The following is a 68,088-nucleotide window of genomic DNA, read 5'->3' as shown; positions in this document are numbered from 1 at the left end:
CTCTCACCATGTTTAATTTTAACCAAAGACTTGGGTCCATACAAAGTCTGTGGCATGAATGAAATGGAATGACACACTATAAAAGCTTGTTGCCCTGGCCGGTGTGGCTCAGTTGATTGGGTATTGTCCTGTGCACCAAAAAGTTACTAGTTCAATTCCAGGTCAGGGCACATGCCCTGGTTGTGGCTCAATCCCCAGTAGGGGGTGTGCAGGAGGCAGCTGATGGACGTGCTCTCACATCAATGTTTCTCTCTTCTCCCTTCCTCTCTCTAAAAATCAATAAACTATTTTTTTAAAAAAAATCTTGTGAGCATTCCATAAAACCCAAAGCCAAGCAACTGGTTCCTGTAAAACTATGATGCACAGGAAGGTAGCTGCACAAACAGAAACTCATGTAAATAGAAAAAGGCACCCACTCTAATATACAAGTTAGAAGGTGCCCAGTTTGCAAACTGTGGAAAACACAACCCCATTCGCATGCCCTTAGCCAGGTGCAACCTGCACGGTCAGTCATACCTAAAGGTGTACGTCTAAATGCAGAAACAAAAGTGGAGGGAGGAGTCGTGTATCTAAATGAATTTCATGTAAAGTGAACCGTTTTCAGGGCGTTGAGGAAATTTTCTATTTAAAGAAATCCTGCTGTGATCTCCTTTCTAGAGAGGAATTAGTCACCACTGAGTCATCTGTGCAAAATTCAGATTCGTAATTTGGTCTAAGATCTGAACGAAGACATCAGATAAATTAAGATGCCGTTATAAACGAGAGAGGAATCAACAGCAAAAGTGGAAAGAAGCCCTAGCGGGTTTGGCTCAGTGGATAGAGCGTCGGCCTGCGGACTGAAGGGTCCCGGGTTCGATTCCAGTCAAGGGCATATGCCTGGGTTGGGGGCACGGTCCCCAGTGGGGGGTGTGCGGGAGGCAATCGATCAATGATTCTCTCTCATCGTTGATGTTTCTGTCTCTTCTTCTCTGAAATCAATAAAAAATCTTTTTTAAAAAAGTGGAAAGAAAAGCACGACGTGCGGATGTGAACCTGATTGACAACGGGAGACCTTAAAGCCAGTGGTTCTCAACCTTGGCTGCACATGAGAATCACCTGGGAATCTTGTTAAAGTCCTGATTTCTGGGCCTCATCCTCCGGAAATTCTGTTTCTTTGTTACTAATGCTGTGGCCCCACCCCATAACAAAGAAACAGAAGTTCCGGAGGACGAGGCCCAGAAATCAGGATTTTGAGAACCGCTGCCTTAAAGCCGCCTCCGCCGGCACCTGGTCGCGCCGAGTCCGCCTGCGGCGGGAGTGTAACCCGCGCGCCTGGGGACAGGAAATCGGCCCCGTCCAGTCGGAAAGCGAAGGAACCAAAGGACAGTAAAGAACAACTCCGAAGAAGCTTCCGACGAGCTTCAGGAAGCAAAAGGCTATTAACTAACAATGGAAGTCTACTCAGCCGCGTTCTCATCCCGCCCCGCCCCGCCCCGTGATGCCCTGACAACCGGGTGGCGTCGGGGCGGGACCTCGCGCGGGCGGCCAGCCCCCCGCCGGTCCCTGTGCGCGCGCGCATGCGCCTCGGCCGGCGGCCCGGAGCCGAAGGGGGGGACCTGCCTCGGGTACTCGAGCTGCTCCCGGTCGCCCAGCCGAGGAGCGGGGTCGGAGGGGCCCGGGACGGCCGAGAAGCTGGTCTGCGCCCCCCCTTGGTGCTGCGGGGCTTTGGAGAAGACCCCCGATCTCCAGCCCCTTCCCTCAAACCTGTGAGACCGTGGTCCGGTTCCGGGGCAGCCCATCCTCGGGTTCCCCATTTGTAGAATGGGGGTCCCCAGCCCCTATGCAGAGACAGGAAAGTATTCAGAAAACTGCGAACAGTGTGGACTCCGGTGAGCGCTTGGGAGCCTTCGTGGTGGGAGTGGGCGGACGAGAGGGCCCCGGAGCGGAAGAGATGGATTAAACCCCCTGTTTTACAGGGAAGGAGACGAAGGCCCGGAAACATGAAGTGGCCGCCCAAGGGGCTCAGCCAGTGCCCGGCAGGAGGAGAAGGGCAAGGTGCCCACCCTGGGGTAATCCGCACTGCAGGATCTGGGGTGGGGTGAGCTTTTGTGCCTTGTCAGGAGTGAGCGGGTTGTGTTTAAATTTGGGGAGTCGGGGAGAGGAATTAAGTTTTAAATGAATTGCCCAGACGGTGTGTTTCAGTGGTTGGGTGCCACCTAGGAACTAGAGGTCAGGGCACATGCCGGAGTTTCGGGGCTGGATCCCCGTGTGGGGCGTGCAGAAGCAGCCGATCAATGATTCTCTCTCATCATTGATGTTTCTATCTCTCTCTCCCGCTCCCTTCCTCTCTGAAATCCATGAAAATACATTTTTAAACATTTTTAAGTGAATGAATGTTGGAAGTGGAGAGAAGCGAAGACAAGAAGTAGCACCATCAGAACTTACAGGTATACCTCGGAGATATTGTGGACTTGGTTCCAGACTATTGCAATAAAGTGAGTCACACGAATTTTTTGGTTTCCCTGTGCGTACGTTTTATGTTTACATGATACTGTGGTTAATTAAGTGTGCAATAGCAATATTTCTAAAAAATGTACATACCTTAGTTTAAAAGTACTTTATTGCTTCCCTGGCAGGTGTGGCTCAGTGTTTAGAGCATTGGCCCACACACTGAAGGGTCTTGGGTTCAATGTCCAGTCAAGAACATGTACCTGGGTTGCAGGTTTGATGGGGAGGCAACCTATCCATATGTCTCTTTCATCTCTCTCTCTCTCTCTCTCTCTCTCTCTCTCTCTCTCTCTCTCTCTCTCTCTCTCTCTTTCTCTTTCTCTCTCTCCCTCCCCCCTCCCCAGCCTTTATACTCTCTAAAACTCCATGAAGCCCCAGCTGATTTGGCTCAGTGGACAGAGTGTCAGCCTGTGGACCTAAGGGTCCCAGGTTCGATTCCCAGTCAAGGGCACGTACCTCGGTTGCAGGTTCGATCCCCCACCCCTGTCCGAGTGCGTGCAGGGGGCAACCAGTGGATGTGTCTCTCTCACATCAAAGTTTCTCTCTGTGTGTCCCTCCTCTTCCCTTCCATTCTCTCTAAGAATCAGTGGAAAAATATCCTCGGGTCATTATTTAAAAACAACAACACACAACTCAGTATCTGGAAAGCACCAGAAAGTGAAGGGAAATGAATGTATGCCCGCTTAAATAGGATGGGAAAGATTTTGGATTGAGGAGCCCAAAAAAGTTTTGAATTCTTTTTTGAAACCGTTACTTCGCTGGCAAATTCTTCATCCACATGGCATTTCCCCCAGGGTCCAGACAGCTCAGTAGCTTCCCATCTGAGCTCCCATTTTGGTGTCTCAGCCTGGCCATTCCTGGCATGAGGGGCCAGGTCATTCTTTGTGGCGTGGAGCTGTCCTGTGCATGGTAAGCTCTGTATGTTTAACAGCACTTCCCATGTCCCCTCCACTTCACCTCCAATGGTCACCACTAAAATTGTCGCCAGACATTGCCAGATGGCCCCAGTGGACAACCACTGACCTAGGGTCAAAAATGAAGACATAGATCAGGGGTCCTCAAACTTTTTAAACAGGGGGCCAGTTCACTGTCCCTCAGACCGTTGGAGGGCCGGACTATAGTTTTAAAAAAAACTATGAACAAATTCCTATGCACACTGCACATATCTTATTTTGAAGTAAAAAAAACAAAATGGGAACAAATACAATATTTGTATTTGCATGTGGCCCACGGACCGTAGTTTGAGGACCCCTGACATAGATAAATCTGCCCTGGCTGGTGTGCTCAGTGTTAGAGCATCGGCCCACCAACCAAAGGGTTTCCGGTTCAATTCCCTGTCAAGGGCACGTGTCTGGTTGCAGGTTCAATCCCACGCCCTGGTTGGGGTGCATGTGGGAGGCAACCAATCAATGTGTCTCTCAAATTTATATGTCTTGCCCTGGCTGGTTTGGCTCAGTCACTCGCAGCGGTTCTCAACCTGTGGGTCGCGACTATCAGAAAACACATATAGCATATCAGATATTTACATTACGATTCATAACAGTAGCAAAATTACAGTTATGAAGTAGCAACGAAAATAATTTTATGGTTGGGGGTCACCACAACATGAGGAACTGTATTAAAGGGTCGCGGCATTAGGAAGGTTGAGAACCACTGACTCAGTGGATAGAGTGTCAGCCTGTGGACTGAAGGGTCCCAGGTTCGATTCCGGTCAAGGGCACATGCCCAGGTTACAGGCTCGATCCCCAGTGTGGGGCGTGCAGGAGGCAGCCAGTCAATGATTCTCTCCCACCATTGATGTTTCTCTCTCTCCCCCTCTCCCTTCTTCCCTGAAATCAATAAAAATATATTTTCAAAAAAAATGTATGTTTCTCCCTCTCCCTCCCACTCTCTAAACAGAAATCAATGGGAAAAAATATCCTTGGGTGAGGATTAACAACAACAAAAAAGATAAAACTGTTAGTTTTCACTAAATAGATTTTGAATTCTTTAACCATTTTCCTGCGCCAGAAAGTACATACTATATTAATTATCTTATTGTGGAATTCTTGAAATAGGCAGATTTTGTGGAAACTGGTTGACCCAGTTGGATTATCTGAAACACAACGGATGATTATAATGGACAGTTCAACTGAGTGAAACAGGCATTGGCCAGGAATCGGGAAATCTGGGTTCTGTCCCTAGTTCTGCCATTATTAGTTCGGAGGCCTGGTCACTTAAGCTCTCTACACTCATTTACTCCTCTGTCAAATGAGGATATTTTATTTCTAAGAACCTGGAAATGCTCAGTTTCTGACAAGATACTTTCAAACCTTTTCCCTCACCACCACCAAAATTATTTAAGCAGCCCAGTCCCTTTTCCAGTTGCTCCTCCATTTCACCTCCAAATGTATTTTGTTATATCTCTTAGCCTCCCAGCCTGTTCCCTTTACCACATATTTCAGAATCAGTTCTTCCAGGCCGTGGTTACCATTCAGACAAACTCATTATTATTCCTGGTGCTAACAAGTAAATGAGGGGGGTGTGTAACACAGCTGTGACAAGGCCCTGTTTGTGGAAATGATGGTGTTTAAGCACACGGCACCCTGGTGTTGGCATGAGGGAAAATAAAATAAAAATTTAAATTAGTTTTTTAAAATGCTTCATGACGTGGTGCTTAAATTATAGGAATTAAATTATAAATTATTCTAACCCGGCTTATATTCATACAAAAAAGTCACAGACATCCCTTTAATGAATTCTCTTTAGCACCCACCTGCCTTTTCGTGTGTTCTGCACTTGTCAGATTGGGGTAATGGGTCAGAAAATCCTATGTGCTATCAGGAATTTGGATACTGCTCATAAAAAAATAGGCTGCTACCCTAGCCAGGTGGCTCAGTTGGTTGGAGTGTCATCCTATACATCAAAAGGTTTTGGGTTCAATTCCTAGTCAGGGGATGTGTGGGAGGCTACCAATAGATCTCTCTCTCTCTTTCTCTCTCTCTCTCTGTTGCTCTCTCTTTCTCTCTCTCTTTTGCTCTCTCTCAAATCAATAAAAACATATCTTTGAGTAAGGGTTAAAAAAAAGAAGGCTGCCCAGGATGGGATACCTGAACCCACTATAATGTAATGTCAGAAGAGCAAAGACTGCCTGTTTTGTTTACTGCTGCTTCCCTAGTGCTTAGAATAATGCTAAACACCTCATAGCACTAAACAAGTGAGGATGGATGGATGGATGGATGGATGGATGGATGGATGGATGGATGAGAGGTCCCTGGAAAATCTGGACAAGAAATAAGATCGGTCTAAATATTTTGCTTGAGGTTTAATATTATATTTCAGAGCTCTAGAAAGTACTGGTGTATTAGACATTTTCATTTCTTTTTCCCCTTCTCCTCATTTCGCACCCGATTCTGTCCGTTCCCTTCACCAGTTTTCTCATCCGACAAGGCATCTTCTCTTGGTCCGGGTCCGCTCTGAGTGAGCAGCACTTTTCTGGAGGGGGTTCCTCATGACAGTCAAAGGAATTTATTACACAGGGCCTGTGTGGGGTGGGAGTGCGACAGTTCTGTGGCCCCTAAACCTGATTCCTGTGCGTCCCGTTCCCACCGTGTTGCACTGTGGTCTTATTCCAGAAGCTTGTTCCTGTCCTTGTGGTTTGCTGTTTGGAAAATCACCTTAATGCAGGTGAGTCAACACAGGTGGACACGATGAAGAAGCGTCATTTGGAAATGGAACTTCACACGTGAACGTGCTCCTGGAGGGTCCGAGTTCTGCTTTTTAGCATCTCTGTGTTTTTACTAGAATCCATCTCAGAAGCGATGAAAGAAGAGCCTTTCTCTTAAAAACTGTCGTAGTCCTCACCTAGTTTGGACAATACCCTCCTTTAGGAGAAGAACTATCAATAGTAAAAATCAGTATTTGGTCCGAGGGTGGGTGGTAAGGGTAGGGGGTTCCTCTTCATTCCTTTTATACGGGGTGTCCCCCAAAAAATGTATACACACTTTGAATGATCATAAAGTCAGTGTTTATTAACATACAGTTCATTTTCAAAAATTTAAAAGAATCGACAGAAATGAATAATTTTCTTTTTTTTTTTTTTTTTTTGATTTTTAAAAAATATATTTTTATTGATTTTAGAGAGGAAGGGAGAGGGAGAGGGAGATAGAAACATCAATGATGAGAGAGAATAATTGATTGACTGCCTCTTGCACGCCCCGCACTAGGGATCAAGTGGCAACCCGGCCATGTGCCCCCAACTGGAATCAAACCCAGAACCCTCCAGTCTGCAGGCTGACGCTCTATCTGCTGAGACAAACCAGCTAGGGCCAGATCAGTGATTTTTGAACTGTTCTTTAGCAGTAAAAAAACGGAAAGAGCTTTGGTGGAAGGGAAGGTAGGGGCTTGGAATTAGTATCCTATCCTCTCAGCCTTCCCCCTTCCCCATTCATACTGGCCATGAAAGAATTCTACAACTCTAGGAAATGTGGTTTGAAAACCACTGCACCAAGTGCTCCTACGGATTCCTCTGAGCTCCAAAGTCCTTATCCTACCACCTCCTTATATGGCTGAAAGAAAATCTTTCTCTTTACTTTGTGTCAAAGTTTGGGGCTTAAAATAATAAATGTATAGTGGTCTTCTCTCCTAACTGGATAGATAATATGTAAAGAAGTTAGTTCCTCAGAGTGCCTCACTGTGACTACTAGATGAAAGACTCCCTCCTCTACAGGGTAAAAGCAATTACTATTCACCTCTGAATGACTAGGAATGTCAATGAAATGTTAAGTGGTCTTTTGGAGTGACCTAGAGGTGATAACTATAGGGTTAATGAATCACAGGCCACCAGTAACAACCTCAGCTTTCCAAGACCTTGCTTCTGCTTTTTCAGGCTCTAAAAATGCCAAAGGTTCCATTCACTGACAGAAACCACTACCAAGTCCCTTAATATCCAGTGTGTAAAATACATGCAGCAAAACTGCATGACTTCCAGCCGGGCCGGTGTGACTCAGTGGTTGAGTGTCAACCCATGAACCAGGAGGTCAGGGGTTCGATTACCGGTGAGGACACATGCCCGGGTTACAGGATGGGAGTGATTGGCTGGCTGAGCTGGGCCTCCCTAGGGAGACGCCCAAGTGTGGAAGTCAGAAAACTAAGCAAAAGTCAGCTTGTTTCTCCAAATCCAAAACGGAGGTAATTACCTGAGCTTCTCGAAGGATATGACGTTCCAATACGAAATGTATCGGATGGCACGATTATGACCCTGACCTCCTCCTGGCAATGCCTCAGCCCCAGATCAAACCGCAGGCGCGGTTGGCCAGTCTGTGTTGCACCGGCGTCTCAGAAATGAATAATTTTCTTGTCCATGCCTGTTTTCAAACTCGTGAGCACTCTGGTCCAGGCACTGCTAATAACTCGAAGCAATGGAATCACAAACATCAAGAATCATTTTGTTCAGTATTTGTGCGCCCTCAATTCGTCTACTGTTGCCAGTTTTGTACCATAAACTTTATGTATCCCCATAAAAAAAAAGTCCAGTGGCACTTTAGGATTCATTTTCTGTGTTCAGAGCTTAGTCTGGCTTCAACCATTATTTCAAATAAACCTGAAAAGGACTGAAAATTAAGTGAGTTATCAGCTATTAAAGAGTGTATACATTTTGGGGGACACCCTATATTTCAAATGTATATAACCTAACTCTGAAACATTCTTAAAAGATTTTAATTTGTCTAAATCATGGTCTTAAGGGTGATATTCTAGATACAATTTTTTTCTTTTGTCATTTCTCCTACAGACAGTTTACTATCATGAATTGGTGTAAGGACTCAACCTTGGTGTCCTAGATGCAGTTAAAAGAATTGATCTTGCCCAGCCTGTGTGGCTCAGTGGTTGAGCATCGACCTATGAAGGGGGTTGTGGGGGATAGTCTGTGGTGTGCAGTTGGATTCCCTGTTGGGGCACATGCCTGGGTTGCAGGCTCAATCCCCAGTGTGGGGCGTGTAGGAGGCAGCCAATCAATGACTCTCATCATTGATGTTTCTGTCTGTCTCCCTCTTCATTCCTCTCTGAAATCAAAAAAAAAAAATTTTTTTTTTAAAGTACTGATCTCACCCTGGCCAGTGTGGCTCAGTTGGTTGGAGCCTCCTACTGTACACTAAAAAGTTGCAGGTTTGATTCCCGGTCAGGGCACATACCCAGTAATGGATTTGATCCCCAGTTGGGACGCGTGCAGCAGGCAACTGATCGATGTTTCACTCTCACATCAATGTTTCTCTCCCTCTCCCTTCCCTCTCAAAAAAAAAAAAAAGTACTGATTTCATTTCAACTTGATAAACATCATTTTATACAGTGGAAGGAAAAGGCCTGTTTGCAGAGCTGAAGACTTCTGATTCAACAGTCGCCAAATTTAGACTAAATAAATACCAGTTATGCTAAGTGCCTTCCCAGTATCATCCCAGGAGGCCTCCTCTGCCACTCTGAGTTTTAAGTGTCATTATCTCCATCTTTGGGTGATGAAACTCAGCCACACAGTAGTTAACAACTTGTCCCGGGTCACAAAACTAGGAAGCGATGCCCCTGAGTGTGAGGTTAAGAACTTTGTAACCACCACTACGCAGATGACCAAGGTTCAAACACAGGGCCTCCCTGCACCCTACCCACATCGCCTTTGCAGCTGCTTTCATTAGAGTCAGACTTGCAGTTTCTCTAAGAAAAAGTTCTAATCTTTTCAATCCCTTGGACCAGGGCTCAGCAAACTGCTCAGCCCAATGCCTGATTTTATTGGAAATACAGTTTTATTTGCACACAGCCCAATCCATTCATTTACATAATGTCTATGACTGCTTTCATTCAGTGTCGGAGCTGAGGAGTTGCGCGGAGCCATCTGGCCCCCAAGCATAAAATATTTACTATCTGGCCCTTTACAGAAAGCTTGCCAACCTTGCCTTAGACTCTAAGGCTTCAAGCCAGGACCAAAGCATGTAGTAGCCCCAACTCTGGCCTACCTGCCTGTGGCACTGCAGGACCCTTGCACTCATCATCCCCATGACCTTCAGATTTAGCTGGTAGAGGGACATCAGAGAGCCATGAAATAGACTCACGCCTTTTGGGCATTCGGTGGTAAATAAAGGATAATTGTAACAGAGCCACCAAGAGAACAGGAAATGCTTTTGTCATGCAATCTGTGTTGGCACTGTCATGCATTCCTGGCCTCCTCCCTCCAACCAGAAGCAAAAATGCTTTGAGTTATGCTTCAAAAGCTTTTAGAAAACCAGAAATGTCAGGGGTGTCTGTATGTCTCTGGTTCCTTGCCTTTTCCCCACATTTTAGGGACAGTTGGCTCCAAGGGATCGCCAGACCCTTCCTATTGCACACCAGGTCAACAGAAAAACAAGCAGTAGAGCCAGAAATAGAAGCCAACTGTTTCCCAGAATCCAGCTTTCCTAAACCCATAAAGCCACAGTCCCCCTTTTAAAAGTCCTTTGAACTCGGTATAATAAAGGCAGTGCCTGAGTTAAGTGCATTATTATTCCTGTTGTTTGGAGGTAATATACAGATGGCATCGAGCTCTTCGAGGTAAACACTTGTTCTCTTCCGTGTTCTCTTCGAAGCCACAAAGCACACTGGGGCCTCCTGGCTTCCAGATGCTCTTCCATGGCTGGGAAGGGAGGTGCCTTTTCTCCTTTAATCCAGCCCCATCTTCTTCCTCTTCAGAGACATAGGCCAAATAAGTAGCTCTCACTGGCCTGCATTGACTCAGAGTCCTTAGCATCACTACCCTTCTCTTGCCACACATGACACGCCTATTTCTAAACAGATGTTCCTTTTCAAGTTTTTGTTTCCCCAAAGACTTTAGTTCAGAATAAGGCAGGTGCAGCGGCTAATGAGTGGAGGTATGGCACTGAACTTGGCTGGCTTTGCAGGTCCTCTTCCCTCCTCCTCTGGAATCGCAGGATCCTGGTGAAGTCACCCAGGCTCCCTAAGTGTGTTGTGTGCTCAGTGCCTGGCCACGCGGGACCTGGAGATGTGCCCTGGCCCTCTTCTTTCTGCCTTCAGGCTCACACCGTGAAGAGGATTTGCTAGAATCTATTGCATAACTGAGAAACCAAGTATTGTCCTGATCACATGGGATCTTACAGAGGCAAAAATATAGAGGGTCCCCAAAAATGTACACACACACTTTGAATAATTATAAAGGCAGAGCTTATTAAAATAGATTTTATTTTTTAAATTGAGCTATCAGCTGTTACAATGTGTGTGTACATTTTGGGGGGATACCCCGTATAGGTCTTTAATTGAGTTTTCTGATTTGCTTTCGATTGATTTGAAAACACATCAAGCAGATTTCTTTCATTGTATGTTGATTTATAGCCTGAGAAAGAAACTATTGCGGCATCACAAATTATGGCAAACTTCGTGGCTTAAAACAACCTGTTTATCTCTGTTTCCGTGGGCCAGGAGTCTGGCTACAGCTTAACGAAGCCCTCTTCATGGCTGTGATCGAGGCATAGGTCAGGGCTGTGTCTCACCGGAGGCTCGACTGGGGAAGGGCCTGCTTCCAAACTCATGTGGTGATTAGTAGAACTTCCTTTCATTGCAGGCACTCACACTGAGGGCCTCGGTTCCTCACTGGCTGTTGGCTGTGGGCGGCCCTCACTTCCTTTTCACAACATGGCAGCTGGCTTCATCACACCCAGCTAGGAAGAGAGTCCCTGGCAAGATGAGCACTACAATCTTAGGTATTTATGTACAGGTAATCACGTGTATCCCATCACCTGACTATATTTTACTAGTTAGAATAGAGTCCCTGGGCCCTCAGGGATTACACAGGGGCACCAGGAGGCAGTGATCTGGGGCACCACAGAATCTGTCTACTACAGAAACCCTCTCCTCTGGCAAGAAAAAGAAATTAGCAGTTGGATTTCTTTCCTCACATGCCACTGTCTTTGCCCTTTCTTCTCTCAAAAGGATGAAGAAAAGTTTGGGTTGCCTTGAAATCATCACCCACCTCTCTCTTCCTTGCTCCCATAACCATGCACAGGACCACTCTCCTAGTCAAGGTTATCTTGGTTGCAAGAAAGAGAAACTTGCCCTGGCTGGTTTGGCTCAGTGGATAGAGTGTCAGCCTTCGGACTGAAGGGTCCAGAGTTCGATTCTGGTCAAGGGTACATGCCCAGGTTGTGGGCTCGATCCCCATTTGGGGGTGTGCGGGAGGCAGCCAATCAGTGATTCTCTCTCATCATTGATGTTTCTATCTCTCTCTCCTCTCCCTCCCTTCCCCAAATCAATACAAATACATTTTAAAAAAGAGAGAGAAACTTGTTCAAGCTAGCTTAGTCGAAGGAGAAGAGTTTATTATAGGGATATCTCAAGGGACCTAATAACAGAAAGGCCTCCACACATTCCTCCCCCCCACCCCCCCTTCAGTGGCTACCCACTAAATCCAAAGTTCCATGTTCTCAGGTCAGGCCACAGGCAGATTCCTGTGCATGTCTGGATGCCAATTCTAACTTCCCAGGAGCAAACCCAATTGACCCAGCTTGGGTTAAACCTACACTCCTGACCCAATCAGCTGTCGCCGAGGATTGGCTGGCTGAGTACAAATGCTTGGAGATTGGATGTTCTCCAAGGGAGGGGTAGCAGCCAAAACAGTTTTGATCACAGCCACAGACCAAATATAAAATGTCTCACCTGTTGCACCTGCATTCTCAGCTCTGGATCTCAGCTCTGGATGGTGATTGGAGAGAGAACGCTGGAGTTAGGCCTAAACCAAAGACTCTCAGAGGTAGGCAGGAGCTGAAGGGCTGGCATGCAGAGGACTGGTCGGCCTTCTGTGGCCTTTGCAGGCAGGAATAGGGGAAGTGGATGCCAATAGCAGGGAAGCGGGTTTCAGCTTCATGTAAAGAACTGCCAGATACTTAAAACCCACCTAATCTTCTGTCATTCTCTTGTCCCCAAGAGCTGCACCATGATCCTGGAATGCCCTTCTCAGCCCACAACTTTCTTTTATTCAAAATGTTTTACAAGTACATATGTAGACATTTATTGTATTCACTCCCATGGGCAGAGTAGAAACATACCACTTTATAGATGAGCAAACAGAGGTGGGGGTTCAGGATCCCCAGAACTAGAATCCAAGACCCTTCCTACCACCCTGCCCAGGCTGGCTAATTGCCCCCCTCTCCCTAAGTCAGTTCCCCCGGTGCCACAGGAACTGCCCTGAATTTGGCATCATTATAGAACAGGCTTCATATCTCAAGCTGATGTTTTCATATCTCAGTGGATAGGGTCCCGGGTTTGATTCCGGTCAAGGGCAAGTACCTGGGTGGCAGGCTCCTCACGGCCTGGGCCCTAGTCAGGGCATTTGCAGAAGGCAACCAATGGATGTATTTCTCTCACATCGATATTTCTGTCTTTCCCTCTCTCTTCCATTCTCCCTAAATATCAATGGAAAATGTCCTCAGGTGAGGATTAAAATATATATGTGTGTATATGTATAAGTATATATATATATGTGTGTGTATATATGTATATATATGTGTGTGTGTATATATATATACACATATATAATAAATATATATATCACTAACAACTTATATTAAAAAGAAAAGAAAAACAAGTGAGACTACACATCCCTGAAACCAAGGTACTTACACCTCCCCTCCCCAAAATATCACTCACAGGTAGAATTCTGTGGCTTTTTAGTCACTGTCTGTTCGTTGACGTGCAAGATAAGGACTCAAGCAAATTTCAGCAGTTGCAAGCAAAATTACTGGGGCTGAAGGCAGCTCCATGCCGTTCCTCGGGATCCGTGGGCGTGCCTCCACCCTGTGCCCCTTTCCTCTGCCTTGCTCCTCCTCATCCAGCTCAGGGGTCCCTCCTCACAGTAATCTCACTGACTCTCACTCCTGCCCACTCCCAAACACCCGCCCTTGTTAAAGATTTCCTCTAGGTGCCCATAGCCCTTATATTTAATGCACACAACCCTCAGATTTAGCATCATCAGATGGAGGTCAAATCCTCCACCCCGCACTAGCTGTGTGACCTTGAGTCAGTTACTTACCCTCTCTGGGCTTGTCTCATCTGTAGAACAAGAATGATAGCATATTCATCTCATCGGAGCAGTGTTCCCTGAGATAATACATGTGAGTAGTGAGCACTGATGAATGATGCTTGGTAAGCAGTGAGCACTCAGTATGCAGTACCATAATTACATGAGAACTGACTTGCAAGACCTTTAGAATAAATCCTGGCATCAAATAATATAGTAGTAGTAGTATTGTCATCATTTCTCATACTGCCCTTGATAAACTGCCAGTTGATATGTCTGCCTTATCAGTGAGAAAAGGGTGTGTCATTGACTCTCAGTCCCCATTGCCTGCCATATAGCACCCACCTAATAAACAGCTGTTCACTGCACAAACGAACAGATAGATCCTGTTAGGCCCTACTGGGCATAAAAGTAAATTCAAAAGCCTGGGAAGAAGGCACACACAGCCTGGGCTGGTCTGAAGGCTCAAAGGCCCACTTCTCCTGTAAAAGGGTCCCATAGTACATTTTTCAGGCTCTTGTCTGGGCCATACACTCTGTTGCAAACATTCAACTCTGCCACTGTAGTGGGAAAGTGGCCATAGGCAACAGGTAAATAAATGGACTTAGTTGTATTCCAGTAAAATTTTATTTATGGTTACTAACATTTAAACTTCATATTATTTTCACAGCATAAAATGCTATTCTTTTGACTCCCCCCCCCCCCCCCCAACCATTCACAAATAGAAAAACAGTCCTTAGCTCGTTAAAAACCAAGGGGCTGGTTTGGTTTCCCACGTGCTGGTTGGCATTTGCCAACACTCGCCCTGAGGTTTCAGCCCAGGAGTTTGCGCTGCTGGGAGGGCGCCGGTAGGGATGCTGGCTTGGGATTGGGCCAGGGATAGTGGGCGGGACCGAAGCTGGGCATCCTGACGTGTACGTGATGGGGAGGGGTAGTCCCGGATTGGTCCACACCGGCGGCTGAGAGCGCGAGGCGTGTTCAGCACTCAGCCAATCACGCTGCGATTCCACATCGCCCCGCCTCGCGCTAGCGTCTACGTCACGCGGGGAGTGCGCTACCCTTCTGGCGCGTCCAGCACCACTTCCGGGCACAGTCGCGGCGTGACGTCAGGAGGAGGGCAGGTAAGGGCTGGTAGGCGGAGGGGCGGCCAGGCCGGTAGGGCCCGGGGAGTGGGGTGGAGTGGGGGTGTCAAGCTGCTCCCTCACCCAATCTGGGAGCCGTCCTACTGACACGAGCACGCCGGGGGTTCCCACGGTTCTGGGGTCGCGGGCCCGTTGTCCGGAGCGGCCCAGGTCCCAGTCGTGACCCCGGACCCAAATCCCGGGCTACGGCCGTGACCCCAGACGCAGCCTTGGCCCGTATGATGCCTGCAGGGCCCCTCGGTTTACTACATCTAGAAATGGAACCAGTAAGCCCCTACCTCGCTGGGTCGTGGTGAAGATTTTGTAAAATAACTCTTGTAAAACGGTGGGCATGAGAAACAATCAAAACCACCAACTTGGTTAATTCGGCGTTAGGTGCTGTTCTGAGAACTTGAACTCACTGAGTCTTTTTGGTTTTTTTAATATATTTTATTGATTTTTTACAGAAAGGAAAGGAGAGGGATAGAGAGTTAGAAACATCGATCAGCTGCCTCCTGCACACTCCCCACTGGGGATGTGCCCGCAACCAAGGTACATGCCCTTGACCGGAATCGAACCTGGGGACCCTTGAGTCCACAGGCCGACGCTCTATCCACTGACCCAAACCGGCCAGGGCAAACTCATTGAGTCTTAACTGCAGCCTTATCAGGTTGATACTTGGAGGCCCAAAGAGAGTGAGCAGCTTGTCCAAAGTCAGGCCGCTAGCAAGCAGCACAGTCGGAATCCAAGTCCAGTAGTATGTCCTGGGCAAATACAGTCTGTGGTTACTCCTGACACCAGGGATCAGAGATTGCCATCTGTCCAGCCTACTAGCCTCAGCTGGACCATTCACTGGGGCAGTAGACCATGTTAAGATCCTGGCTCCTGTAAACGCAGTACTTTGTGCAAGCCCTTCCCACTGTGTTATTTCATCCACAGCAACCCCAGAAAGTCAGCCCTGTCGCCCTCGTCCGCTCTTTACAGGTGAGGACATGTAACTTAGGGAAGCTCAGACACTGGCCACGGTCTCCCAGTGAGTGAGGAGAAAAGCTGAGATTCAAGCCCAGGGAACTCTGACCCCAAAGCCTGAGTGGGCACTTAGCTATTTTGTTAGCAAAAACATCCAGGGGCACTCTTTACAGATGGAGGACCCAAGATAGAGGGAGGTTCAGGACAGTGTCGGAGCACCCTGGTTCTGCCTCCCCATCAACTTCTGACCCTGGGCAAGTTACTTAGGTCCCCAAGTCAGTTGGAAGTAATAGTCACAATACAGAGGAAATGAGGCAATGATGTCAGGTTCGGTGCAGCGCCTGGCACACAGTCACCATTCGAGAGTGCACAACTAAGTTAGCAGAAGCAATTAGGCCAAGCTTCCTGACTAGCACAAGAGAGATACTCACTTCTTAAATGATTGGGGAAAACTCAGAAGGAGAATAATTTGTAACGAGTGACAATCATGTGAAATGAGAATTATTTCAGTTGCATTGATATGAGTACAGTGCACCCATTCATTTACATCTTGTTCACAGCTACTTTCTGTGAACTGGGCAATGGGCAGAATTGAGTTGTTGGGACAGAGACAGTCTTGTCCGGAAAGCCAGCAGTTTTTACTAAATGTTCCTTAACGGAAACCTCGCCAATCCCAATTCAAGACCTAAAAGTCTCTCCTCCAAACATGCAGGGTGTAGGGGATATCTAACCCCCAGTTTTAGGATCTCTAACCCTCTGCATTTGATACCTGTGTCACCTGCCACCGATTCTTAAGAAATTTCAATCAGTTACCAATGGTTCTTCCGTCAGAACTTTTGTTATAAATATCAGCTTTTTTAAAAAATATGTATTTTATTGATTTTTAGAGAGAAAGAGAGAGAGAAACATCATCGATCAGCTGCCTCCTGCACGCCCCTACTGGGGATTGAGTCTGTAACCCCGGGCATGTGCCCTGACTGGGATTTGAACCAGTAACCTCCTGGTTCCTGGGTCACTGCTCAACCGCTGGGCCACACCAGCCGGGCAATATCAGCTTTTTTTTTTTTTTTTTTAGTTTTTTTTTTTTTTTTTTCTCACCCAAGGATATGTTTGTTGACTTTAGAGAGAGAGGAAGAGGGAGAGAGAGAAACATCCATCAGTTGCCTTCTGTACCCACCCTGACCAGGGATCAAACCGCAACATTTTGGTGTACAGGACTACACTCCAACTAACTGAGCCACAGGCCAGAGCCTTCTGTCAAAATTAATTTATTAGCGGCCAGGCACTGTCCTTGGTGCTAGAGCTATGGCCAGGTGAGATCTTGCAGAGGAGGCAAACTGTAGACAAGTAAACAGACACGGTGGTGTGATAGGAACTCCAGGGAGAAGTGACTCCAGTGAGGCCTCTGACAAAAGTGATGTTTGAGCTGAGACCTGTGACAGAGAACAGACGGCTCTTGGAGGAGTGCTCAGGCAGGTGGCCTGCACTGCTTAGCCTCCGAAGGCAGCCAGGAAGCCAGAGTGAGCACGCGGGAGAGGGGTGAGAGGCAGGCTTGGAGAGGGAGGCAGAGGATCCATAGCACACAGCCAGGGGGGTAATGGGGGAACATGATTCTCAAAGCAATGGGAGTAACTGGAGGGGTTTAAGCAGGAGAGCGATACTTTAGATTTATTTTTTAAAAGATCCTCCTAGCCCAGCCGTGGGCAAACTATGGCCCGCGGGCCAGATCCGGCCCGTTTGAAATGAATAAAACTAAAAAAAAAAAAGACCGTACCCTTTTATGTAATGATGTTTACTTTGAATTTATATTAGTTCACACAAACACTCCATCCATGCTTTTGTTCCGGCCCTCCGGTCCAGTTTAAGAACCCATTGTGGCCCTCGAGTCAAAAAGTTTGCCCACCCCTGTCTTAGCCCCTGTGGGACAAACAGACCGTGGGAATTGCGGGCAGAGTGAGACCAGAGAGAGGTGGCTGCCCTGGTCCAGGGGAGCAATGGCAGGGGCCATGGAGGGGTGAGAGGTGTGTGTTAGCTGTGAATATATGCTGGATGGCGAGTGGACAGGACACTCTTTCTAAACCAACAAACGCTGCTCTTTGGACCCCTGCGGGGAGGCTCTTCAGAGTCGACACCACCTTACCCAGCCCACAGCATCTTCTCAGGGAAGCCGTGGCCCCTCTGCCCGGCTCCCCAGGAGCGTGGGACTGGGCAGATGGTCAACACAGCACAGTCCGTATCAGTGTCTTGTCATCTTTTCAGATTGGCCACGTTGAGGGTGAGGACCAGTAGGCAGTTCCCAAGATGGTGAGTAGACTGGCTTGTGTTTCTTGGGGTTCTTCTCTAGTCTTCATTAGACCCCCACAGTAGCCCCTTCCTCCCCTAAAGCCCTTCCCTGTCCCTGAGCTCTAAGATGGTATTTTCAAACTCTGGATTCATGATCCTCTGGTGCAGTAGTTCTCAAACTTTGCTTCACATTAAAATCACCCGAGAAGCTTTTTTCTTTCTTTGATTTTTTTTAATGAGGTGCAATTCTCATAACAAAATTAACCATTTTAAATTGTATTATCCCATGGCATTTAGCACATTCATAATGCTGTGCAGCCACCATCTCTAACTACTTCTAAAACGTTTCCATCACCCAGAAGGAAACTCCTTCCCTATTAGCAGGCACTCCCCTTCCCCCCTCCTCCAGCCCCTAGCAACCACTAGTCTGCTTCATGTCTCTATGGATTTGCCTATTCAGGACATTTCATGTAAATGGGATCATATACCATTTGGCCTTTATATCTGGCCTCTTTCACTTAACGTAATGTCTTCAAGGTTCACCCAGGTTGTAGCATGTATCAGAGCTTCATTCCTTTTTATGGCTGAATAATATTCCAATATGTGGATGGACCACCTTTGGTTTATCCATTTATCCATTGATGGGCATTTGGGTTGTTTCCACTTTTTGGCTGTTGGGGATGCTGCTGCTGTGGACAAGGATTTGTTTAAACATGTTTTCCAGGTTGCTTTTTAAAAGCCCAGTGTTCAGGCGCCACTCTGCAGAGCAGGTCCTCTGTCAGGAGTTTTCTGGGCGTGGATCCCAGATAGCAGTATTTTAGAAACTCCTCAGGTGGTGGTAATGTGCAGCCAAGTTTGAGACCCACTGCTTTGGTGGGTCATTCAGTCATCTCAGCCGGTGGCTGCCAGCTTTTGAAAAGAGACTCCCCAGCCAGGGTAAGGGCTCTTTCATGAAACCTGTGCCTCAGCTGTATTGCGGGCATGTCTGCCCTGTTGCATTGTTAAATGTGTCTTACTGTAAGTCAGACCCCCCAAAAAATACAAAAGCCATTGCTCTAGGAGAGTGGAACCCTCGTGGAATTTTCCATGGCAACGACAGTGGGCTTTTCCCCCAGGTCACCAGTCCTCGACCAGACACGGAGCCCAGGGCCGTCCTCAGTCTCCCTCATCCAGGTCCCGCCCCTCAAGGCTGCACCACTAGGTGTCCTGCAGGACCCTCTCTGAGTCATGTCTCTCTTCTGCTTTCCAGGGTGAAAGGAAAGGTGTAAACAAGTACTACCCTCCGGATTTCAACCCTGAAAAGGTAAGAGGCAGGCTTCCCTCCCCATGTCCATGATGGCAGAGACCTCACGGGGCAGGGTGAGGTCTGTCCCCGGCATCCTCATCACCGGAGCCACAGCTGCAGAGCATGGGCGACCCTGAGATCGCTCTGCCTTGCTCTGGTGGCACGCGTCTCGGGGTAGTCTTCATTCCCAGAGGTGAACATGGCTCTCATCAGTGACCTTCTGCTCTGTGCTCAGCTTGGCGTATTTCCAGCAGAACTCAGGATGAGGTCAGGCACTCAGGCCCTGGGTCAGATCCCAGCCCCTCTGGTCTCCTCACACCCTCTGCTGTTCCCTCTGCTTGGAATCTCTTCCTCCATTTGACCACAAGGTTATTTCCCTTCCTTTAGGTCTCTGCTCATCGAGGGCCTCCCTGACCGTTGTGTCATTCTCTTATTCCATTACCTAGTGCTTTGTCTCTCTTCATAGCCCCTTTAACTCCCTGACACGTTGTCTGTTTACTTGTGTATTGTCCATTTCCCCTTTAGAACGTTCACTCCACCCGGGTAGAGACGTTCCATCTTGCTCACGGCTGTGTCCTCACATATAGAGGCTGAGTAAGTCTTCTGAGTGGATCAGTGCGATCTGGGTGCCTGGCCCCAGGCCTTGACTCAACCTCTCTACGCCACAGTTTTCCCATGTCAAAAAGGAAATAAAACAACCTGTCCTCACAGACTTGCTGAGGGATTAAAATGCGACAATGCACATAAAGTAGCCAGTAAACGTTTGCCAGTATTTTCATCTCACCTAGTTCTCCCACGACACCCAGAGGTAATTACGGAACCTGGACTCAGGAAGGCAAATGGTGAGGTTGCTACCCAGGGTCACACGGCGCTTTCAGCTCTTAAATGGGAGAGGAGAGATTCAGATTCATGTACTCATGAGCCCAACCGCACTGGCTTCACCAGGGCCTCTGTGCCTTCCATTGTGCTGTTACTACCCCTGGTAGGTCATAAGAAAGAGGCCTCTCTCAGCCTATGCAAGCGAGCATGAGATTGCCCAGCTTAGCAGTGCTAACCTGCTCCTTCCTCCCTGTGCAGCATGGCTCTCTCAACCGATACCACAACAGCCACCCGCTCCGGGAGCGGGCTCGGAAGCTGTCCCAGGGCATCCTCATCATCAGGTAAGGCCTGAGAACCCCCGCCCCTTGTGCCACCTGGCCTCAATCTCAGGAGAATTCAGCACTCCAGCGTGCCCAGTGCTGCAGGATCTTAATTCTGTTAAGCAGAGAGTCACCATATCAGTCGGCTGTTGCCACATAATCAAACAATAAGCACATATTGCTCACAAGTCCAGGGCTCAGCTGAATGTCTCTGTTGGCCTGGCCTGGCCTGGCTATAGGAACATTCGTCAACCGTTCTTTATCCCCCTCAGTGTGCGCCCTTTGCAGTGCGGCTGTGGCCAGAGTTGCAGGTGTGGAGTCTACGGAAAGCCCAGTGGACAAAAGCAAATAAGCTGTTTTCTGTTTGTGTAGATTCGAGATGCCATATAACATCTGGTGTGATGGCTGCAAGAACCACATTGGCATGGGTGAGTTTCCACCCACCCCCTGCTCCCACCCAGCCCACCCATTCAGTCCCACAGACATTGAAGCCCATTAACCATCAGGGACTCCGAATCAGGAGTCTGGGAGGAGGTGGCACCCAAGTGACTGGCAGGCTGCGGATGCCTCATTGCAGAGCAGTGGGGAGGCCAGGCTTTGAGTTCTTCTAGCTGAGTGATCCTGGACAAGTGACTGAGCCTCTGTGTACCTCAGTTTACCCATCTGTAAAATTCAGGTGGTCTGAGTGTCCACCTGTGTGGCATGTAAAGTATGTAGTGCACAGCCTGGCCTGCGTGGTTCAGTGGTTGAGGGTCGACCTATGAACCAGGAGGTCACGGTTTGAATCCCAGTCAGGGCACATACCCGGGTTGTGAGCTCAATCCACAGTGGGGATGTGCAGGAGGCAGTCGATGAATGGTTCTCTCTCATCATTGATGTTTGTATCTCTCTCTCCCTCTCCCTTCCTCTTTGAAATCAATAAAAATATATTTTAATAAATAAATAGTGTAATGCACAGCACATGGCATATGGGAGGGCTCGTAAATTCAGTCTGCTGCTGTCACTGTCCTTGACTGTCACCATTAGCATTTGGACCCCTGACTGTGCCACAGGTGCACTGATGGATAGACAGACAGGCATGGTCCAAGGTCTTGCTCAGCCTTGGTCAGATGACTCAGCTCTCCTGACTTTGTTTCCTCCTCTGGGATCCTCACAGCGCCTCCCTCAGCTCCTCACACAGCACCTGGGCCAGGAGAGCAGCTCATTCTGTAAACAGGAGCTGATGGCTCCCAGTGAGAGGATCCAGTTCTCCTGGCAGGGGCTGTGGAAGTGCAGGAAGGGGTAGGCCAAGCCACCCGGCTGCCGAGGAGGACAGGTGAGCCCTGTGGTGTCTCCCTGGTCAGACCCAGCCAGGGAATCCGCCCTAACGGCCACCAGGCACTCAGGGACAAAAAGTGGGGCTTGGCCTGACACCACCACACATGGGTCACCCTCCGGGACATGAATGGAAGCAGGACCTGGGAGCGGAAACCCAGCTAAGCCACACCACTCCCCAGCCCACGCTCTGTTTTTCTAGTTTAAGCATTTTTCACTGATAAACAAGGTCATACAGAGTCAAGAATTTATATCACCTAACTAGCAAAATAATAAAAAAAAAACCCTGAAAATTCTCTAGAAAATAATAAGTCCAGCCCTTCTCAAATGCTTGCTGAGCCAGGCCCTATTCTAAGCAATATGTGTTTTATTAGCTCCTGCAGTTTTCACAATAGCCCTGTACAGTAGGCATTCTAATCATCCCTATTGCATAGATGGGGAAACAGGCCCAGAGGGATGAGGTTGCTGGCCTGAGCTCACACAGCTGATAGGTGGTGGAATTAGGGTTCGTCCCAGACCCTCTGGCTCCTGCCTACCCTCCTCTGTGGCTTGAGCACCTGTCACACAGTCTGAACACAGGTCTTTGCTCCTTTGAATTTCAGTGCCCTCCTGAGGTACCTCCCCTGCAGGGGAGCAAAATACCCCCCTGCCTACCCTCTACCCGGGTGCGTGGGCTCCAGCCTAGCCTGAGCCTCCACTCTCCCCTTCTCCTTGCAGGTGTTCGTTACAACGCAGAAAAGAAGAAGGTTGGCAATTACTACACGACCCCGATCTACAGGTAGAGGCAGCCTAGCAGGTGTCTCAGGGACACGTGGGTGGCCGCAGGGTGAATGGACTGTAAAGGAGTCTTCAGGGGAGGGGAGCTGGTACCCTCTTCCTGATGGCCATCACCTGTGTTCTGTCCTGAACATCATCCTGGTGTGTCAATCAGTATGTCCCTCTGTCTAGACCCCTCCATGGCTCCCACCTTCCTCAGAGTAAAACCTCCCCATGGCCCACAAGACCCCTAACACCCTGCTCTATCCCATCCCTGCTCTCACCTCCCACACTTCCCCTCGCCCACTCTGCACCAGCCACACGGGCTCCTCACTGTCCCTCTCTCTTACCCAGACGCTCCGCCTCTGTTCCCTCTGCCTGGAACACTCAGTCTTCCCCAGACATCTGCAAGGCCCCTTCCCTTGGGTTTCTACTCCACCACCACCTCTCAAAGAGGACTTTTCTCAAGTGGCGAGTCCCACCCACACTGCGGTTGCTTGTGTCTTGGTGGGCAGTGTGGCCCCTGCTGAAATGTTCACCCCTCCAAGTGTAGGTTGGTTTGTCTCACTGCTATGTCCCTGGCAGCCACAGAGCAGCCGAGCTCAGGAGCGTTTGCTGAGTAAATGAATGAGCGAACAAATGAGTGAATGAATAACCTCCAGACAGGAGGTTAGTTCTGGTGTAATGGGACCATGTCTGTCTCGCCCAGGGCTGTATCCCCAGGTATGGAACTTGGTGGGTAGTAGATGCTCAGTAAACACTTGTTGAATGATGCGCACAGGTAGAAGGAAGCAGGCAGGGGTCACTTGGCAGCCTGGGGTGGCTGCAGTGTCCTGATTCCTGCCCACCTCCCAGATTCCGGATGAAATGCCACCTCTGCATCAACTACATCGAGATGCAGACAGACCCTGCCAACTGTGACTATGTGATCGTGAGTGGTGCCCAGCGCAAGGAGGAGCGCTGGGACATGGCGGACAATGAGCAGGTGCTGACGACAGGTGAGCACCTCAGGCAACCCCAGAGCCACCCCTGCCTGACCCTGAGCCTGACCCTGACCCTGAGCCTGAGGTGGGTCCCAGAAGGCCCAGCCACACTCCCGCCCTTGCAGAGCATGAGAAGAAGCAGAAGCTGGAGACAGACGCCATGTTCCGTCTGGAGCACGGGGAGGCCGACCGAAGCACACTCAAGAAGGCCCTGCCCACCCTGAGCCACATCCAGGAGGCACAGAGCGCCTGGAAGGACGACTTTGCCCTCAACAGCATGCTGCGGAAAAGGTTCCGGGTGAGTGGCTTCCAGCCCGGGTTTGGAACCACAGGCAGGGGCACCTGGCATCGCTCACATGGCAAGTTAAGACCAGGTCCCGCCCTATCCCCACCACATACTAGCTATACGCATGTCATTTCATCCAGAGTCTAATTTTTCCACCTGCATCATGAAGACCTCACAGCGCTCATGGGAGGCACCTAGCCCAGCGGCTATTTTTAAGCTCGTAGCGCCTTCCCCTATGGGGACTGGGCTTCGCTTTCAACAGATCTCCAAGGGTAAACGAGCCTCAAGCAAGGGCCCGGGTGAAGCCTGACCCTGCTGTGGGTGTCAGGGTACTGACCAACTGGTCAACGCCTAACACTCATTCATGGGCCCACTCAGCTGTCCCAAAACAAAATCCATAGACTGCCAGCCTGCCCCAAATAATCTCCAAAACCATCCCTGCCATGTGCTGACTCTGAGGAAAAAGGGGAAATCACTTATAATAAAATGCATATTTCAATTTGCATAATGTGTGGGCAGGATATCTGCACCTGCGTGGAGAGTCACTGAGGGCACAGGTACAAATGCTAAAGGACACCCAGGGCTATTGCCGTCGGTGACCACAATGGCTTCTGAGGTTGTGCCAAAAACGCTCGGTGGGGCTGTGAAAACGTGCCCTGGCGGGTAGCTCACCCGTATAAATGGGTTTCTCACCCTTGCAGGGTCTGACAGGGCCCCTGAGAACCTTCTCCTCCTCCTCCCACTCTGTGGGGTAGACTGTGCCCAGGACACTGCAGATGGAGCCCAGGCAGGAGCATTAGGGCTAACCCCACAGGCCACGAGTTCCCTCACTACCCTACAGCTCCCATCTCTCCCTGCTTCCTTTTCGGATCACTCTGTGGTCATCATTAGGAGTAAAATTACTAGTTTGTTTTTGTCTTTTTATTTACTTGAGAGAGAGAGAGGGCAGGGAGAGAGGACAATCAATTTGTTGTTTCACTTAATTATGCATTCATTGGTATGTGCCCTAACTGGGGAGCGAACCCTAAACCTTGGTGTATGGGGACTACACTAACCAACTGAGCTACCCAGCCAGGGCTCTAGTTTTCTTACTAATTACTTGTTACTAGAAGTGCTTCCCTGCAGCCAGGCCTGTGCCCTGAGCTATGTGTCCCCTGCCTTCTGGGCTTCTGCACCTGGTAGAAGGACCCTCAAACATACATCCCAGTGAGCCTACCTCAGTCCCTACCCTACCCCGCCCCCCCACATCCCCTCTTCTCAATAAAGAAGTTACCTGTCCACCCTGGCTGGGTGGCCCCGTTGGTTGGAGCATCATCCCATACACCAAAAGGTTGGGGGTATTCCTAGTCAGGGCACATACCTAGGTTGCGGGTTCAATCCCCAGTTGGAATGTGTACAGGAAGCAACCAATCTCTCTCTCTCCTCTCTCTCTTTCTTCCTCTCTCTCTAAAACCAATAAAAACATATCCTTGGGTGAGGATTAAAAGGAAAAGAAGAAGGCATCTGTCCTAGGCAGAATTCCTAAAGCTTGGAGTTGGACTTCACTCCCCCTCCCCATCTCCAGTTAGAAATTCTGTCAGCCTGGACCTTCAAATTATATCTGGTATCTGGCTGCTTCTGCCACCCCCATCATCTCCTACCTGGGCTAGCACAGTCCCTCTGCCCTGGTCTCCAGGCTCTCCCCCTCGCATCCCAACATTCTGTTTCTCCCCCACCCCCACCAGGGGACACCTATGAACACCTGAGTCAGTCACCTCCTTCCTGTGTTCAGACCCCTCCCTCCGTGGCTCCCACTTAAAGTAGAAGCCAAAGTCTTTCCCCCCCAGGTCTGAATGATCTGCCCCTTCCCCTCTCCGCCCCCATCTCCACCTTCCCCTTGTTCGCTCTGCTCCAGCCACACTGGCCTCCTCACTCTCCTCAGCAGCTCCCAGCATACTTCCGTCTCAGGGCCTTTGCACAGGCTCTTCCCTCCACTGCACAGTGCTCTTCCACCAGATTCCCACATGGCCCCTCACTCAGATGTCTTTTCTCAGATGTGATCTTAGGGAGACAGTCCCTGAGCCTCTTCTTCACCCTGTATCACATTTAAAGCTGAATCCCCTGGCCACTCCCTACCCCTTTCCTGGCATTCTTTTTCTCCCATCACATTTGTCTCACTCACCCACTAGAATGTCAGTTCCACAAGGGCAAGGGTTTTTGTCTGCTCTCTGCTGTGTTCCCAGTGTCTAGAACAAGGCCTGGGGCGAGATGGGCGTTACGTAAATATTTGTGGAATGAGTGAGTGAAGAACTGATGGTACACGTGTTAATAACAGTTGTGCCTCCCATTTGTTAAGCAACTTTTGTGGCCCAGCCATAGTGGGAGCTTTGAGAGGAGGAAACAGACCCGGAGATCTGGAGCAATGCTGTGAGTCAGCAGCGTGGAAGACACGGCTTTGATACCCACCTACTCCCCCACAGGAAAAGAAAAAAGCCCTGCAGGAGGAGGAGGAGCGGGACCAGGCTCTGCAGGCCAAGGCGAGCCTGGCCATCCCCCTGGTGCCTGAGACAGAGGACGACCGCAGGCTGGCCGCCTTGCTCCAGTTCCATACGCTGGACTGTGCGTGGGGCGGAAGGGATGGGCTGGGATGGGGAGAGATGGGGGGCCCGGCCTTGAATGGCAGACCCGGGCAGAGGGTGGCTCTGGACCTCTTTCCCCTCCTCTCCCTCTCCCCCAGCCTATGAGGACAAGCAGAAACTCAAGCGGACAGAGATCATCAGCCGCTCCTGGTTCCCCTCGACCTCGGGGCCCAGCAACTGCAGCAAAGCTGGCAGCGTCCTGAAGAAGCTGGCCCAGAACCGCAAATCAGCACCTGCGGGCTCCCCCATCACCGTGGGGGGCCTGGGTATTGTTCGAAGGCAGTCCCGGGAGACCTCAGAGAGCCCACAGCATGCTGCTGAGACCTCTACGTCTGAGAAGCTACAGGGCACCACCCAGGACATGCCCACATCCCCCCAAGACTGCTCTCAGGAGACAGCCAAGACCCCCAAGACAAAGGAACCTCAAGGGCAGACTGGGGGCTGTCAGGACAGGCCCCAGTCCTCATCAGGCTCCTCCCAGGAGGCAGCCGATCCCCAGGACACGCCACACCCCTACACCCTCAACTCTTCCCTTGTGGCTGACTACTCAGACTCGGAGAGTGAGTGATTACGGGACTGGACCACCAGCCCTCCAAGACCTCAGACATTACCCCTTCCTCAGACCTCGCCTTCCCGAGGGATGGAATTATTTATTTGATCCTGAAGAGGGGGAGCGGGTATGTGTGCCGTGTAGGACATCCCCCTTCCCCCCAAGACTTATTAAAGCCCTGCTTCTTTGCCCTTGCCTCCGGTTACTAGATGGGCCCAGGGGCTGCCCCTCTACCCCACCCCACCATCCAACCAAGCTGGCAGGCCTCTCATAGCAAATGGTGATGCCGGGGCTACAGCTGTGACCACAGTGATCGTCCTCACCCAGGGTGATGAGGGTTTCAAGGTAGTGGCTCAGGTTGGTCTGCAATCAGGACAGACTTTACAGAGGAAGTGACATGGGCTGAGTGGGAAGGGTGGGTAGGGGACCAGGCAGCAGGAACCACGCAGGGGGCCCAGGGTTGGAAGGTACATGGGGTGCCCAAGGAGGTGTGAGCTGTCCCATGGGCTGGGGACACCTTACAAGGGTCACTAAAAAGGCCCCAGCGTGTTGCTTTTTTTTTTTTTTGAATGAAACATAAAACTGAGCAGAAAATAGGTCAAAATAGCCACACATACACCAGGAATTAATAGCCTGTCACCTCCCCCTAACCTTGGGAAAGGAAGATCATTTCACAGATACTGATGGAGCACTGGGAGGGCGCCAGGCACTGTTCTAGCCACAGGGGAAACAGCGATGAACAAACGCAACCCTCTTGGGGCTGAGGTTCCGGCTGAATTCGTACTCAGATCACCAGCCCAGCTCCCCAATGGGGCAGTGAAGCCTCAGGGCAGCAGCGAGACCCCCGTTAGTTCCTGACATCCCCAATTAAGGCCTTTCTCTACCAAAGACAACCGGCAGCACTTGCTCCAGCCTGATGGAGCCCACCTGGGATTTGGGGGTCATAGCATAATCAGCCAGACGCCAAACACCAGGCCCGGCATCTAGAAGACGCCCCGTAAATAGTGACGCCTTTGTGGTTCCGAGGGGGTGTCTAACGCCGAGCTTGGCCCGGAAAAGGGGGTAGAATCGTCGGAGTAGACTGTTGCGCCCGGGGAACAAGTAGGGTCGTGTGCGCACACGCCTCCTTCCGGCGGAGGCCCCGCCCACACGCGCGGCCCGCTGCGCCCGGGACCCAGGCAGCACGCTGGCTGCGCCATGCCCCCTCTGGAGGCGATCCGCTACTCGCGGGGCTCGCTGCAGGTCCTCGACCAGCTGCTGCTGCCCCAGCAATGCCGCTACGAGGAGGTGGACTCGGTGCGCCAGGCCTGGGAGGCGATCCGCGCCATGAAGGTGGGGTGCAACGACGGGGTTGGGGGTGGGGCGTGCCCTCGCCTGGCGCCCCTGACACTCCCATGCCTTTCCTCCAGGTGCGCGGCGCGCCTGCAATCGCGCTCGTGGGGTGCCTCAGCCTGGCGGTGGAGCTGCAGGCCGGAGCTGGGGGGCCGGGACTCGCCGCGCTCGTTGCCTTCGTGCGCGACACGCTGAGCTTCCTGGTCACCGCCCGGCCCACCGCTGTCAACATGGCCCGCGCTGCCCGCGACCTGGCCGACGCCGCAGCCCAAGAGGCCGAGCGGGAGGGCGCCACGGAGGAGGCCGTCCGGGAGAGGTAGGGCGCCTTGTGCCAGGCACTGCTCTGAGCAGAGGCTGACTTATTTTTTTCGCACAGCGACCCATTTTACAGATGAGAAGCAGATATGGCGCGCTTAGTCCAAGGCCACACAGGCAGGTCTGGGAGTCCACCCCAGGCCCCAGGAACTTGGACTCAATCCCATGACTGTGCCTCCCCTGAACATGCCCAGCCCCCATTGCCCTTAGAGGTCCTTTTCAGTACCACTTCCTTCTGCTGGTTTTTTGTTTGTTTGTTTGTTTGTTTGTTTTTAAAAACATATTTTATTGATTTTTTACAGAGAGGAATGGAGAGAGATAGTCAGAAACATCGATGAGAGAGAAACATCGATCAGCTGCCTCCTGCACATCTACTGGGGATGTGCCCGCAACCAAGGCACACGCCCTTGACCGGAATCGAACCCGGGACCTTTTAGTCCACAGGCCGACGCTCTGCTCTATCCACTGAGCCAAACTGGTTATGGCTGGTTTTTTTCTTTTGAGGAATTTTGGTTCTTGTCTTATCCGTTCCCTGCCCTCTTCTTTTCCCACTCTCCCCCTCTGCTCCAGCTACATGTTCTTTGACCCCACCAGTCTCGCTCCTGCCCCCGGGCCTTTGAACATGCCGTCTCTCTAGAGCAGATACCCCTCCTTCAGGTTTAAGGCTTCTGTCTTCCCCACCCCCCCACCCCCATATGTTACAGCTCATCCCCTCACCCCTACCCCACCCCCCTGACTCTGCTGCCTTTTTCTTCACTTCATTATCTGCTCATTTTTTGCCTCCACCACTTGTGTCAGCTTCATAGGGGCAGAGATTTTTGTCTTGGCTACTGCTGGGCCCCCCAGCGCTTCGCACACAGGTGCTCAGTTAAGGTGTCGCATGAGCGAATGGAGTGACAGGCGGCAAAAGCAGAAGGACTAGGCCTCACAGCTGTGAGAGGCTTTCAGCAAGAGAGTTGGGCAGGAAGGAGGGGCCAGCCTGGGCCCCGAGGCTGAGAGTCCCTTGTCGGCCCCAGAGTGATCTGCTTCGCTGAAGACATGTTGGAGAAAGACCTCAAGGATAATCGGAGCATTGGAGACCTGGGAGCCCACCACCTCCTGGAGCGGGCAGCCCCCACGGGCAGCAAGGTGACCGTGCTGACCCACTGCAATACTGGTGCACTGGCCACTGCTGGCTACGGCACAGCCCTGGGTGAGTAAGTGGATGTTCATGGGGATGGGGGAGGGCCCCTTTTGGATTCAAAAGAAAGGAACCCAAACCACTTTCCCCACCCCACCCCCAAAATGGAAATAGATTAGTTCTTGTACAGAAACAGAAAGGTGGCTTCAGGTACAGCTGGATCCAGGAGTTCGAAAAATTTGCATTAGGACCCACCTATTCCTGTCCCGGTCCTGCTCCCGGTCCACGGGTCAGCAGAGGGCCTGCCCATGTTCAGATCAGCAGGAAAGGAGCCTATGCCAGCAATGCCAGAAGAGACTCCTTATAACTCAGAGCTACGATGGGGTCACCTGCCCATCCAAGATCAACCACTTGATGGACCTGGCCTGAGTGGGCAGAATGTGGATTTCAAGAGAACTGAGGGAAAGGGAGTGGTTCCCCCAGGAACGACTGGGGTAGCAGTGATCTGGAGAGGGGGGGACTGGGTCCTGGGACTCATGGCAGCAGATTCCACTTGATCCTAAATTCCCCAGATTTCTCTACCTGCTTGGGTCCCACTTTGGGGCCTAGGGACTGAGGCCCTGATGGCAAGACATCATTCATTCATTTGCTCAACATATATTGGCGCCTACTCTGTGCCCTGCCATTCCTGCATGCATGCATGCAATCCTTTATTCACTCAGCATTTATTAAGCACCTACTATGTGTCCCACCATTCATGAGCACAAGCATTCTTTCATTCACTCAACAGACATTTGTTAAGCATCTACTATTTGCCAGGCACAGTTCTGGGCGCTGGGGAGCCAACAGTGAACAAAGTGAACAATGGGAAAGGAAAGTAGAAGGAACAGACAAAAGCAAGTTGGTAAATATATATGATGTGTTCGAAGGTGATAAATACTAAAGAGGAAAAACCGGGAAAGAGGTCAGAGGTGTGGAGGTTGCTATGTGAGATGGAAGGGTCAGGAAGGACTCACCTGAAGGTGTTCTCTAAGCGCACATGCACTGGACAGAGGGACAGCCACCACAAGGGCCTGGGGATGGGGAGCCTGTGGAGATCTGTGCCCCCAACTAATGGGCCACCACCCTGCCCATCTGTCCCTTTCTGTCTCATCCTGGCCTTTTGGTGAGTCGGGTCCTGCAGGTGTGATCCGCTCGCTGCACAACCTTGGCCGCCTGAAGCATGTCTTCTGCACGGAGACCCGGCCCTACAACCAGGGGGCCCGGCTGACAGCCTTCGAGCTGGTCTACGAGCAGATTCCCGCCACCCTCATCACCGACAGCATGGCAGCAGCTGCCATGGCTCACCGGGACGTGTCAGGTCAGCAGTGGGGTGCCAGCAGGCAGGGCACCGGCACTCAGGGCTCCGGGCATCCAGGGTCAGGTGATGACCCCCGACATCTTGCTCCCCAGCTGTTGTTGTGGGAGCTGACCGTGTGGTTGCCAATGGTGACACAGCCAACAAGGTGGGCACCTACCAGCTGGCCATCGCCGCCAAGTACCATGGCATCCCCTTCTACGTAGCTGCCCCCAGCTCCTCATGTGACCTCCGTCTGGAGACGGGCCAGCAGATCGTCATTGAGGAGCGCCCCGGCCAGGAGCTGACCGATGTCAACGGGGTCAGGATTGCAGCACCCGGTAAGCCATCACTCAGCGGGGTACCAGGATCTGGGCACCTTCAGTTAGGTACCCATCTCCTTCACAGGAGGCAAGCGGCATATGGGGTGTCAGCCTTCTAGGGCACAAGCAACTTCATATTCAAGCCAGTTTTAGAAACAGAAACATGTTGGAAGTCAAATTCAAGGTGAGAATGGCCAACTCAGGAGTTGAGAAACCTTGAGTAAAGTGTCTTGCCATTCTCTACCATGGTTTCCTCACCTGAAGAACAAATAAGAATCCTGTTCAGCCAAGTGCCTATAAAGAGACACGCATATTTTTCAGCCTCCCCATGCTCCCTGGCTGTGCAGCTATGAGCAGGTTGCCTAAGTTCTCTTGTCCCTAAGAGCCCCTGTGTTCCTATCTATAAAAGAGCTGTCATTATGACTTACCTCATAAATCCCAGGGCCTTCAGTGAATTAACCCACATGACCTGGAGAACAGGCCCAGCCCGACAGGCACCCTGGCTGGTGTTGCTCAGTGGTTAAGCATCCACCTATGAACCAGGAGCCACAGTTCAGTTCTCAGACAGGGCACATGCCCAGGTTGTGGACTTGATCCCCAGTGGGGGTTGTGCAGGAGGCAGCCAATCAATGATTCTCTCTCATTATTGATGTTTCTATCTCTTTCTCTCCCTTCCTCTCTGAAATCAATAAAAATATACATATTTTTTAAATAATAACAGTATACAGCCCAGCCAGTATGGATCAGTAGTGGGACATCGACCCATGAACCAGGAGGTCATGGTTTGATTCCCAGTCAGGGTCATTGCCTGGGTTTTGGGCTTAATCCGTAATAGAGGGCATGCAGGAGGCAGCCGATCAATGATTCTCATCAGTGATGTTTCCAACCCTTCTCTCCCTTCCTCCCTTCCTGTCTCTAAAAAAAAATTTTTTTTTTAAAGAGATGGGGGCCTGTAGCCAGTTTGGCTTAATGGATAGAGCGTCGGTCTGCGGAACAACAGGTCCCGGATTCGATTTCGATCAAGGGCACATAACTTGGTTGCAGGCTCCTCCCCAGCCCAGGCTCTCATTGGGCACTCGTGCAGGAGGCAACCAATCAATGTGTTTCTCTCACATCAATGTTTCTCTGTCTTTCTCTTCCACTTTCCCTAAAAACCAATGGAAAAATATCCTCGGGTGAGGAGTAACAAAAAAATAAATAACTTTAAAAAGAAAAAGCTTTAAAAAAACAAAACTATACAGCCCTGGCCAGTGTAGCTCAGTTCATTGGGCGTTGTCCCATGCACCAAGGGGTCACTGGTTTGATTCCTGGTCGGGGCATGTGCACAGGTTGTGGGTTCAGTCCCCAGTTGGGGCCGGTGTGGGAGGCAACTAATTGATGTTTTGCTCTCTCATTGATGTTTCTCCCTTCCTCACTCTAAAGTCAATAAAAACATTTTTTTTAATATATTTTATTGATTTTTTACAGAGAGGAAGGGAGAGAGATAGAGAATCAGAAACATCGATGAGAGAGAAACATCGATCAGCCGCCTCCTGCACATCTCCTACTGGGGATGTGCCTGCAACCCAGGTACATGCCCTTGACCGGAATCGAACCCAGGACCCTTCAGGCCGCAGGCCGCTGCTCTATCCACTGAGCCAAACCGGTTTCGGCAATAAAAACATTTTTTAAAAAAACACTATACAACTAAGCAGAGGGAATTCCTAATAGTCTGTTGTTTTCTGCTGCGACTCCTTACTGCTTTTTTAAAAAGGACACATTGATTCTGAAAAACTTCTTCTCATTTTCTTTTTTGGCTTCCCTGCTTTCCTAGAGGCATAATTAGCACTGGTCATAGTCCCTAAGACTGTGGAAAGTAGAGTTGGCAACCCACACCCACTAAAATAAAACTGGGACAGCAAGATGTAAGAGTCATGGGCAAGGTGCAGTCTGTGGGCCCTGATACTCTGCTCCCGCCAGTGGTCACAGGAATGCAGGCCCCAGAGAAGTGGGTCTTCTGTTTTTTCCAAAAGAAGCCTTACATTTTTTAATATATGAAATTTCCCACCTTTTGAAAGGTAGCAGCTAATTCAGTGGACTCAAAAAACTGTGAGCCTGCCCTAGCTGGTTGCTCAATGGTTAGAGCATCAGCCCTTGGCCTGAACTGTCTCAAGTTTGATTCCGGTCAAGGGCATGTACCTCTGTTGCAGGCTCGATCCCCAGCATTCGGTCAGTCTCTCACATCCATGTTTCTCTCTCTCTGTCTCTCCCGCCCCCTTCTACTTTCTAAAAATTAATGGGGGAAAAATATCCTCAGGTGAGGATTAACAAATAAAACAACTGTGAGCCAAAGAAAAAAGTTACAGGCCACCAGTTTGCAGCCTCTTGTGTAAGAAATTGTGGTCTACGCTGAGTAATTCATTCAGCAAATGTTTTTGAGCCCCTGACTAATGCTAAGTGCTGGGATAGAGGAGTGAAAAAAGACACAAAACTCCATGCCCTCATAGAGCTGACAGTTTGGTCAGGGAGACAGACAATAAGATAAATAACACAATTATAGGAAGTAAGGGCTGAGGAGAAATAAACAAGGCAAGGAAGTGTCTGTACAGGGGGTTTAGACAAGATGATCAGAGACCTTCTCACTGAAAAGGTGACATTTGAGCAAAGACTGAAGGAAATGAAACATTGAGTTGTGCATATCTGAGGTAGAGCTTCGAGGCAGAGGGCAGAGCCCATGCAAAGGCCCTGGAGTGGATTCTTGGAGGTTCTAAAAGAGATCCAGGCAAGAGTAGGATGGATATATATAAGACTGAAACCTTCTTAGTGACAATTCAGGAATGGTGTGCGGAGAGGAGTCTAAACTTCTTACCGGGTACCAAAGCCCATGTCTTCGTGCACTTTTGGGATAAGTATCCCCAGATTCTCAAGAATTCCCTAACTCCAACAACCACCATGGGTGTGGGGAGACAGGTGACAACTGGAGAACTTTCACAGAAGCAAATACTTACCTTCTTGCCTCCCTTCTCTCCCCTGTAGGAATTGGGGTTTGGAATCCTGCCTTCGATGTCACCCCCCATGACCTCATCACTGGCGGCATCATCACAGAGCTGGGTGTCTTTACCCCCAAAGAACTCCAGGCAGCCCTAAGCACCACCATCTCCTGAGGGTGGGGACATTAGATGGACCCCAGAAGTAACCAACCTGGCTCTCCATACCCTTCTCCATCCCCCTAGGTTTTATAATAAAATGTATTGAATAGTCTGCCCCAAAGCTGACCTTCCCCCAATTACACTTCTTCCTAGAGCAGGGATAGCAGACAGAGTCGTTGCATGGCTCTTAAAAGTGCAGCAGCTGGAGATAGGCTACCCAAGTCCTATCCCAGTTCTGCCACTCTCTGCTGTGTGATCTTGGCCAAGCCACCTCACCTCTCCCTGCTGTGGTTTCCTCATTTATAACATGGGGACAATACCTACGGCCTTCTTAGGTTGCTCTCAGGACTGGAACTAGGGTAACACCTTAGGCACAAAATTTTAAACGGGACACCAAAAAGCTTAGTAACCAAGATAATACTTTCATGCAGTATTTTTAAAAATCAAAATGAATGCAAGAAAAATACATGAGCCCTAACTGGTTTGGCTCAGTGGATAGAGTGTCGGCCTGCGGACTGAAGGGTCCCAGGTTCGATTCCGGTCAAGGGCATGTACCTTGGCTGTGGGCACATCCCCAGTACGAGGCAGCTGATAGATGTTTCTCTCGTCGATGTTTCTAACTATCCCTCTCCCTCTCTGTAAAAAATCAGTAAGATATATATTTTAAAAATCCTTATTTTAAAAAAAAATACATGAGGAACAAAATACCAAGATACTAAATAGAATGAAAGCCTACCTTTGCACACCTTGACCTTAACCTCTGATACCAGCCCTTGTCCCAATAAAACTTTATTTACAACATCAGACCACCCATCTACAAGCAGTAGTTTCACGGCTTGATTTTTTTTAATATTAAAATGTTACTTTTAAATGTTGAAAACACTATCTTGATTACAGAATTTTTGGGTACCCTTAAATTTTGCACCAGTAAGTGCCTAACACCTCGTTTTTGTTCTGAATTTTACATACAAAGAGCATAAAACTACACGTTTTACAAAGCATGAGCGCCCAGTGAACGTCAGTTTGTCATTGTAACTTCCCTTCCAAGTTTTTGCCAAACGCTGTCAATAAAGTACCGCCTTTGTCAGAACGCCAACTCTTCGCCACGTTGTTGCCCATGCGCCCATGCGCTTCCTGGCCCCAGTGTATCCCATCGTGCCCTGCGTCTTCCGGTTACAATTGTCAGCCCGGCTTTTTCCTGCGCACGTCCCGTCATGGCGCAGGGGCAGCGCAAGTTCCAGGCGCAGAAGCCGGCCAAGAGCAAGGCGGCGGCGGCGGCCTCGGAGCGCAGCCGGGGCCCGAGGAAGGGAGGTGAGGAGCGGTCCGGGGGCTGCGCGGGGTGGGCCTGGGCGCCCTGACCTCACGCGAGTGTGTCTCCCCCAGGTCGCGTTATCGCCCCCAAGAAGGCGCGCGTTGTGCAGCAGCGGAAGCTCAAGAAGGTGAGCGGGGGCGTGCGGGGGCCGAGGGATGGAGCCTGGAGGTCGGTGCAGGGAGGGGTCCGGGATGAAGTCAGGATCCGGGGATGGGTCCTGGAGAATTCCCGACTCAGCCTCCCGCGGGCGGTGTGGACAGGACCATCGCCTGTTATTCCGCGGGCCTCTCAGCGGTCGCCGCCCGGTGGTCCGCGCGGTCCGAAAGGTTGGCGACCGCAGGTTTAAGGAAACCTTTGGAGCAGCGGTCGCCAACGTCGCAGCACGGAACGTATTCCGCACTCACTCAGCTGCTTTGGCGGTCACTGTGCTCTCATGGGGCTCGGGGGTGCGGGTGGGGGGCCATGGGAACCGAGTTGAAAACCCCAGCTGTGCACGAAGGCGGTGCTGGAGGCAAATCGCAGTCCATGGACGAGTAGTATAGTGGAACCTCGGTTCTCGAACTTGATTTGTTCGAAGGCCCAATCGTTTTGCCCCCATTAGAAATCATGTAAATTTAATCCATTCCAGACCCACAAATGATTCCCTTTTTTTAAAACCTTTCTTAGATATATGCCTAATGTACTGTTTCATGTATAATTTAAACACTTTTTTCTTAAGTTCACGGAACCACCCCCTACTGACCTTAAATCGCTTTAGCATTCATTCCAGGGGTGTCTTTCAGGTCAGCATCCGGCATCGGAGCCTGTTCATGTGTCCCTGCCGCTGAAATGCTGTCCGTGGCAACTGCTTTTCCATTATCCAAAGCAACAGTTTTCCTGCCTCAGTTGCTGTGATGTTGTTTCTTTCACACCCTTAGCAACATTAGCACTCTCGATGACCTCTTTGTGTTTTAAAATTGTGCTAATCGTCCTTTTCACCACCAACAAAAGCGCTTTCTCCTTTGTTTATTGCCTGAGAGGCATGAAAGGGTTGTCTGGTCCAAAACCGAGACATTTTTTCTGTGAATTTGGTTGAGGACCGAATTGTCCAAGATCGGACACATTCGAGAACCGAGGTTTGGCTGTATTTGTTCACCATGAGCCTCTTACCTGTGAAACATAGAGTTGTAAGGATTCAGGGCCATAGGGCACCTGTAGAGCGCTGAGAACAGCACAGGCACAAAGAAACATTAGCCATGTTGGTTATTGTCATTTCTAGGGTTAAGCTTAAGAAGTTACAGAAAATTAAAACATTTTGGTGGAGTCAGATCTGATTTTGGGTTGTATTCCACACTAACTAGGGCAGTGATGGCGAACCTTTTGAGGTCAGTGTGTCAGCATTTTGAAAAACCCAAAGTTAACTCTGGTGCCGTGTCACATACAGAAATTTTTTGATATTTGCAACCATAGTAAAACAAAGACTTATATTTTTGATATTTATTTTATCTATTTAAATGCCATTTAACAAAGAAAAATCAACCAAAAAAATGAGTTCGCATGTCATAGGTTCGCCATCACTGAAGTAGTGTGTAACCTTCATCAAATTGTTTCGTTTCCCCAGAGCCTCGGTTTTCCAAGACCTGGGTCCCCAGCAGCCTGCTTACCTCCAGCCTTCATTTAGGAAGAGTCTGTCCTACCAAATTTCAAAATATTCGGGATCATTCTGGATCTCCCCCTCACCCTCTCCTCCCTGATCTGCCCCCCCCCCCCATCCCCCATAGCAGCCAGAGGGCGCCTGTGAGCACTTAAAAGTTCAATCGTGTTGCTTTCTCTGCTCAGGACCCTGGTGGCTCTACCTCATTGAGGGGGGGTTGGGGGGGGTAGAACCAAGTCCTCCACAAAGCCCTATACACTATGCCCCCCCTCACTTCCCTGCCCTCTCCTCCCACTCTCCCCCTCGCTCCCTCCGGCCTCACTGGCCCTTTAACTGCTCCTTGTCGCACTTCAGCTTTGCACTGGCTGTTTCTTCTGCCCCAAAGTCCACATGGCTCCCTCCTCTGAGTCAGGTCCGACTGCAAGGGCTGCTTCTGAGCAGCTTGTTCCTGATGGCGGCCCACAGCTCCTCCCCCACACACACTCACTCGCCCTTATTTTCCTTTCTCTGTAACACCTCCTACCATTTCTCCTCGTTCAACAGTTTAACATAATGTAACGTAACAATGGCATTTACATTGTCCCCACACATGCACCGGATGTCAGCTCACTGAAGGCAGAGGGTCTCCTGTGTCCTGCTTGCTGTTGTGTCTCCGGTGCCCTGGCATGCGGTGCTGGCTGTGGCGATCGTGGTCATTGGAGTTCATACAGGCAGGGCAAGGGGATGGTTTGGGGAATGTGATTAAACTACCAATTTGGGACCCAGACACACTTGGCTTCTAACCCCTGTGCCTTTACTTGCTCACATCCCTGTCTCAGAGCCCCAGATCCCCATGTGCAAAGCGGAGATGACATGGGACAGGAGGGACTGTCCATGGACTGAGACCAGAGACTCTAGGCATGCCAGGGTCCAGTCTCCCCTCGTGTGGTTTGCGAACCCTGGGCAACTGTCTCCTCCCTGCAGGAGCCTCGATTTCCCCTTCAGTGAAATGGGAGTGAGCAGAAGTTTGGAAGCTGAGGTCCAGGAATGAGAAAGGATTGTGTGTGTGTGTGTGTGTGTGTGTGTGTGTGTGTGTGTGTGTGTGTAACACCACAAAGAGTGTGGGTCAAAAGCAGGACTTAAACCACAGCCTCCGGACTCTCAGGTGCTGTTTCAGGGGGCGGGCCGTCACTGATCCAGCCCCAGATCAGGCCCTCCCTCACTCCCTCGGCCTCAGATCCAGTCTGATTGTCCCTCGGTTGCCCCTTCAGGACCTGGAGGTCGGGATCCGGAAGAAGATTGAACATGATGTGGTGATGAAAGCCAGCTCCAGCCTGCCCAAGAAGCTGGCGCTGCTGAAAGCCCCCGCCAAGAAGAAGTAGGCAGCCTCTTCCTCCTCCAAGACACGTTCCTAAGGATGCAGCCCCTGCCTCCGTGCTCAGACCTCTGCGGGGGACTCCGCAGGCAGCACCATGGACAGAAGGAGCCCTGCTCCCCGGGGCCTTGGGTTGCAGCTCGAACTTTGGACTCCGGGTGAGGGGAGGGGGCAGGCCTGTGAGCAGGTGACCAGCACGTCTGTAGTGCATGGGTCAGTTTCCCAGGTGCCAAGAATTCAGCAGTGGCCTTGAGGAAATGTTCACCAACTTCTTGTACCGTCCTCCCGCGGTTTCTGTGTCCGCTGGTTTAATCGGAGCAATAAACCTGGCTTTGTCATTCCTCTTGCAGTGACGGGCTCTGTGAGCGGGCCAGGGCCAGGGGCCAGGCGCACTGACCTGGTCAGCCTCAGCCATGTCTTAGGAGACCAACCACATACTCAGGGAGGGGTGATTGACCTTCTGCACGTCCATCCTGGGAGCTTATGGAGAATCTTCCCTCCAACCTCAGGCGACTCACTTACCTCCTTCCCTGCCTCGGTCACCCCTCTGCCTGGTACAAGCCAGGAGATATGGGAGCCATTTTCCCATCTGGAGGACAGGTGGTGATTAACCCAGAATGCACTTACGAACTGCACAACCACCTCTATCTATTAAAATAAAGTCCAAATATTCAGTATGTCTATGGCCCAGGCATTGTTCCAGTGCTTTCTGCGCATCACTTCGCTCCCAAGTACACTCCAGAGCCAGTACTGAAACCCGCCACTGGCTGAGTCCCAGTGTGTGCTCAGCTGACCCTCCCCCGCCTCTTCCCACACCAAGGTTTTCTTTTGCTTCATCCTGAGCATCCCTTCCCCAAATCCTCACTCGAGTCTGCTGCCTGCCGGGAACTCTGGCCTGGTGACTGCCCTTCTCTCCCTCCGTTGGGGGGAGCGGGAGGTCTCGGCACAGTGACCAGGCCGGGCCCAAGGAAACCAAACTGGAAAGTCTCTCCTTCAATCCAGGCTCTGCTACCACAGCTCTCAATTCTTTGAGATGTAAAGTAGGGTTTTTTTGTGCGTGAAATTGCTCTCCCAGCTTTTGTGTATGTGTGTGTGGTTAAAACACATAAAATTAACATTTAAAAGTATGCAATTCAGTGGCATTTTGTGCATTCACAATGTTTTTGGGACTACCCGAAACTTACCACTGAAAAGATGACCTATCTCCAGTAGCTGTCACTGCCTGTTCCCCCCTTCCCCTCCCTGGCAGCCACTGATTTGCTTTCTGTCTCTCTAGGTCAATGGTTCTCAACCTTGGCTGCACATTAGAATCACCTGGGAATCTTGTTAAAATCCTGATTTCTGGGCCTCATCCTCCGGACATTCTGTTTCTTTGTTATGGGGTGGGGCCACAACATCAGTAACAAAGAAACAGAATTCCCAGAGGATGAGACCCAGAAATCAGGGTTTTAACAAGATTCCCAGGTGATTCTCATGTGCAGCCAAGGTTGAGAACCACTGCTCTAGGTGTTTGTTAAATGAAGGAATTATTTCTGCAAAGAAAAAACTTATTTGTTTGTTTTTTAATTCTCACGTGAGGATACTTTTCCATTGATTTTTAGAGAGTGGAAGAAAGAAATTTCGATGTGAAAGAAGCACATCGATTGGTGGCCTCCTGCAAGCGCCTTGACCAGGAAGGGCCCAGGCCGGGAAGGAGCCTGCAACCGAGGTACGTGCCCTTGACCGGAATCGAACCCAGGACCCTTTGGTCCGCAGGCTGACGCTTTATCCACTGAGCCAAGCCTGCTAGGGCCTGCAAAGAAAATTTTGCAGTTTCAGTGACTCAGTTACCATCGCTCAGTGCATCATCTCTATACAACACACCCTCCCTGGCTCTCTGATTCATAGCATTAGCGTTAGCATTTTCTTTGAAAGATTTTACTGCTCTAAATTGTGAACAGCTGATAGTAATAGCAAAACACTCTTATCTGAAACCTTGCAAATTCCAGCCCTTCCAACGGAGGTTCCATTGACAGTCCTCCCTAGTGGTAAAATCAGTTTGCCTCCATATGTATAACATATAACATCTGCCTGGATCCCACGTGAGTTCCATAAAAATGTTAACACAGCCCTAACCGGTTTGGCTCAGTGGATAAAGCGTCAACCTGTGGACTGAAAGGTCCCAGGTTCGATTCCAGTCAAGGGCATGTACCTTGGTTGCGGGCACATCCCCAGTGGGGGTCGTGCAGGAGGCAGCTGATCGATGTTTCTCTCTCATTGATGTTTCTAACTATCCCTCTCCCTTTCTCTCTAAAAAATCAATAAAATGCCCAAACCGGTTTGGCTCAGTAGATAGAGCGTCAGCCTGCGGACTAAGGGTCCCAGGTTCGATTCTGGTCAAGGGCATGGGCCTTGGTTGCACGCATACCCCCAGCAGGTAGTGTGCAGGAGGCAGCTGATCGATGTTTCTAACTCTCTATCCCTCTCCCTTCCTCTCTGTAAAAAATCAATAAAATATATCTTTAAAAAAAGTTAACACATTCATTTTTTAAAAAAAATTTTTATTGATTTCAGAAAGGAAGGGAGAGGAAGAGAAAGATAAAAACATTCATGATGGGAATCACTGATCAGCTGCCTCCTGCACACCACCTACTGGGAATTGAGCCCGCAACCCGGGCATGTGCCCCTGACCAAAATCAATCCCGGGACCTTTAGTCCACAGGCCGACACTATCTACTGAGCCAAACCGGCTATGGCACATGTTCATTTTTTTTTTAAAATATTTTATTGATTTTTTACAGAGAGGAAGGGAGAGGAATAGAGAGTCAGAAACATCGATGAGAGAGAAAAATCAACCAGCAGCCTCCTGCACACTCCCCACTGGGGATGTGCCCGCAACCAAGGTACATGCCCTTGACCGGAATCGAACCTGGGACCCTTGAGTCCGCAGGCCAACGCTCTATCCACTGAGCCAAACCGGTTAGGGCACACATGTTCATTTTTATATGTAAGAGCAGATTTCACCCTCCTGAAAATTAACTTTTCTCCAGAATCTCCAAAGATGAATGGCTGGGACAGGATGAGCTTTGGGCAAGGAATGTCATTCAGGTGTGACAGGTATGGGGTCTGGAATGTCAACCCACTTGTTTCCCCATTACCCCACCCCTCAGACTCCCCTAATAGGCACATTTTTCCCTGCCGCCACTGCCCTGTCTGACTTTTCCTTCGATCCTTTCACTGGCCCACAACCCTCCCATTAATGCTGGAGCCAAGAGCCCCAGACTTTGGAAAATCCCATACCTTTCCTTCTATGCCAATTTCTGCCACTTCTGTCTGTGACCAAGTCCCTTCACCTCTCTGAGCCCTAGTTTCCCCATCTTTTAAATGGGATCCTGAGAATGGAGAATTCAGGAGCCTTAAGGCCATGGGACTTGCAGGTGTGAATATTAGCTGCCCTTGTGTCCTGTGGGGCAGACGGGAGCCCAAGTCCCACCTCTAGGCCTGTCCCTCCAGGCCTCTCCCCAGACACAGGGCAGCCATTAAATGTGGCTTTTCAGACACAATTATTCTTCCCCAAGCCTTTTTCTCTTCCCTGCCTCCACCTTCCCCCTCTGCCTGAATGACCATTTTTCCTGGCAGGGCCCTGACACTTTGCCCATGAACTTGTGTTCTAAAAGGAAAGAAAAAAAAAATGTAAGAAGCAAATCTTGCCAGCTGGGCAGGCCAGAGGGGCTGTGGGGACCAGGAAGTGAAACTGCCCCGGCTGGTTTCCTGCCTGAGTCAACAGGGGCATGGGGGTGCACGGGGGCCTGGCAAAGGGAGCGATCCTCAGAAAATTAGGGTGGGGGTGGCCATAGCTAGGGACTTTGTTCTCCCTCCTCTGAGCCTCCAGGGTTGTCCCATTTCCCGAGAGTCTTGAGGACACGTGGGTTTGGGGTCAGGAGCTGTGGATGCCTAGACAGTGAGCTCACAGCCGGCTGGGGAAATAAAAGTGGCTTCTATTTCACTGAAACCCCAGCTTGCTGGCTGCCCTGGGAAAGGGACCACAAGGGTAGCTGGAACCCCCTTCCCAACTTCTTTCCTAAGAGGGCAGACTTGAAATGGGCCTAGTGACTTCCTCCTGGGGGCACCCTCATCTTCCCAAGGGCCTTTCTGACCTCACACATTCTCCTAGGATCACTGTGTGGCCTTGAGCAACTTTCTGACCCTCTGTGGGCCTCATTCCCCTTCTCTGTAAAATCAGGGGATCAGAATAGAATCTTGGTTGTTGGGGTCCAGCCCCAACAGATCCAGGGGTTCCCAAAGGTGTGGACGGAGTCGGCGAAGAAGGAATGACACGGAGGCAGCGTTCAGTTGATCATCATAGCCAGGTTTTGTGGGTTTTTTTTTCAGTTGATCAGCATGGTTGGGTTCTCTTTTTATTGTCCTCTTACATCTGTATTTATACCATTTGATCCTGTAAGCATGCCTCTATAATCACATCATGGTATGTTTTGGGTAACCTTCTACAGTTCCTACTTTTATTTCCATAATCCTGTCTCTATCTAGTTCTGTTGAGTTTAATCCTGTCTAGGTTAATCTCTGTGTTCCATTCCAAGGGCTATTCCAAGGTCACTGCTCTACTGATAGGCTACAAGGAAGTGACTGAAGGAGATTATCCTACCCAGTAAAGGTTATGTCCTCCCAGCCTCGCTGCTGGAACTGCCCTGTGTCGGTGGATCTCCAGGGGTATAGGCTTTGGTGCTTTCCCTGGTGGGCAGACCCCTTGGAGATGTGGGCCCAACAAGTCCCAAATTTATTGCCGACAGTCTTAGTCCAAGTTCTTCATAAGTCCTTACTCGGGGAGGTGGCCCTGGCTAGAACACATAGTGCTAAGAAGGGGAGCAAACATATTAAGAACAGTATGCCAGGTCCCTTGAAACATATGCTGTGTAGATGTTTCTTCCCTGCAGCGACTGTGTCAAGCAACAAGGATGGACCAGCTTCCGGCAAATTCCCCCATTTTTATTTTTTAAATGACAGCGCGTGTAAATCAGCGGCCACGTCTCAAACTGGGTTAAGACTCGGAAGAAGAGTTGTCCAACAGGTCAGTCTGAGGCTTAACCCTATATCGGCTCCCCACACTTGGTATATGCCAAACTCAGTGCATTTGATCCCCAGCCAATGTGACAGGATCTGCTCACCCTCCCAGGCTTCTACCCTGGCCCTAGCCTTTCTGCTAGGAACATTGGGCAGGTTACCTGATCTTTCTGTGCCTCTGTTTGGTCACCCAGAAGATGGGAATGATGACAAATTAGTATCTATTGTTAGAGAATAAAATAAAACATTTCTACTCTGTGATAACAGATTCTCAGTTCCTCCTAAACATCCTCTCTTCCACTGGCAGGGAGTGACTTCTCTGGTTCAGCATCCTGGGATGCCCACGGAAGCATTCTCAGTGAGAGGGACCTGGGCTTACTGGCACCATCACATACCAGATGCTGAAGGGGGTGGGGAGGCCAGGAAAAGCTGGACCTGGGTCCTGTTTTCCACCTGAAACATAGTCTTTGTGGAAGTTCTCCCTTCCTCTCTCCTACCCCAGTTACTACTTCCTCAGGGGTCTCTTTTTCAAATCCTTTGCAGGAAAGGGATGCTCCGCTAAGTCTAGGTTTTCCCAGTCTGGGTGAGCTCAGGCCAGGACTCCAACTCTCCAGGCCTCCATTTCTTCATCTGAGAAACAGACAACTATCCCCACTTGTAGCTCTCTTGGAAGGCTTACATGTGGCAACATACCTGAATAGCTAGAGCAGTCAGTCAGTCCACTATTATTATTATTCAGGAAGTTTTTCTGTATTTTTTCAGTCTACTATTATTATTGTTTCTGTTGTCATTATGGTCGGCTGTGGTTTCTCAAGGCCACAGTTATCGAATAGAAATTACAATGCAAGTTGCATGTGTAACTTTAAATGTCCTGACACCACATAGAATGGAACAGAATAGCATGGGATGGGAATGGAATAATAAAATAAAATTAAACAGGTGGAATTAATTTTAATGTTTTTAAAATATATTTTTTATTCCTTTTAGAGAGGAAAGGAGAGGGAGAGATAGAAACATCAATGATGAGAGAGAATCAACCGATTGGCCACCTCCTGCACATCCCCCACTGGGGACCGAGCCCACAACCCAGGCATGTGCGCTTGACCAGTACGCAGGCCAATTCTTCATCCACTGAACCAAACAGGCTAGGGTTTAATAATGTATTTATTTAGCCCATATTTATCTAAAATATCATTTTAAATATATTTTTTACTGATTTCAGAGAGGAAGGGAGAGGGAGAGAGAGAAACATCAGTGATGAGAGAGAATCATTGATTGGCTGCCTCCTGCACATGCCTGCAACCCGGGCATATGCCCTGACTGGGAATCAAACCATGACCTCCTGCTCTATAGGTCGACGCTCAACCACTGAGCCACGCCAGCTGGGCTAAAATATCATCATTTTAACATCTAATCAATAGAAAAAGTTCTTAGTGAGAAACTTGACCCTTTTCCCCGCCTCTCAGTCTTCAAAACGCACTCCGTGATTAACAGCACAGCCCGATCACGCCAGCCCCATTTCAGGGACTCAAAGGCCCCTTGTAGCCCGGGGTGACCCTATGCGACCGACCGCGCAGGTTAGAGGGAGCTTACTGGGTGGGGGACTGGCCGGAAAGTGCCGCGGTGAAGCTGGAAATTCCTGGAAGGTAGAAGCCAGTGTTTCCACATGAGGAGGGGCAGCAATGAGGCCAGTAGGGGCCAGCTTGGGTTCTTCCTGTTCCGTAGATCATGTCAACGGAACGGGAGCAAAGCATGCGAGGTTCACGGTTCACTCGAGGAGTTATAGATTTAGTGACTGCTGTTTGCCTGGTGCTGTTCAGGTCCTGGGTGTAAAGCAGTGCACCATTAGCGTCTTGGGGCTCCTGGTAGAGAGGGAGAAACCGAAATTAAACAACTGCTGAACTAAAGAAATGCAGCGATCATGGAGAGAGGTGTGGCAAAGGGAAAATGCGGATTCTCTAAGGACAAGGGGTCCGGGGTGGATAAAGACCAAAGATGTGGCCTGGAAAATCGGGGTCAGAAAAAATAAACACAGGTGGTCGTCTTTGACATGTATTAGGTCGAACCTTATGAAACTGCCATTTTAATTGCATAAATGGTGGAACATCAAGAATTTCATGACTCAATGACATATTTCGGGCATAAAATGGATTGGGTCCTAGCTTCGGGCTCAAGGATGAGCTTGAATTGGGATCTATTTCTAGAGAGGAGGTCTGCAGCCCCCAGGAGCACTACTAAGGGGCCAGTGATCTCTCCCCACCCCCCACCCCCCAAGCTATCAATCAAAACGGCCCGGCGCCCAGGGGCTGAGAGAGTTTCTCGCGTCACAGACCAGAGGAAAAAGGGGCTGAGCTGCTGCGCGGGGGTCCCGCCGCTCCGTCTCGCTCCCCGGCCGAGCCGTGTTGATTGTCCCCTCGCGGCGCCCGGAAGCGACCCTCAGTAAACAAAGCCGTATGTGGGCGCAGCTCCAGCTGCCCGGGGCGCGCTGTCCAGCCCGAGGGGGGCGGGGGAGGAATGTTGTGAATGAACCCAAGGCCCGCCCCGAAACTCGCATAAGGCCAGCGCCGCGGAAGTCCTCCCACTCTGATTGGCCTCCGGCGCTCCCTGATTGACAGTGCCTCTCGCTGGGCGCTCTTACTGGGCCGCTCCGTAAAGATAGGCGGCGCAAACAACGAATGAACAGCGGCGACTTGGAGTCGGGTCTGTCCAGGCCGCCAATGGCAGAGGAGAGCCTCGGAGGCCGACGGGGGGGCCAATTGGGAAGGGCGGCGGGGGCGGGACGAGGCGGAGGATAAAGCGGCGGCCGAAGCTGCTTCATTGTTGTGAAGAGTCTTAAAGGGGCCGCATCACCCGGCCGGCCCGGCGCGCTGCGGAGGTGGGAGCAGCGGGGGTCCGGGTGCGGCCCTGCGTGGAGGAAGGACAGGAAGGCGGGTAGGGGTCGCGGGAGCCGGCGAAGCGGAGCGGGCATCGGACCGACCCCCTCTCAACAGGACCCGCCCCGGCCCCGGCCGATGGACCCCCCCGCGGCCAAGCGGAGTCGGAGCTGCCCCGCGGGACCGAAGGAGCGCGATGCCGGGGCCGGGGCCGTGCGCGGCCGGGGCCGACCCGAGACGCTGCTGGACCTCAGCGCCAAGCGAGTAGCCGAGAGCTGGGCCTTCGAGCAGGTGACCGAGAGGGGCGGGGGAGGGACGCACCCCCAGCCCCCTTTCCGGTAGTCCCCTCCCCGCTGCCCAGCCCCCAGCCTCGGTACCTGCCCTGGTCCGAGAGAAATCTCCGAGATCCTAACCCTGCCCCGAGGCACCCGCTTATCTTCCCATTTCACTCCTTCAGACCTCATGACCCACTCTCATCCCTTCCCCGCCAGCCCTGCCCTCCAGCCCACAAGACCCAGGGATGCCCCCAGCGCCCTAGATCCCAACTCTTGACACTTCCTTCTCCTCCCCATGGTCCTCTCACCACCCCTTTCTTCCCATCTCATCCTCATCCCCCAGTAGAGCCCCCCATTCAATCCTCCTCTCAAGCTCCTACAAGTTGCCCCCATTGGGGACACCCAGAGCACAGCTCCTAGAGACCCACAGTCCCCTAGTCCGGATCTCTGCCCGGTACCCCCGGTAGAGGACTCCCACTTCTGCAGATCTTGGCCTGAGACACCCCTTTATGCTCCTCCAGGTCCTGTCCCCCCTCCCACGCCCAGTTTTTCTGGGATCACCTCCCACCTGGGGCTGCCGAGCCTCTCCTGATGGGCTCAGGGATTTCCCAAGTTCCCCTACTACTCACCCTTCTCTCTGCCCCCCACCTCCATCCCAGTCCTTCCGGAGGTGGGCAGCAGGGTTGGAGGTAGGCAGCAGTGCTGGTCTTGGTCTGTGTTGTGATGGTACCTGAACAGGTGCACCTGGAACCCCGCCTCTATGGCTTCTGGGATTCTGACAGGATGCCCAGGGCTGGAGCCCTGATGTCCCCTTTTCCAGCCTCAGTGTGGGTGCCCCCGGAGCTGGAGATGTGGCCCAGACCTGACCGGACCCGATGAGCTCCCACGGGTTCTGCCTGGCTTTGGGAGGCCATTCTTTGCCCCTGGCCGCTCCCGAGTTAGGAAGCCTGCTGGGACTGACGGGCCTGGGCTGAGTGTGGATGGAGCATGCTCTGATTCATGGCCTGGAAAATCCCTCCTTAGTCATCTACCAACTGTCCCTGAGGCCTGGGCCAGTCACTGGCCCTCCCACTTCCTCCCCGAAACCCAGATCTGGGGGCTCTGGAGGGCCCCTGCCCCTTCATTGTGCGTGAGATGCCCAGAGTAATCTTAAAACCATATCTGGGACTCCATGTACCTGCCCTGGCCAGGCTGGGCACTAGGAAAGCTCTTGCCCCATAGAAGCTCATAGAATCTTCTGCAACCCGTTGGGAGTTGTGGTTTTCCTTCCCACTCGGAGGAAACTGGGGCACAGAGAGGTTGAGAAACTTGCCCAAGGTCACCCAGCCAGTGAGTAGCAAGCCTGGATTGGAACACAGGCTCATCCAGCTCGGTTCATTGCCCAGAGCCCATGGGGGTGGCTAGGACACCCCTCCCTTCCTGGGGGCCCTGGGAGCTGGGAACAGTCTGTGTTGGGAGTTGGAGCTCACCAGCTCTGGGACACTGAACAAGTGAATGCATTCATGTCTGAGCCTGAGATTCCTGGGGCCCGGGCTGTAAATGTGATTAGTATTATTGGGATTTTGCTGTGAAAATTAAGGGAAATGGCATACATAGAGCATTTAGCATAGCATAGGCTGAGAAAATATGGCCCTGGTCACTATTCTTATAACTTTTATCTCTCTTTCTCCTGCCCTCTCAGGAGGCAGGACTGTCTTACATCAGGACCCTGGGACCTGATACCCAGGAGGATAGTGGCAGAAAGTTCTAGAACATCAACTATGGGCCAGGGGTTATTATAAGCAATTTATGTAGATTGATGCATATTTAATCCTCACGATACCCAAGAGGCCAGTGCTGTGAATATCCCCATCACACTTGTGAAACCTGAAGCTCAGAGAGGCAAAGAGACTTGTCCAGGGTCATACAGCTTTTAAGTGGCAAAGCCAGGACGCAAGCTGAGGTCTCTAACCCCCTGGCCCTTCCTTCAGGTCGAGGAGCGCTTCTCCCGGGTGCCGGAGCCGGTCCAAAAGCGCATTGTGTTCTGGTCGTTTCCACGCAGCGAACGGGAGATATGTATGTACTCGTCCCTGGGCTACCAGCCTCCAGAGGGCGAGCACGACACCCGGGTGCCCTTCACCCGAGGGCTGCACCTGCTGCAGAGTGGGGCCGTAGACCGCGTGCTCCAAGTGGGTAAGCGCCCTTCCCGCGAGGCCTGGGGGGCGGGGGGGGTGTCCGGATCTCTGGGGAAGGTTGGACGAAATCCTGTGAATAAAGAGCAGGAATCTGCCGAGACCTCAGGCAGCGGGCTTAGCTGACGGGCCTGGAGGAAGGGTGTTGCGCCAGCTCAGTCAGCTTAGTTGGAGGGTGGGAAAGAGTTGCTGAGATGGGGAGGAGGGCAGGAGAATCTAAGCGGGAAATGAGGGGAGGTTCCATACCTCAGGCAGAGAGACCCGAGGTCTAATAGAGCCAGAAGCAAGAATGGTACGAGGCCTCAGGCAGAGAACTCAGGTGGAGGTTGGGATCCTACCTAAGGCAACAAGGCTTAGGTGGAAGTCTGCGTAGAAGGTTAGGATCAGCTGTGAGGGGTGGCCTTACACCTCAGGTATTGGGGTCCGGTGGAGGGGAGGGAGCTGAGTTGTAGAGTCACAGGTGAAAGATGATTCTAGACCTCAGGCAGAAGAGCTCAGAAGGGAACCAGTTAGAGCCAGAAAACAGGTTAGTCCTGGAACACATGGGGGAGGTCACGTCTCCCAGCTGGAGGCAGGGGCTTGGCCAAGATGACCCTCCCTAAACCCTGGCCCCCTTGCCTGGACATGGCCCTGCTGGCCACAGGCTCGGCCACCTCCGGCGGTATGAGGAAGCTGCCGTTTCCCCACATGACGCAGCCGGGGCCAGCTGGGGCCTGAGCTGCCCAACCAGTCTGATGAGCCTGGCATCTGGGCTCCCCAGGGGCCAGGGAAGGGCAGGGGGTGATGGGGTGACCTGGCCTGCCACATCTGCCCCTCACCCCCAAGTGTCACAGGCCTTTGGCATCTTCCCAGGAAGTTACATGGCATCTAGACCCCCGCCTGTATCCATGGTAGCCCAAGGACTGAGAAAACCATCTTTAATATCACCTCTATGGTCACATGTATACGTGCGTTTATTTAGGCCTTACTGGATGCCAACAGTGTTCTTCTAAGCCCTTGCTAGCTATTAACTCATTTACTTCCCATTATAACTATATGGAGGAGGATGTTGCTGTTTATTCCCATTTGACAGATGAGGAAACTGAGGCACAGAGAGGTTAAGTGACTTGCTCTGGGTTACTGAGCCGCATTTGCACTCAGGTCTTGCTGTGCGCCGTGGAGGAGCATCCCGGCCTCTGGGGTGACGCGGGGTGATGGTTGGGTGTTTGTCTTAGGCTTCCACCTGAGCGGGAACATCCGGGAGCCCGGAGGCCCCGGGGAGCCCGAGCGCCTCTACCACGTCTCCATCAGCTTCGACCGCTGTAAGATCACGTCTGTGAGCTGTGGCTGCGACAACCGTGACCTCTTCTACTGCGCCCACGTGGTGGCCCTGTCCCTGTACCGCATCCGGCACGCCCATCAGGTGGAGCTGCGGCTCCCCATCTCCGAGACGCTCTCCCAGATGAACCGGGACCAGCTGCAGAAGTTCGTGCAGTATCTCATCAGCGCCCACCACACCGAGGTGCTGCCCACTGCCCAGCGCTTGGCCGACGAGATCCTCCTCCTGGGCTCCGAGATCAACCTGGTGCATGGTAAGGGCACCTTGCGGTCTGATCAGGACAGCGAGGCTTCAGCTCACGGCCACCTCGCTTGCCGGGTGACAGACATTTGCCACAGAATCCTCAGGCCCCCTTGACCCATGAGCAGGTGTAGAGGGAGTACCACTGCTTGAGGTCAAGGCCACACACCTATTTTTATTTTTTATTTATTTTTATTTTTTTAAAGTATATTTTATTGATTTTTCACAGAGAGGAAGGGAGAGGGATAGAGAGTTAGAAACATCGATCAGCTGCCTCCTGCACACTCCCCACTGGGGATGTGCCCACAACCAAGGTACATGCCCTTGACTGGAATGGAACCTGGGACCCTTGAGTCCGCAGGCTGATGCTCTATCCACTGAGCCAAACCCGTCAGGGCACACACACCTATTAGGAGGGAGATTCTGGATTCGATGTGGCCCTGGCCAGATGAATGGCTGAAATCAGCCAATTCAGAGAACGAGAGTTGAGGGAACAAATGGGAGGTCGGGCCCCAGGGTGAGGATGTCCCAGATCACAGGCGCAGGCCTGAGTGTGGGTGGGTGAAGGACGTGAAGGGTATGTCGGTGTCAGGTGTGGGTGCTGGTGGGAGACAGACAAGGTGTCATGAGCTCTGGAAGGGTTTGGGGCTACACGGGACTGTGTTGTCTAACGGTGGGGAGAATGGAGCAGGATAAATGGTAGATAGATGAATGATAAGTAGGTGGAGACAGGGATGGATACTTGAGGGTGGGGGTGGGTGGATGCAGAAGTTCTTCATGATGAGCTAATGGTGTGGAAAAGCAGGTGGAGTGGGTGAGTGGATAGGTGATTAAGTAGGATGGTAGGTGAATGGGGAATTGGTGATAATTGGAGGTGGGGTGGGATGGGCTTTGATTGAGGGGGTTGTACACTGACGGTGGTGGACAGATACGCTTGGTGGAATATTGGGAGGACCAATGGGTGCATGGGTTGGGGGTCAGTTAATGGATGTATGGAAGGTGTTCATATGTGTGGACTGTTGTGTGGATGGATCAAGTGGGTGTAGGACAGATGGGTGGACTAATGGGGTGGTGGTTGTTTTGGGAGATACATATGAATGGATGGTTTGATGGAAGAAGAATAGATAGAAGGTTGGGGTTCGTTGGATGGGTGGATAGTGCGGTTGTGTGGATCAGTGGATGAATTAGTGGATATTTTTGAGTGTTTGATACAGATTAGCTGGAAAGACAAATATGGGTAGGTAGCTGGGTGGGTGGGCCAATGGGATGGGTATAGATAGGTGAGCAGGTGGGAGTATGGGTAAGGTGGATCCTTGACTAACGGGGTGGGTAGGTATGCTAAGGGTTATGGGTATATGGATGGATAAATGCATAGTATGACATGGGGGGTGGGGTAGACAGGTGAGTGGTCTAGATGTGGATGGGTGGATGATGCTTTGGGTAGCATGGATGGATGAGTAGAAGGGCAGGTGATGTTTCAGGTGGGATGGACCGTTATCTTGGATGAATGGGTAAGTGGTGTTCTGGGTAAGATGGATGATCAGTAAATGGATGGATGAGCTAGAGATGTTTTAAGCAAGATGGATGGATGGATGGATAGTAGGTAGCATTTTAGGTGAGATGGGTGGATGGGATGATGGTCAGACAGACGGACGGACGGATGGGTGGTTTTTCAGGTGGGATGGGTAGGATGGTTTGGAGGACTGAATGATGTCAGGGGCAGAGGCCCCCTCTCCCCAACCCAAACCTCAGCTTTCCTTCCCACCCCGCAGGTGCCCCAGACCCCACGGCAGGTGCAAGCATTGAGGATGCCAACTGCTGGCACCTGGATGAGGAGCAAATCCAGGAGCAGGTGAAGCAGCTGCTGTCCAATGGTGGCTACTATGGTGCCAGCCAGCAGCTGCGCTCCATGTTCTGCAAGGTGCTGTGTGGGCATGGCGTGCACAGCAGGGCTGCAGGGGGCTGGAAGACACTGGTGCCAGCACCCCACCCCTTCCTCACCAGCCTGTCCCCATGCAGATTCGAGAAATGCTGCGAATGCGGGACTCCAACGGGGCGCGCATGCTGATCCTCATGACGGAGCAGTTTCTGCAGGACCCGCGCCTGGCCCTGTGGCGGCAGCAGGGCGCCGGCATGACAGACAAGTGCCGGCAGCTGTGGGACGAGCTGGGTAAGGCCCGGCCCTGGAGCGGGGCGGGCACCAGGACTTGGCATTAGATCTTGCCCTCCCCTGAGATTGAGGTCTGGCCCCCGAGTCCTTCCTCTTCATTCGCACCTCTGAGGTACCAGGCACTCACTGTACTGATGGCTGGAGCAGCAGCAAGAAACAGGTTAAAGACCTGCCCTCATGAAGCTGGCGCCCTGTAGGGAGACAGATGAGAAAATACTGCAAACCCGTTAGGCCAGGGGTTAGCATACCTTTTCTATAAGGACCAGGTAGTCAGTAGTTTCAGCTTTTTGGGCCATCGGCTCTCTGTAGCGACTCCCCAGTTTTGCCTCTCGCAGTGGAAAAGCAACCACAAACAAACGTAACTGAATGGGCATGACAGAATTCCCATAAAACTGTTTTTACAGACACTATTTATTTGAATCTCACAAGTCACAAAATATTCTTTGGATTTCCCCCGTCACCACCGTTAAATAACGTAAGAATACATTTATCTCACAGGCTGTCGGATAACAGGTGGATTTTCCAGGGGCAGTACTTTGCTGACCTCTGTGATAGGTGGTGATCAGCACTGGGGAGGTAGGGGACGGTGAGAGAAGTCCCAAGGCCTGGGTTTGAATCCTTCCGACTTCCTAGCTATGTGACCTTGAGCCAGTGACTTTACCTCTCTGTGCCTCAGTTTTCTTACCTGTAACGTGAAGAGGCCATTAGTTGCAACTTCAGAGGCCCAGGGTGAGGGTGAAGCAGAGTCGCGCACAGCACGCGGCAGGCAGTCCGGAAATGGTGCTGCTACTGTTGACATGAACGTTGAACCTCCCCATTCACTGCCCTCCCTCCCCAGGGGCCCTGTGGGTGTGTGTAGTCCTGAGCCCCCACTGTAAACCGGAAGAGCGGGCGAGCTGGCTCCAGCTGCTTGGCAAGTGGGACAAGTTGGATGTGTGCCCGCTGGAAGAGGGCAACTACTCTTTCAACGGTCCAAGCCTGCAACCTACCGCAGCCCTCAACCCAGGTAGGAGAAGGGTCCCTGCCATACCCAAAACCATGACCTCTGCAGTGCCCTACCTCCCCATCTGGTGCTCTGGGGGAGAAAGAGGAGGCCCCCACCCTTGCCTGCCCTGCCCTCCAGGAGGGAGGGAGTGCCCAGGGCAAGGCAGTGGGTAGCCCAAGGGGCACTGGGTAGCCCAAGGGACAGTGCAGAGGAATGCTTGAGACACCTGTAGTTCTGGCTGTTCTCCTAATTTAGCTTCCTCCTGGCAATGGAGGCGGGTGTGGGGGGAACAAGCAAAGAAAGATATTAAGAAAAAAGAGGCAGGGATGAAAGGAAAGAGACAGGAGGAGAGAGTGAGGAAGGGGGCATGGGGAGAGACATAAAGAGAAAAAAAGAGTAGAATGTGAGGAATAGAAAGATGGACAGAAAGACAGTTATTCAACCTCAGTGTTCAACACGCACATCCACCCATGCACCTTTGAAAGGCTGCTGTAAGGACATGGCACATGTCCACCAGTGCACCCAGAGTGTAGCCCTAAGTGGCACTCTTTGTGGGGAGCCGGCCATGACCCTGCTGCTAGGCCATGCTGGACCTCTCCCACAGGCCCGGAGGAGGAGGTGGCTGCAGGTTCCCGCCACACCGTGTTTGGCCGAGCCCTGCAGGCTGGGTCACTGCATTGGAGTGACCCCCATCTTCAGAGGATCCTGGCCAGTGACTGCTATGGCCCCAGCCTCACAGGCCATGTGGGCAGCGACAAGGCAACCTTTGACCCCCAGGGCCGCCCCCTCTGGCTGGGGGAGCCATTCCCCACTGCTTGTGCCCGGGTGGACACCCTGCGTGCCCATGGGTACCCCCGCCAGGCCCTGCGGCTAGCCGGAGCCATCATCAACACACTCCGGCTACAGCGGCGGCATCAGCTGGAAAGCTACAAGCAGCAGAAAAAAGGTGGGCGCCAATATTATCATGAGGTCCTGGGGCTGTCGGCATAGATGCCAACTGCTGGAGGCTGTGGCAACCCAGGGGGTCTGTGGGTACCACTGAAGGTCCCACCGGGAAAACCAAACCACCATAGGTGTCTTGAGCATACAGGAATTTAATGCAGGGGATCGAGGGCTCACAAAGCCACTGGAGGGGATGCAGACTTAAAGTCAGGAAGCCGCTGCCTGAGTTCAAGAACTTGAACTTCAGAAGCACAGTAAGCACAGCAGCCGGCAGCCTCCATGGGGCAGTTCCCACGAGAACACCCAGGAGCTGCTGGTTGGCTTCTCAGGTGGTGGGGTTAGGGGTTGGGAGGGGGAATGACTCTGGTTGGAAGTCTTAGAAAGTACCCAGTTCCTCCGGGTGTCCTGCCAGGCCTGGGAGTGGCTGTGGGACAGGAAGCCAGAGGGCTGGAGAGGTGACCGCTGCTGCAGAGAGCGAGGGGCAGAGAAGATGACCACTGGGTGGGCAGGCACTGGGTGGCTGGTTGGGGGTTCAGAGAGAGAAAGCCCCCCAGGGGCTAAAGAGGATGGGTGGGCATTGAGCCCCACTTCCGGCCTGCAGAGCTGCTACAAAAAGGCTCCACCTGCATCACCAACACGGAAGGATGGGTGGGTCACCCCCTGGACCCCGTCGGCTGCCTCTGCAGGGCACTCCTGGAGGCCTGTCGCCTGGAGGAAGATACCCTTGCCCTTTACTCAGGTACCCACACTGGGGTCCCCTGGAGGAGGTGGGGCAATCCCTACCTCTCTGGTTAAGCCCCCTGGCTCAGTACCCCTAGAAAACGAGGTTACACCCTCACCCTAGCTGTAACCTCCTCCCCGCCTCCCTTAGTGCAAGGAGCCAGTGGGCTTCACTTCTGACAGTGCGGCCACTGTAGGCCTATCTGCTGCTTGAAGATGGCCCAGCCCCTGGTCGGTGCTGGGAGCAGCTGGACTCCCCTATACCACGTACCCTCAGTCTCCATGCCTGGGGTCAAGGGCCATTGGGGTCCCAGAAAAGGGGTCCCCCTCCAGCATCTTTAGTGCCGGTCTCCCACAGACGCGGGCCCCGAGAAGCGGAAGGTGGCCTACCAGCACGTGCAGGTACCTGGGAGCTCTGGGGAGTCCTACCTGGCGCTGGCACTGGAGGTGGCACTGCTGGGCCTAGGACAGCAGCGGGCCCTGCCCGAGGGGCTGTACGCCCAGGACAAGGTGGTGCGCAACGAGGAGCAGCTGTTGGCACTGCTGGAGGAGGTGGAGCTGGACGAGCGGCTGGTGCAGGTGCTGCGCAAGCAGGCGGGGCTGCTCCTGGACGGTGAGGCCCGCCCCGCGCCCGGTGTTCGGTCTTTTGGTCCTTTCCCTCAGCATTTCCTAAAGGATGAGATCCCTGGCGCGTTCTGGCAGCCAGTAACTGCTGCGAGTGGTGCGGTCCGGCTCCCTGCCCACCTGGGAGTCAGTGAGCCAAGTCGCTGATGCCCAGCTGACTGCACTGGCTCTGCCCACGGTCCTGCCTTATGAGGCCTCACCCTGCATCTGAGACCTGCCCTCCCAGGGCTGCCCAGGGTTTCCTCCTTTCGAATTTCCCAGGGCTTTTCTGTCTCAGCCCGGTGTCCCCATGCCCAGGACCTCTCCCGCCCCTAGTCCCTGCCGCTCTGTCCTGGGGTCTGCCCATCCCCTCCTCAGCCCGGGGTCTGGAGAGGCCTGGGGAGGGGCAGAAGGTCAGAAGTGAGCCCACCTGGGGGCTGAGCTCAGGCTGCCCCTGCAGGGGGTCCCTTCAGCGGCTTCGGAGAAGTGCTGTTCCGGGAGAGCGTGCCCATGCACACCTGTGCGTGCTACCTGTTCACCGCCCTGCTACCCCACGACCCCGACCTGGCCTACCGCCTGGCGCTTCGAGCCATGAGGTAAGGACAGGCAAATGGCTGGGGACTGCCCAGTGGGCCAGAAGGATTGGGGGATGGGAGGCACGCTCACAGCCCCATCCTCCTCCCACATTCACAGCCTTGATATTTCAGTCTGACCTCGCGCTGGCATTCCAGGCTTCCTATTAAACAAGTGTATAATATTATTTTGAATTTGAGAGACATTCCCTTGGCAACAAAAGTCAGAGTACTGCCCTGGCTGGTTTGGCTCAGTGGATAAGAGCGGTTCTCAACCTGTGGGTTGCGACCCCTTTGGTGGTCAAACAACCCTTTCACAGGGGTCGCCTAAGACCATCCTGCATATCAGATATTTACATTACGATTCATAACAGTAGCAACATGACAGTTATGAAGTAGCAACAAAAATAATTTTATGGTTGGGTCACAACATGAGAAACTGTATTTAAAGGGCAAGAAGGTTGAGAACCACTGGGATAGAGTGTTGACCTGCAAACTGAAGGGTCCCAGGTTCGATTCCGGTCAAGGGCATGTGCCTTGGTTGCGGGCACGTCCCTAGTGGGGGGTGTGCAGGAGGCGGCTGATGTATGTTTCTCTCTCATTGATGTTTCTAGCTCTCTATCCCTCTCCTTTCCGCTCTGTGGAAACTCAGTGAAATACATTTTTTTTTTTTTAAAAAAAGAGTACTTTTCTAGGCCGGTTTTTCCCAACATACCTAAGCAGTGTTCCCACTTTTTTTTTTTTATTGATTTCAGAGTGGAAGGGAGAGGGAGAGAGATAGAAACATCAATGATGAGAGAGAATCATTTCGGCTGCCTTCTGCATGCATCCTATTGGGGATCAAGCCTGCAACCTGGGCACATGCCCTTGACCGGAATCGAATCCGGGACCCTTCAGTCTGCAGCCCAACGCTCTATCCACTGAGCCAAACCAGCCAGGGCTGTTCCCACTGTCTTATCAAGAGTTGAGATTTCTGCAAATCTGTAATTGGAAATTGGAAGTTGGTCCTCCTTTTACGTCGATGACACGACACGTTCTGTGCCTAAGCTTTGCCCCTTGTTTTCACTGCGCATTGTATCTTAGAGGCTTGGTTGTACCACATCGCACATGAACCACTGTGAGGATGCTTCCTAAGAGAACCAATCTGGATAGACATTTATGCTGTTGAGAAAAACAACATTACAATGAATTATCTTTTATCATTTCACACGTGTACCAGCCGATCACAGAAGCAGAATTTTGTAAAATCCTTTCAGGAGACACAATCCCATCATCTCTTTATCAGCCACAGGGCCTTGGTACGTGAATAAAGCATTGTTTATTTAACCAAACCCCGAATGATGGACATAACAACACCGCAGTGAACATCGTGCGCACACACCCATCTTCCTGGCTGCTCGGGGCTTTGCTGCCTCAGAGGGGAGGCTCCAGCTGCGGCAGGAGGCCTCTGTCCTAGGAAGGATGGAGACTCAAGCCTTGCCTCACCATGGGCTGGCTTCTTGCTTCATCCCAGGCTGCCTGTACTGGAGACAGCACTTCCGGCGGGCGATCCTCACCCCAACCCACTGGACTCCGTCATGAGTAACCGCTTCCCCCGCTGGTTCATCCTGGGCCACCTGGAGACGCGCCAGTGCGAGCTGGCCTCCACCATGCTGACTGCGGCCAAGGGTGAGGAGGACGCTGCCCTCGTCCCCCTGTCCTCTGCCTCTCCTTCCTCCTCTCCTTTGTTCCTTCCTCCCTCTTTCTTGTCCTTTTATCAAATTCCACTAGTTTTCCTGGAGCACTTTTTAGATGGACCAAGACTGGGGCAGGGGCTAAGGATGCCGTAGTAAACAAAACTGTCCCAAATCCCGCGCCCTGTGGTGTTACATTCTAGTGGGGCAGACAGACAATAAACAAGGCGAAGAGGATAGTTATGCAGTAAGTGGGGAGGTAACAAGTGCGCCAAGGAGGATAAAGCACATCCATATTTCTCTCTGCCTTCCACTGTCTCTAAAAAATCAATGGAAAAATATTGTCGGGTGAGGATTAAAACAAACAAACAAATTAATATTCGTGTAGCCTTTGCCATGCTAAAGCCTTTACTGGTATGGCCCTCTGAGGCGGCTACTATTCCGTTAGTATTACTCATTGCACAGATGGGGCAGCCAAGGCACAGAGAGGTGAAGTGACTTGCTCAGGGTCACACAGCAAGGCAGGGATTTGAACCCTGGCATTCTGATTCCAGAATCCATCCTCTTGACCATTAGGCATCTAGCAGGTTCCTAAGTGGCTTCTTCCCACTGGAAGCAGAGGAAGGCAGAGGAGAGAAGGGGGGTGGGAGTGCAAAGAGTGGTCGGGGTCTTCACAGATGGTTGCCAGGTTCGTGACCCTCCATGCTCACACCTGTGCACCTGTGTGGAGGGAACCTGCATGAACTGCCTGGTGTAACCGTGGTGCCAATGTCCCTCCCCCTCCCCCAGGAGACCCCAAATGGCTGCACACAGTATTGGGCTCCATCCAGCAGAATATCCACTCTCCAGCCTTGCTCTTCAAGCTGGCACAGGATGCCTGCAAGACCGCCACCCCGGCCAGCACACCACCGGACACCACCCTGCTGGGCATTGCACTGGAGCTGGGCCTGCAGGTGAGGGCCCCCGGGAGGATGGGGACGGGGGTGCGGCCTGTGGGTGGGGCCAGGATGTGAGTGGCCACAGGAAGGCAGAGTCTGTAAGTTCTGGGAGGGGGAGAATGAGGTTATCAGTGGGGTGGGCCTATGAATTAGACTCAGTGGCTGAGTCTGAAGGTGAGAATCTACCTCCTAGGGTGTGGCTGAGGAGGAGGAGGAGGGTCCTGGAACCTGCTTGTGAAAGTGGGCCACAGAGGGAGCAGAGCCTAGGGGTTCTGGCCTTGGAAATGAGGCCTGGGGCTGGTGTGCTTAAGGTTAAGGACCATGGGTGGGTGGGGCTGAGGGGGGGGAGTACGGGGGGGGGGGCAGCAAAGCCTGCCAATAAGAGGTGGGGCTTCAGGGGAACCCAGCCTAGAAATCACCATTGAGGGTCTGGGTTTGGAGGAAGGTCTCGAAGCTGAGGAGCTGCCTCTGGGGTGAGGTCTGTGGTTGACAGTCATGGGGCCTGTGGCCGAGTGTCTGGCCACCCCCAGGGGCCAGGCCATCTGGCTCTGGTGAGGCAGAGGCCAGCATGCTTGGGTGTAGCCTGTAGGTGAGGAGCCAGCTGCAGGCTGTGTGATCTGGAGGTAGGCAGGGCCTCAGAAGGTGACCTAGTAAATAAGGGAATAAGGTACAGCCTGGGGCAGGCTTGCAGGGTGGGGTGGGATCTTCCCAAGTAGAACTAGAAAGCAAGGGGCCCTCAGGGGCAGAATTAGCCAAAAACAATTTCCTGAGGGGACTGGAGTCATTGGGGGATGTGGAGGGGGCAGGACAAGGGTGGGGCTCTAGACAGGAGATCCTCTACTTAGGAGCTTCCAGAAGGCAGAGCCCACCAGATAGGACTGGGGATGGGACCTGAGGGGAGAGGCCAGCAAGGAAGGTGCTTATTGGGGGTGAGAGCTGAAGAAGGTGGGACCTGTGCAGCAGGTGCTCTGTTGGGAGTCACAGGGGGGAGTCAGTGGACATGAAGCATGGAACTTTCTGGAGAGAAGGAATGGGTCGGCTTGTTGTCCAGAGTAGGATGCATGGGGGCCTCCACAGAACAACAATAGCAGTAATAGTACCGGCTGACGTTAGCCGAGCACTTTGAGGCAACAGGCACTGTGCAAAGAGCATTACTACGTAATCTCGATTCTCACAACCCTATGCAGTAGATAAGATTTTTATCCCCACTTTACAGATGAGTAAACTGAGACCCCGAGAGGTGAAGCCATTTGCCCAGACTGTATGGCTCACTGAGTCAGCCCCTAACTTCTGTCTTCCTGGGCCCCTAAGGATCCCAACCTCTCTCCCTCAGCCAGCCTGAAGTTTTGGGTGACCTCTTTCTGTCCTGTTTCACCCCTGCAGGTGATGCGGATGACCCTGAGCACCATGACCTGGCGGCGAAGGGAGATGGTGCGCTGGCTGGTCAGCTGTGCCACGGAGATTGGTGAGAGTCCCCAAGGGGATCTGCCACCCATCTCTTCATGGAACCAGATGGGCACAAGAGGGAAGGAGAGACTTTCCTCTTCATCGAGCCTGCGCTCAGAGCTAAGCCTGGAGGGAATGTGGGCAGAGGGACTGTGCTGGACAGAAGCCCGGAGGCTGGCCTGGCTAAATGGCTTGGAGAGGGCCATTGGCACCAAAGCCCCCCACATACACAGTCCCAGAGGCCTGCTGTGCCCTGTTCTTTTGGGAGGGGGAGGCTACAGCAGGGGTGAACACCTAGGGAATGTGTCTCCAGCCCTGCTGCTGGGGCTGGAGATACTGGGGTAACCCGTGGACACACATCCGCATTCCGGCCCCTCTCCCTGACCCGTTTCACCATCTCACCTTCCCCAGGTCCGCAGGCTCTGATGAACATCATGCAGAACTGGTTCTCCTTATTCACGCCGGTGGAGGCGGCCACCATCGTGGCAGTGACAGGCACCACCCACGCCACGCTACTGCGGCTGCAGCTGGATGCACCCCGGCGGGAGGAGCTCTGGGCCTGCGCCCGCGCCCTGGCCTTGCAGTGCGCCATGAAAGACCCGCAGAACTGCGCCCTGCCCGCTCTCACCCTGTGTGAGAAGAACCACGCAGCCTTCGAGGCGGCCTACCAGATTGTGCTGGACGCAGCAGCCGGCGGCCTGGGCCATGCCCACCTCTTCACCGTGGCCCGCTACATGGAGCACCGCGGCCTGCCTCTGCGGGCCTACAAGCTGGCCACGCTGGCCCTGGCACAGCTCAGCATCGCCTTTAACCAGGACAGCCACCCCGCTGTCAATGACGTCCTCTGGGCCTGCTCGCTCAGCCACTCGCTGGGCCGGCACGAGCTTTCAGCCATTGTCCCGCTCATCATCCGGAGCATCCACTGCGCCCCGATGCTGTCCGACATCCTCCGCCGCTGGACCCTCTCAGCGCCCGGCCTGGGTCCCCTGGGGGCTCGCCGGGCAGCCAAGCCACTGGGCACCGACCGGGCGCCTCTCTGCCAGCTCCTGGACGCTGCGGTGGCAGCCTACATCAACACCAGCCACTCCCGCCTCACGCACATCAGCCCACGACACTATGGTGACTTCATCGAGTTCCTGGGCAAGGCCCGAGAGACCTTCCTGCTGGCACCTGACGGGCACCTTCAGTTCACCCAGTTCTTGGAGACCCTCAAGCAAACGTACAAGGGCAAGAAGAAGCTCATGCTGTTGGTGCGGGAGCGTTTCGGCTGAGGGGCGCCCGGCAGGTGGTGGGCAGGGTCGCCCTTGGCTCCTGCTTCTGTGCCACCCACTGCATCGGGCACCTGGACGGGAGGTCCAGTGGCATCTCAGTATTGAGTCAGGGAAGGAGCCCCGCTGGAGCCAGGTGGTCTTGCCTGCCATCCCCCCAGCTGGACGTGGGATTGGGGGTGGTGTCCTGCCACGTGCGTGCCTAGGATTATGCGAGCGAGTGTGCGAGACACAAGGATCAGAAGCCATACCACCACCAGGGGCCTAGAAGGGGGGAGCTGGTATGGCCCCACTTGGGTACCCCAAAAGCAATAGCAAGCTCCCCCTCCCCAAACTCACAGGCCTGGCTTGGGCTCCAGGGAACTGGGAGGCAGGACTTTCCAGAAACTGGCTCTCAGTCAATGTAGCAGACCCCCCACTCCCCTCACACACACACACACCCTACGCTGGGTGGCCAGGGGACTTGTGTTAAAGCATCTAAATCTCTGTACCCTCCTCTCACTGCCTCAGGAGCCCCCTCCAGGGTATCCAGCCAGGGCCAATGGCTCATCCCCACTGAAGGATTTAAAGAGGCCTCAGGCCTCGGCCACATACCTCAACCCCCATCCGGCCAGGACTCCCATTCCTGTGGGTACTGGGGTCCCAGGATGGACCAGGGGGAGGAGGGGTCATTGCTTCTCCTCCCCTTACCTGCTAGTCACTGGACATACAACTCAGGAACTGAGCCAGGCTCACACTGTCCTCCAGACCTGGAGACGGCACAGGGAGCCAGGGACTCCCCACCCCAAATTCGGAAAGGAAAGCGCGGCTGGCCTCTGGGCATCTTCTGGCTCTGCCTCTCCCTCTCTCCTCCTGTCTCCCTCTCCGCCCCTTCACCTTGCCCTCCCTTTCCGTTTCCTCACCATCTAGCCTGCCCTCTGTGTCTAAGCCCCAGCTGCTGTCCTTTTGGCCTCCCTACTGTCCCCCCATCTTTTCCCTCTTGTAATTAAGGACAAAAGACCACATGATTTTATAACTGTGTTTTTTTCTATTTATTGAACTGTATATTGTATTTTCCTTTTCCTTTTTGTTTTTTAAAGATTGAACACAGCTTTCTCTTCTTTATTTTGAGACCGAGGTGTGTGTTTCCCTGCCCTCCCACCCCCAAACAGGGCCCTCCGCCTTTCTCTCCATAGGAAATCTCCAGCCTCGCCTGTGGGCACAGGAGTGGGCAGGAACATTTCCATTTTACAGGCGAGAAGACGGGGGCTCCAAAGTTTAAGGAAAGGGCATCCATTTCAGGAAGACACAAAAGTCTGATTTCGGACCCTGCTGGGCTGCGTGGCTGCTGCGCCGCTGGGACTCGCCACTAGGGGGCGCCCTGGCTCCAGATGCCTGCTGTTCGGGATCCTTGTCTTCAAGTGGCGGGGGCGGGGGGGGGGGCGGGCGGGGGTGCTGGGTGCAGCTGGGTGAGGAAGGCACCCCCGCCCAAAGGTGGGGACACTGCCTTTAGGCCCCAAAGAGTGGGGCTCTGGCCAAAAAGAGGCGGTGGGCGCGGCCCTTGGGGGCGCCGACCCCGCGGATGAGCCTTCCAGCCCCCAGAGAGGGGCGCGGGGACAGCGCGCGGGCCCCCGCTCACCGGCCCTCGCGGCTCCCCAGGAGCAGGAATCCCCTCGGCGCCCGCCGGCCTTTAGAGAAGGAAGGGCGGTGTGGGTCACGGTCAGAGCCGGGCCGCCCGGGACAGGCTTCCGGGAGACGGGGCGGGCCGGCGCCAGGGGGGCGCTGTGATTGGCCCGCGACCCCGCCCTGTGCGAGGACCCATTGGAGGCGGCCCCGCCCCCGCCCCGCCCCGCGGGTGCCCGCAGGTATGTGAGGGCGGCCGGGTCGGCGCCGGAGCGCCTCCTGGAGGCCTGGGACCAGCCGCCTCCAACTGCTGTCCTCAGACCGGGGCGCCCCTTAACTGAGGTTCTCAAAGTCACCCAGTGTCCCCCTTTCCTCATGCACACACCTCAAGCCCGAAGTCGCCACCAGCATCTGGATACCAGGCACCCCGATTGTTACCCCCGACTGAGGTCTCCCTCATGTCTCAGTCACCCCCCAGATGCCACTTGCTCAAGACCCCAGGTCCCAGTTATCTCTGAACGCTCGGGGTCAGCCTGCACCACCACCACCTGAGGTTGGGGTCCATCCCCCCTTGGCCCCGGGATGGAATCATGACCCCATCTAGGTCCCTCTAGAAAAGCTTACCCTGTCAACACATCGGCCCCCAAAAGTCAGTCCCCTCTAGTCCAGGGTTTCCTTTGGTCACTCCCCCATCCCCAGGACACCCCTCAAGGTCACCTTCCCATCCCGAGGCACCCTCCACCCTGGAAACTAAATTGCCACCTTCCTCGGAACTGGTGCAGAGGCGATGGGACCCTGTGAGGCCAGGAGCATGGGGGCCAGTTAAACTGGGGCTGATTCAACCTCCTCACCCAAAACGCCGCAACTCCAGGGATGAAAGGCAAGAGTCACAAACCACCAGGCCTTCAGGAATAAGGCGGGGCAGGTTTTATTTAATTGGACACTAAACACAACACAGCACAGATCGCCCCAAGCCTGTGTCTGCCCCTGGCAGAGGTGGGGAAGGGGCACCCTGGGCCAGCCTGACAGCCTGGAGCTTCACGCTGCTCTTGCATGCTCTGGGGCCACCCCAGGACTGAGCAGGCCTGCTCGTGTCCTTCCGGTCCTCCACAGGGGCCTCATGCCCACCCTGTGTGCCCGTGGGTGTCACGGCGCCTCCCTCAAGACAGAAGCTGCAGAACCCAGGTGGAAGGGGTCAGGCACGTTCACGTCAGGCCAGTCTGGTTCCGGAAGTCTGGAGTTGGCATTTAACGGTCTGAGGGCCCAAGGCAGTTTCCTCTTGGGTAACTGGCTGCTGGGAAGGTGTGGCCCAGCCCGTGCCCCCACCAGGCTTGGGAGAGGAGGGGCCAAGGCTCCAGGCCCAGAGGGTCACCCGGGCGGGGACACAGCTGGCTTCCCTTTTTCATGGAAGGGCCACCCACTGTCCTCCTTGGGAACACAGCCCAGCTGGTGGGAGGACTGTGGGGGTCTCCAAGAGCAGAGTTGGGGGAGGGGGCCTGGAGCAGGCGCTGAGTCCACCCACCCCATCCCGTCCCAACCCTCCCCAAGTCCCTCCCCAGACACAGCTGTAGATCTGGGTCCTCCTCTCTTCCCCCAGACATCAGCCCATCCAGGGAAGGCAGGGGCCACAGGCTCCTAGGGGGCTTGACTCCTGTTCCTGCTGAACTGAGCCAGTCTGTACAAATCAACTGTGTTTCAGCTCAGTAGGCACGGGAGGCAGAGCCCAGGGAGGCCAGGCGGCAGAACAGGCTGGGAGAGGCAGCAGAGCTGGAGGAGATGAGGGCTCCGGGGGGCGGAACTTAGCCACTGTGAACATGACTTGGTGCAGACCCTGCTCACAAGCAGCTAAGCCCTGCTGCCCAGGCCAGATGCAGGCAGCAAGGGCCTCTCTGCCACCTCATCCCCTGGCAGCGTCCTTGGTGGTTGTGGTGGTGGTGGCAGTGCTGATGCTGGTGAGGGTGACGGCCCCGGAGATTGGGCTCAGGGTCGATTGGAAATCCCTGGCAATGTGATTTGTGACAGGCAGCAAATCCCATCCCCAGGAACCCCAGCCGGCCATGGCACAGGGGTAGGGAGGCACTGGACAGGGCCATCAGCTGGTACCTGGAGGAGAGAGCAAAGGAGATATGAGATTTGAGAACATCTGCCGTCCAGGTCCTGACTGCTGCTATCCTCTGGGGCCTTGCAGGGACACCCTCTCCCACGTGCACCAGCAGCTGAATGGAGAGCGGGACCACCAGGCTGGACTCCTCCAACCCAGCCATGCCCACTGTCCCAGGCTCAGAGAGGAAGAGATGCCAGGAGAGTCCCAGGCCCAGAGGGGCTGCAGGGACTGCCAGAGCCAGGTCTCCACCTCTCCACTGGCCCATTCCCACCCCTCCTCCCCATGATCACCACTGAGCCCTGGGCAGGCTAAATGGGGCCATGGGGAGAGGAAGCCGAGGGGGTGGCGGGCAGGCAGTTAAGGAAGTGATCTCACCCCAGCTGGCGCCACTTCCTAGAAGCATGAAGGGTAGGAGGAAACCACCAGGGCCTCCCCCCGTGGTCCCGTCTCCTCGGCAGCCAGGCCTTAGCCTGAGCCACACCAGAGCGGATGCCAGCAGCAGACACCCAGCAATCCATTCTGGGCATGCATATCCCAGAGCACCAAACCCAGGCTCGAAGTGCAAAGCCCCACTCAGCTGTTTCCCAAAGGCCCACCAAGCCTCACTTTCCCCATCTGTACAATGGAGCCAAGGGCTTTTATCTACCTTGTAGCACAATAAGGTTTCACCAAGAGTGTGTATGCCCTTCAGCAAGTGTTTGGCATCAGAACTGCTCACAGAATTTGTGGGGCTACCCGCAACATGAAAACACAGGGCCCCTCGTTCAGAAATTAAGAATTTCAAGACATCAACGGCAAAGCATTTAAACCAAGCTCCAGCCCTAGCCAGTTTGGCTCAGTGGAAAGAGCGTCGGCCTGCGGACCAAAAGGTCCGGAGTTCAATTCTGGTCAAGGGCATGTACCTCAGTTGCAGGCTCCTCCCTGGCCCCGGCCCTGGTCTGGGTTCGTGCAGGAGGCAACCAATCGATGTGTTTCTCTCTCATCAATATTTCTCTCTGTCTCTCCCTCTCCCACTCTCTCTTAAAAAAAAAAAAAAAAAAAAAGGGAAAAAGAAAATCAATGGAAAAAATATCCTCGGATGAAGATTAACAAAAAAATGACAAAATAAACCAAGCTCCAGGTTCTTTGAGATGGGGGTGGGGGTAAGACTAGTTCTGTGTTCAGTAAATGGGGCTCCGTGGCTAGGAGATTCCAACACAGAGCCAGGCTGGTGGGATTTGATCCCAGGCTCTGCAGCTTCCTAGCTGGTGACTCTGGGGAGGTCACTCAACCTCTCTGGTTTTTCATCTCCCCATATGCAAAGGAGGGACACTGCGGTGGTAAGGATCCCATGAGTGCCCTGTGTAATTTGGATGGGGCTACACTGTCATCACAGACCAGACAGAAACAGGAAGGAAGATGAAATGAGGACACCGCACGGGGCAGGACCACCGCACCCAGATCTGGCGGTGTCCACCCCTGGGGGACAGGCTCTGTCACACCCCCAGTCTCCCCACAGACACACACACATACACGAATCACCCACTTTCCCATTGGGCTCAGTCCAACCCTGTCTCCTCAGGGCCTGGGGGCACCAACCGGCAACAGAGAAGGCCTCGAAGGGCGGCCAGCCTCCCTGGGCCTCCTCCGGAAGTGAGACAGCACAATCGTGTCCCAGGGACGAGAACGGGAAGGGCGGCCATTTGGCCAGGCCCGTTTCCTGTGGGGTTTCCCCTGTACAGAGCCCCGGGATGGGGCCAAGGCCACTCCCCATCCTCACAGCCACAAACGGCCTGGGTCTCTCACGAAGGGGACACTCCGAGGCAGGTGCCCAGGAGCCAGGGCCCCCGCTCCCAACGGCTGGCCTCTCAGGCTCATGGGTGACGGTGTCCAGGGAGGGCCGAGCTCCTGGCAGCTGAAGGCACGAGGGGAGGGTGGGCCCCGGGCCGGAGGAGCGAAGGCCCCGGGCCTCACAGATGGATGCACGTGTGCCTGAGAATGCACTGCAGACAGGGCGTGGAGGCATGAGACACAGGCCGGCATCTTGTCGCCCCCACCGCCACTCTGTGTTCCAAGAATGAATATGGGCCACTTCCGCCAGGGGCGCCACCACCGCCGCCGCCCCCAAGCCTGGTCCCCAAATACTTTCCACCCTCTCTCTCAGAGCAGCTGGGATCGGAAAATACCAAGGGCTGCAGGCCCCGCCCTGTCCGCCGCCACCGCCCGCCCTCCCAGCCTGTCACTAACGCTTTGCCTAATGGGCCCAGACTCTCCGCAGAGGCCCTCTGGCTAGGGCCCCAGAGCCAGCCGCCAACCTGGGCTGCCCAGCCAAGGGCCGCCTGACCACCAGCCCCCCGCCCCTTACCCCCATCCCAACACCGAGACCATAACAACACTCACAACACAACGGGCAGCCCTCAGAGGCTGGCACCAGGGTGGAGGAAGGCACGGCACAGTCCAGTGGGTGGGCCCTGCTGCCCA

At 52.7% G+C, this 68,088-nt stretch overlaps 5 protein-coding genes and 1 long non-coding RNA gene across 15 annotated transcripts; 5 read left to right on the top strand and 1 right to left on the bottom strand.

Annotated features, from left to right (window-relative positions):
• Positions 1-1,581: 1,581 nt before the first annotated feature.
• LOC118652728 lies at positions 1,582-2,529 on the top strand. The gene is made up of 3 exons (XR_004966688.1): positions 1,582-1,868; positions 1,956-2,048; positions 2,366-2,529. It is a non-coding gene; the product is annotated as an uncharacterized LOC118652728 (long non-coding RNA).
• Positions 2,530-14,537: 12,008 nt separating this feature from the next.
• On the top strand, positions 14,538-27,007 carry CCDC130 (coiled-coil domain containing 130). 7 transcript variants are annotated; one of them, XM_036302823.1, is made up of 11 exons: positions 14,576-14,634; positions 15,574-15,618; positions 17,863-17,907; positions 19,136-19,189; positions 20,249-20,331; positions 20,683-20,738; positions 22,342-22,402; positions 23,236-23,378; positions 23,489-23,661; positions 26,109-26,247; positions 26,366-27,007. In XM_036302823.1, exons 3-11 carry the CDS (start codon positions 17,905-17,907, stop codon positions 26,833-26,835), a joined length of 1,182 nt encoding a protein of 393 aa, XP_036158716.1. In that variant the 5' UTR covers positions 14,576-14,634; positions 15,574-15,618; positions 17,863-17,904; the 3' UTR covers positions 26,836-27,007. The 7 variants fall into 7 exon arrangements, with proteins under 7 accessions (XP_036158715.1, XP_036158716.1, XP_036158719.1 ...); XM_036302826.1 differs by lacking the exon at positions 15,574-15,618 and adding an exon at positions 19,697-19,979 and having other exon boundaries at positions 14,599-14,634; XM_036302822.1 differs by lacking the exon at positions 15,574-15,618 and having other exon boundaries at positions 14,538-14,634.
• A 949-nt stretch (positions 27,008-27,956) lies between these two features.
• On the top strand, positions 27,957-34,925 carry MRI1 (methylthioribose-1-phosphate isomerase 1). The gene is given in 7 exon segments (XM_036302799.1): positions 27,957-28,149; positions 28,227-28,465; positions 29,481-29,656; positions 30,768-30,944; positions 31,037-31,261; positions 34,259-34,381; positions 34,384-34,925. Coding segments are annotated over 7 exon segments (1,110 nt in total). The 5' UTR covers positions 27,957-28,014; the 3' UTR covers positions 34,419-34,925.
• A 596-nt stretch (positions 34,926-35,521) lies between these two features.
• On the top strand, positions 35,522-39,014 carry CUNH19orf53 (chromosome unknown C19orf53 homolog). Its single transcript, XM_036302798.1, has 3 exons — positions 35,522-35,682; positions 35,755-35,810; positions 38,567-39,014. Exons 1-3 carry the CDS (start codon positions 35,586-35,588, stop codon positions 38,675-38,677), a joined length of 264 nt encoding a protein of 87 aa, XP_036158691.1. The 5' UTR covers positions 35,522-35,585; the 3' UTR covers positions 38,678-39,014.
• Positions 39,015-44,994: 5,980 nt separating this feature from the next.
• On the bottom strand, positions 44,995-47,965 carry LOC118652673. 2 transcript variants are annotated; one of them, XR_004966679.1, is made up of 2 exons: positions 47,506-47,965; positions 44,995-45,590 (listed from the first exon to the last, which is right to left on the bottom strand). XR_004966679.1 is itself a non-coding variant. In XM_036302728.1 (2 exons), the coding sequence occupies exons 1-2, from the start codon at positions 46,694-46,696 to the stop codon at positions 45,318-45,320; spliced, it is 909 nt and encodes a 302-aa protein (XP_036158621.1). In that variant the 5' UTR covers positions 46,697-46,733; the 3' UTR covers positions 44,995-45,317. The 2 variants fall into 2 exon arrangements, 1 of the variants encoding a protein (XP_036158621.1); XM_036302728.1 differs by lacking the exon at positions 47,506-47,965 and adding an exon at positions 46,061-46,733.
• On the top strand, positions 46,702-63,012 carry ZSWIM4 (zinc finger SWIM-type containing 4). 3 transcript variants are annotated; one of them, XM_036302727.1, is made up of 14 exons: positions 46,702-46,892; positions 48,847-49,048; positions 50,262-50,618; positions 52,378-52,457; positions 52,625-52,775; positions 53,614-53,781; positions 54,320-54,706; positions 55,304-55,441; positions 55,781-56,035; positions 56,486-56,621; positions 58,111-58,265; positions 59,060-59,223; positions 60,592-60,673; positions 61,066-63,012. In XM_036302727.1, exons 1-14 carry the CDS (start codon positions 46,740-46,742, stop codon positions 61,923-61,925), a joined length of 3,288 nt encoding a protein of 1,095 aa, XP_036158620.1. In that variant the 5' UTR covers positions 46,702-46,739; the 3' UTR covers positions 61,926-63,012. The 3 variants fall into 3 exon arrangements, with proteins under 3 accessions (XP_036158620.1, XP_036158619.1, XP_036158618.1); XM_036302726.1 differs by having other exon boundaries at positions 52,378-52,526; positions 54,365-54,706; XM_036302725.1 differs by having other exon boundaries at positions 52,378-52,526.
• The last annotated feature ends 5,076 nt before the right edge of the window (positions 63,013-68,088 follow it).

The sequence above is a fragment of the Myotis myotis genome, unplaced genomic scaffold (genome assembly GCF_014108235.1).
Source record: "Myotis myotis isolate mMyoMyo1 unplaced genomic scaffold, mMyoMyo1.p scaffold_m19_p_33, whole genome shotgun sequence".
Taxonomy (NCBI): domain Eukaryota; kingdom Metazoa; phylum Chordata; class Mammalia; order Chiroptera; family Vespertilionidae; genus Myotis; species Myotis myotis.
The sequence above is the reverse complement of the archived record's forward strand: the minus strand, read 5'-3'. Positions and strand labels throughout refer to the sequence as shown.

Coding starts and splice junctions, on each gene's coding strand:
- CCDC130 (XM_036302822.1), top strand. Junction 20,332..20,682: donor CAGGGCATCCTCATCATCAG/GTAAGGCCTGAG, acceptor CTGTTTGTGTAG/ATTCGAGATGCCATATAACA. Junction 22,403..23,235: donor TACACGACCCCGATCTACAG/GTAGAGGCAGCC, acceptor CCCACCTCCCAG/ATTCCGGATGAAATGCCACC.
- CUNH19orf53 (XM_036302798.1), top strand. CDS start 35,586: ATGGCGCAGGGGCAGCGCAAGTTCCAGGCGCAGAAGCCGGCCAAGAGC. Junction 35,683..35,754: donor CCGGGGCCCGAGGAAGGGAG/GTGAGGAGCGGT, acceptor TGTCTCCCCCAG/GTCGCGTTATCGCCCCCAAG. Junction 35,811..38,566: donor AGCAGCGGAAGCTCAAGAAG/GTGAGCGGGGGC, acceptor TTGCCCCTTCAG/GACCTGGAGGTCGGGATCCG.
- LOC118652673 (XM_036302728.1), bottom strand. CDS start 46,696: ATGCCCGCTCCGCTTCGCCGGCTCCCGCGACCCCTACCCGCCTTCCTG. Junction 45,591..46,060: donor CTCAGCCCCTTTTTCCTCTG/GTCTGTGACGCG, acceptor CCTCTCTACCAG/GAGCCCCAAGACGCTAATGG.
- ZSWIM4 (XM_036302725.1), top strand. CDS start 46,740: ATGGACCCCCCCGCGGCCAAGCGGAGTCGGAGCTGCCCCGCGGGACCG. Junction 52,527..52,624: donor TGCGCTCCATGTTCTGCAAG/GTGCTGTGTGGG, acceptor GTCCCCATGCAG/ATTCGAGAAATGCTGCGAAT. Junction 52,776..53,613: donor GCAGCTGTGGGACGAGCTGG/GTAAGGCCCGGC, acceptor CTCCCTCCCCAG/GGGCCCTGTGGGTGTGTGTA.